Here is a 72,089-nt window from a genome sequence, read left to right as displayed (position 1 = left end):
AATTAAAAAAAAAATAGAAAAAAAACGGAAAAAGAAGAAAAAGTTTGTGTTGCATTCAAATCAAAAATGTAACTTGATGTCAAGTTTTGGACATGTTTGATCATGACTCAGTTGCCACACTTGGGATTGCCGTTGCTCACTGTTGTTTCAAGCGTTGCTCACCGACTTTGTGTGAACGCTCAGACCCGTAAGGAAAATTTAGAGGGAACATTGGTCGGAACCGAGATGTATTACTTCCTCGTTTAATCATTTGACTCGTACGGATTTTGGTAAATGCTGTGAAGAGATGTTGCTGTAAGGTCCTTTAAGCTTCAGTTCTCCATATATGATGTTTTACTCCAGGGAATACTTATTCTGTTCCACACACTTCATCGACATTAGTCCGACAAGTGCTTTTGCAAAAAAAAAAAATATAAAAATGTGTCATTTTTTTGTTTTTAACATTTCAAAATATTGGGTCAGAGAACCCTGGTCTTCAAGAGCCAAAGTCCTGCTCATTTTCCATGTTTCCCTACTTTAATATGACTGCAGCTCATCAATAAACTCTGGAGTTCTTTTTTTCTAAGTCAACATTTCCGTTCTCCCTTTTGCGCGAGTCAACGGGCGAAATCCATTGCGCGGGACCTGCACAAAGAAAAATAAACTAAGAACAATGACGGCTGGATAATTAAGAAAAAAAAAGGCCTTGAGAGAGTAGCCCGACCCGAACCTGAACTAATGAGTGACAATTTATGCCGAACTAGAATTGGAATTGGGCTCAAAATTTTATTCTGTTTCCAATCCGGCCTGCATGTAAACGTACCCACAGAAAACAGGCCAGGGTTCAAAACACTAATTTTGTTTCATTTTCTCCATGTTTTTTTTTTTTTTTTTCAAAACCAACATTTCATTTTCTTTCTGGGTTAAAAATACAAGTTTGTCGCCGAATGCTACCAAACACATCAGTTCAAACTCAACATTTTGCTGAAAAGTTTTGTCTGTTAGGCTTTAGGTCACAGGACAGGAAAAAGGAGTAAGAACCCAATCGCGTAACGTTACGTTAAGGTGGATGGGGAGCTTGAACCAGGTTGCTCTGATGAAACCACCTTATGATGGCCAGGGTTGGGTAGGGTTACTTTAACTGGATTACTTTCAATTACTTTTGGATGACTCCAATACCAAATATGCTAAAAAACAGGAATGAGAACCCAATCGCGTAACGTTACTCACAATTTATTGGGAAGAGGACGAATGCGCGTGCACTCGTTCCGGGGATCGATGGTCGCGGAAGTAGATTGAAATCAAACAGATCGTGCCAAAAACAAAACACAGGCAAATTCACAGGACTTGGCAGATCACACAGAGTCTAGCAGGAGTTCTGCAGACGCTCCGACACCAGGCAACTCGAAAGACCGCGTTCAAGTAGTGGGCGGGGCCAATTGGGCGCCTTGGCAACCGTGACAGAACCTGGCGCCACACGGCGGGGACCCATTGGGCGCCATGGCAACCGTGACACTTTAACATAGTCATTCGAATCAAGATGGCCAACTGGGAGACATGATTGTTTGTGCCAGATATAACTTTTGAAAACGCTGTCACCTCAACTTCGAGCAATACTAACAAGATTTCAGTCCGTAAGGACAATATAGTCCTGTTTTTTCAGTGTCCTCAGTTTATTCCACTATTTGTACTATTTAGAACAATTGGCTCCCTTCAAAATTTACTCTGATTTCAAATCCTGGTCATTATAAATCAATTTATTCGGTCCACACAGGGAATTTTCTTCTCACTGACTGTACAATCAGTGCTGTTGCAGCAGAGCGTGCACCAAATGACTTGTTAACAGGACCTGGTATTCCCAGGCGGTCTCCTATTCCAGTATCAACTATATATTTATAGCGCTTTTCAAGTCAATGACTTCCCAAAGCCTTGCGATTGGCTGGCAACCAGTTCAGGGTGTCCCCTGCCCACTGCCCGGAGATGGCTGGGATGGGCTCCAGCCCCCCCGCGACCCTAATGAGGATAAGCGGTACGGCTAATGAGAGATGAGAGACTTCCCAAAGCGCTTTACAATGTGCTCCACATTTCCCAATAGCGGCCTTGCAGCCATGTAAGGCTCTAACCTGCTTATTGGGGGTATTAGGGGTTCAGCGTCTTACCCAAGGACACTTTGACATGTAACACGGACGAGCCGGGATTGGAACTGGGATCCCTTGACCCCAAGACGTTTATATATATTTATTATTCACAAAGTTTTCAGATCATCAAGTTTTAATATCAGACAAATTCAAAGAAATACAAAAAACAAAAACCTACCTGGCCCTATGTGAAAAAGTAATTTTCCCCTGAACCTAATAGTGAGTTGGTCCACCTATTGGCAGTTATAACAGAAATCCAACGTGTAAAATAGTGGCTGCGGAGGAATTTTGGCCCATTCTTCTTTGCACAACTGTTTCAAATCGACCATAGGGTTAGGGTTTTCTAGCGTGAACTGTCTGTTTAAAGTCGCACCACAGCAAATCTGGATCTTGACTTCCTTTTGGGGTTTTTTTCAGAGGTGGATTGCTGGTGTGTTTCAGATCATTGTCTTGCTGCAGGACCCAAGCGCGCTTAAGTTTGAGGGCACAAACTGAAAGCCAGAGGTTCTCCATCAGGATCTTCTGGTAAACACCTGTGTCTGAAATAATGTCTGCCCGGACGGCCGGGGCGTGCATCTTTTACGTCGGGCGTACAACAAAACGATTCCGCCTGGGTCGCCGACAACTTTAAAAAAATAAAAATTAAAAATAAACGAAATATTTTTTTCAAATAATCGTTTGTATTATTCCGATTCAAAAATCTTCGTTCGGTTTGAAAATTTCGGAATTTCGGTTCGTTTAACAATTTGCATACCCGGCAGCCAATCGGAAGCCTGCATCGAATAACTTCGTGCTTCCGGACTTTCCCCAGCGTTATAAGGTCGTGAATTTGCATATCATTTTCCAAAGTAGACGCACAGAGAACACAAGAAAAATAGATAAGGGGTTAGGAATCAAGCCAAAACCTCAGCCCTAGAAGAAAAATTCAAAAGAAGCTAACAAAATGCATGACGCTCCAAAACGTAAACGTACATTAAAAGCATCGCGGAAAGAGGAGTTCTCGTGGCTTGTAGCAGTCGACGCAAACATTGCATGAATGAAGAGGAGTAAATACGGGTACCGTATTTTCCGCACTATAAGGCGCACCGGATTATAGGGCGCACCCCGAAAAAATAGTTTTTGGTCCTATATTTGACATACATAAGACGCACCAGATTATAAGGCGCTACAATGGGAACGCCTTCAAAACAGTCAGATAGTTGAGTCCAACTTATTACCCCCTTGACATTCCCAAAGCTTGCAAAGACGCAAATACGTGTCAAGAACACGTGCGGATGCGGTGTCCGTACGATGTCACTCAAATGCATCGTTCCATCATTCGGAAGGTTAAAGTCTTGGGATTCAAGAAATGCCAACCATTCCTTAGTTTCTATTTTCTTTTTCGCTCGCAATTTTACTGTGCATATGACAATAAACACTTGGAATTGAGTTGAATTTAAAAATAGACACTCCATTCCATCCATTATCTGCACCGCTTATCACAGAAACATCAAGTTCAGTCTGAAACAAGATACAGGGATAATATATAGCCGGAGTAGCTCACCAAAGTCGTTGTGTTCATAATAATGTGCAGCCAATGTCCTCTTATATCCGTGAGTGTAGTAAATCCAGGAGAATAAAATATTTACAAATACAGAATAGAAAAAAATGCTTTCTGTATGCCGTCAACCACGTGCTATACGCATTCATCTTTTTCGGCCAATTACAGGCTTTGTTTTGCCGCTTCAGCCTATGCTAGCCTGTAAATGATAAAAAGGATCCGCCCCTTGACCTCCGAATAACTTTAGCCAATAGTGAACGATTCAAATGATGATTGACACATTGGTTAGCCAATGAAACGCCGGTAAATAAATCCCAGCATACACCGCGGACTACTTGGCGTTCGGGGGAAAATCTAGTCGGCGGCTGCAAGTCAGTTGGAAGACTTTGCGACTTAATATTGATCCATATATAAGGCGCACTGGATTATAAGGCGCATGGTCAGCTTTTGAAAAAAATAAAGGCTTTTAGGTGCGCCTTATAGTGCGGAAAATACGGTACATACTCATGGCAGATGGAAAACAGGGATGTCATATACATGCAATGAATGTTATATTTAGATTTATAATTAACTTAATTTAAAGGTGTTGTCCCGTTATATATTCTGATTATCAATCCTTAATACTTTGCAACAATGTTTTGTTTTTTTTGTGATTAATCGTCTTATTTTTTTTCACGCTGGTGTCCGTTAACTTGGAGATGGAGACCAGAAATCAGAGACGGAAACCTTTGTGAGTGATACATACGCAAAAACACAAAAATCAGAAGTGGGCCAATTCTTTTTCATGCTACTGTAAAATCCATTTGAATACATGCAAGGATTCAAGCCACCGGGAAGAAAAATAGCCACAAAAACAAGAATATCAACAGTTAAACTGCCCCTTTACAACACGTACTTAGTGTTTTCGGCAGGGTTGGGTAGGGTTACTCTAACTGGATTACTTTCAATTACTTTTGGATGACTCCAATACCAAATATGCTAATAAAAGACAAAAGAAACTGAATAGGAATAAAATGATGACTCACAACACGTGGTAAGCTTTCTCTCCTGGCTTTGATCTCCGGCAAAACTAACATCAAATGCGACCAGGGTTGGGTAGGGTTACTTTAACTGGATTACTTTCAATTACTTTTGGATGACTCCAATACCAAATATGCTAATAAAATACAAAAGAAACTTGCCGGAGATCAAAGCCGGGAGAGAAAGCTTACCACGTGTTGTGAGTCATCATTTGATTCATATTTAGTTTCTTTTGTCTTTTATTAGCATATTTGCTACTGGAGTCATCCAAAAGTAATTGAAAGTAATCCAGTTAAAGTAACCCTACCCAACCCTGCTCGCATTTTATGTTCGTTTTGCCGGAGATCAAAGAGATCAAAGACAGGAGAGAAAGCTTACCACGTGTTGTGAGTCATCGTTTTATTCCTATTTAGGTTATTTTGTCTTTTACTAGCATATTTGGTATTGGAGTCATTCAAAAGTCATTGAAAGTAATCCAGTTAAAGTAACCCTACCCAACCCTGCTTGCATTTTGTGTTAGTTTTGCCGGAGATCAAAGCCGGGAGAGAAAGCTTACCACGTGTTGTGAGTCATCATTTTATTCCTATTTAGTTTCTTTTGTCTTTTATTAGCATATTTGGTATTGGAGTCATCCAAAAGTCATTGAAAGTAATCCAGTTAAAGTAACCCTACTCAACCCTGGTCGCATTTTATGTTAGTTTTGCCTGAGATCAAAGAGATCAAAGCCAGGAGAGACAGCTTACCACGTGTTGTGAGTCATCATTTTATTCATATTTAGTTTCTTTTGTTTTTTACTAGCATATTTGGTATTGGAGTAATCCAAAAGTAATTGAAAGTAATCCAGTTAAAGTAACCCTACCCAACCCTGGTCGCATTTTATGTTAGTTTTGCCGGGGATCAAAGAGATCAAAGCCAGGAGAGAAAGCTTACCACGTGTTGTGAGTCATCATTTTATTCATATTTAGTTTCTTTTGTTTTTTACTAGCATATTTGGTATTGGAATAATCCAAAAGTAATTGAAAGTAATCCAGTTAAAGTAACCCTACCCAACCCTGGTCGCATTTTATGTTAGTTTTGCCGGAGATCAAAGAGATCAAAGCCAGGAGAAAAAGCTTACCACGTGTTGTGAGTCATCATTTTATTCATATTTAGTTTCTTTTGTTTTTTACTAGCATATTTGGTATTGGAGTAATCCAAAAGTAATTGAAAGTAATCCAGTTAAAGTAACCCTACCCAACCCTGGTCGCATTTTATGTTAGTTTTGCCTGAGATCAAAGAGATCAAAGCCAGGAGAGAAAGCTTACCACGTGTTGTGAGTCATCATTTGATTCATATTTAGTTTCTTTTGTCTTTTATTAGCATATTTGCTACTGGAGTCATCCAAAAGTAATTGAAAGTAATCCAGTTAAAGTAACCCTACCCAACCCTGATCATAGGGTATTAGACGGGAAAACGGGTCGTTAGCCGGGACGGGAGATCAGAACGTGGTCGGGGTCAAAAAACGGGTTGTAGCAGAAGACAAACGAGGAAAACAGGCCCGACGGGAGTCAGAGTCAAAAAATGCTTGCCTTGTGAAAACAGAGGTTCGCTGACGGACTGACAATAGACGAGTGAAAGGACGGACCTCAAGTAGGACAGGGAACCAATCAGGTAATGAGTCATCGTGAAAGTTTTATTATAAAGTCTTTTTCCATTTTTTTTATAATAATTTGAAATTATTTTTCCCTTATATTTGAGAAAAGACATTTACTTGCATGAAAATCCGTTGCGAGTCAGGATTTAGCTTACTGCGTGTTGTGAGTCATCATTTGATTCATATTTAGTTTCTTTTGTCTTTTCTTAGCATATTTGGTATTGGAGTAATCCAAAAGTAATTCAAAGTAATCAAGTTAAAGTAACCCTACCCAACCCTGGTCGCATTTTATGTTCGTTTTGCCGGAGATCAAAGAGATCAAAGCCAGGAGAGAAAGCTTACCACGTGTTGTGAGTCATCATTTTATTCATATTTAGTTTCTTTTGTTTTTTTACTAGCATATTTGGTATTGGAGTCATCCAAAAGTCATTGAAAGTAATCCAGTTAAAGTAACCCTACCCAACCCTGGTCGCATTTGATGTTAGTTTTGCCGGAGATCAAAGAGATCAATGCCAGGAGAGAAAGCTTACCACGTGTTGTGAGTCATCATTTTATTCATATTTAGTTTCTTTTGTTTTTTACTAGCATATTTGGTATTGGAGTCATCCAAAAGTCATTGAAAGTAATCACGTTAAAGTAACCCTACCCAACCCTGGTTTTCGGCTAGTAGGTCCATCTGCCTACTGAGATGGAAGTAGGTCCATCTGCCTCCTGAAGGTGGAGAAATCATCTACCCATCCATCCTTAGGTTGCTGTTAAAAACTGTCGTCTTTCCAGTGAAAAATCTCTTGTTCCAGTGTTATCATACTTTGCTATCCGTTCTGTCTCCAATCCTTTTCATGTTGAATTTGGATTCGCAAAGTTCTTCTGTCGTATATTTTTCTTTGTGTAAAATGAAAAAAAATGTTCAAAGTGCTTTCAGGGGCGCGTGGGGAGCAGTGTGTTGGGGTTTGTTGTTTCGTTTTTTTTAGATAAAAAAATCCCGAGCGTTTTTGGGCGATCGGTACAAAACTAGCTAACTGAACCTCGGCACAAAGCTTGCTGGAGATGTTCCATTTTACTTGACGGATGAAGAAAAGAAATATCATGTTTAGGTTCTTTTTTTTGCATACTTCTAATAAATGGCTTTTTTTTTTGCCATTGACTGAACTCTTTCTTTTAATAATGTTGGTCTTGGCATTTGTATTCAGATTCAGATATACAGTGGAACCTCGGTTCTCGACCATAATCCGTTCCAGAACCCTGTTCGAAAACCCATTTGTTCTATCACCGAAATCATTTTTCCCATTAAAAATCATGTAAATCGTTTTAATCCGTTCCGACACCCTGAATGTTTACCTTGAATGTTTAACGTAAAGCTAACCCAGGCTAATCGTATGTCCGCGTTATTGTAATCTTCTGTACGAAAGATGACGCTAACATGAACGTGTAAAAATAAAAAAATCGGGTCGTTTACAAGTCATTTAGCACCCGGGTCTCCACAACAAGTGGTTCATTGGAAAGGGGGCTCCGTTCCAACACCCTGAAAGTTGGGCTCCGTTCCAACACCCCGAATGTTTACCTTGAATGTTTAACGTAAACATAAAGCTAACCCAGGCTAATCGTACATCCGCGTTATCGTAATCTTCCGTACGAGAGATTACGCTAACATGAACGTGTAAAAATAAAAAGAAGGATAAAGAAAAGAATTATGAATAGGATTTCTTACCTTTGTGGTGGTCAGCAGAAGGCGCAGGTGGACGGTGGTGCTATTATTTCTTTCTCAAATGCAATAGTTGTACGCACTACTTTTCTTTTTTCACCTTTAGCAACTTTGCTGCTTGCACTGACTTTCTTCGGAGGCATAATAAGGGGCTAAAACACCCGTACGCCGCTCAGCATCGCACCCTAGCGTACGCACTCACGCATTACCGGCGTTCGAACTCCGATTTTTGACCGAACAGCAACCCTATTCTACTTATTTGCAATACAGGCTTGAATTATTAAAAAAACAGTTAGCATAGCACAAAATAATAAAATCCTTCACTATTCACGGTAGGGCAGCACGGCGGCGCAGTGGTTAGCGCTTGTGCGGCACAGTTCTGAGGTCGTGGGAACCTCCTGCGTGGGTTCAAATCCAGCTGTGCGGAGTTTGTATGTTCTCCCCGTGCTTGCGTGGGTTTCCTCCCACATTCCAAAGACACGCATTTCAGGCGAATTGGCCGGTCCAAATTGTCCCTAGGTGTGACTGAGCGAGTGAGTTGTCTGTCCCCGTGTGCCCTGCGATTGGCTGGCAACCAGTTCAGGGTGTCCCCTGCCCACTGCCCGGAGATGGCTGGGATGGGCTCCGTCCCCTTTTTTCAGTCCGTCTGCGAACCTCAGTTAACACTAGGCAAGCCTTATTTCAACCCTGACTCCCACCTGTTTTTTGCTCCTGTCTGTCCCTCGGCTTCAACCCGTTTTTTGATCCTGATCACGTCTACTCTCCCGTCCCGGCTTTCGACCTCTTTTGTCCTCGACCACGTCTACTCTCCTTTCCTGGCTTACGACTCGCTTACGACCCCGACCACGTTTTTGCTCTCCTGTCCTGGCTACTGACCCGTTTTTCCGTTCCCGACACCACCATTTCTCCCCACTTCTGCGTTCAGAGCGACCTGCTTCCTGTGTCCAGCGATCCTCAGATCGTGGGCGCAACCCTTTCCCTTTCTTCTAATAAAACTAGTGAGAAACGCAACGCAAGTGGTTTCTGTCTCCGTTCTGGTCCTGACACCATGTTTGTCTTTTTGCTTGCTCGCACTGGACAACAGTGCAGTCTAGTGGTCAAATATTACACACTGGGGCCTTAAATATCTCTATCTCGGTCCGTCCCACTTTAGGTTTCTGGTTTTCTCAATCTGTGTTTGTCGTTCTCTCTCCCTCTCTGTCCGTCTCTGTCTGTCTGTCTGTCTGTCTGTCTGTCTATCTGTCCGTTTCTGTCTGTCTATCTGTCCGTCTCTGTCTCTCTCACTCTCTCTCTGTATCCGTCTCTGTGTCTCCCTCTCTCTCTGTCCATCTCTCTCTCTCTCTCTCTCTTTCTCTCTCTCTCTCTCTCTCTGTCCATCTCCCTGTCACTCTCTATCCATCTCTCCCTCTCTCTATCTCTCTCTGACCGCCTCTCCTCTCTCTGTCTGTCTGTGTCCGTCTCTCGCTCTCTCTGTCTTTCTGTCTCTCTGTGTCTCTGTCTGTCTGTCTGTCTGTCTGTCTGTCTGTCTGTCTGTCTGTCTGTCTGTCTCTCTCTCTCTCTCTCTCTCTCTCTCTCTCTCTCTCTCTCTCTCTCTCTCTCTCTCTCTCTCTCTCTCTCTCTCTCTCTCTGCTTGCTCGCACTGGACAACAGTGCCATATTTATCTTTCTCCCTGCCCCTCTCTCTCTCTATCTTGGTCTGTCCCAATTTAGGTTTCTGGTTTTCTCGATCTGTGTTTGTCATTCTCTCTCTCTCTCTGTCTCTCTCTCTGTCCATCTCTGTCTCTCTCTCTGTATCCGTCTCTGTCTCTCCTTCTCTCTCTGTCTCTCTCTCTCTCTGTCCATCTCTCTCTCTCTCTCTCTGTCCATCCCTCCCTTTCTCTCTGTCCATCTCTCCCTCTCTCTATCCATCCCTCCCTCTCTCTCGGTCCATCTCTCCCTCTCTCTATCCATCCCTCCCTCTCTCTGTCTCTCTCTGGCCGTCTCTCCTATTTCTGTGTCTTTGTGTCCGTCTCTCTCTCTCTCTCGCTCTCTCTCGCTCTCTCTCTCTTTCTCTCTCTGCTTGCTTGCACTGGACAACAATGCCATCTAGTGGTCAAATATTACACACTGACACACTGGGGGCCTTAAATATCTTAATTTCTTGATGCCGCCCTCCCCCTTCTGCTTTTGTAGGCAATGCCCGACTCAGGGTGAAAGGAAAACTCTTATAATCAATAAATCATTACAAAATAAATCTTCTTAGACGAACAACGTTAAAATATACTGCCAACGTGTCTATCTGGATGAGTTTTATTTGAACATTTCAAAATGCTCGATGGAGGAAAAAATGCTTCCGAAGCCATGTGACTCAATAGCGTTCTCTAGTGGTCAACCTTGGAAGGTATAGCTCATGCCCTACATTATTTAGTCAATCAGTGTGTCTTTGCAAATTTAGCAAATAAAAAAAAAAAAATCCAAAAACGTTAAATTCACATTGTCCATTAAATATAAAATCAATTGAACGCTTATTTAACTGGAATCAAAGTAAATTATGCTCTTGTAAGTGGAGATTGGTTAAATAAAATTCTGCGCATCGACAAGAACACAAAAGAAAGAAAAATAAAATACCGCAATATTTTCCGCACTATAAGGCGCACCTAAAAGCCTTTATTTTTTTCAAAAGCTGACCATGTGCCTTATAATACAGTGCGCCTCATATATGGATCAATATTAAGTCGCAAAGTCTTGCAACTAAAGCAAGCAGCCGCCGACTAGGAAGTCGTCCGCAATGTATGCTGGGATTTATATACCGGCGTTTCATTGGCTAACCAATGTGTCAATCATCATTTGAATCAGTCACTATTGGCTAAAGTTATTCGGAGTTAAAGGGGGGGGATCCTTTTTATCATTTACAGGCTCGCGTAGGCTAGAGGGCCGAAACAAAGCCTGCAATTGGCCGAAAAAGATGTGTCAATCATCAGTTGAATCGATCACTATTGGATAAAGTTATTCGGCGGTAAAGGGGGCGGATCGTTTTTATCATTTACAGGCTCGCATAGGCTAAAGGGGCGAAACAAAGCCTGCAATTGGCCGAAAAGATGAATGTGAATCACACGTTGGGTTGCACAACTAGAGAAAACATTTTTGACTCTCCTGGATTTACTACACTCACGGTTGTAAGAAGACCATGGTTACGTCTCATTATTGAATGTGATGGCTGCAAGAGAACTTAGGTGAGCTATTTTTAAACTAAATTCAATTCAAAGTTTTTATTGTCATATGCACGGTAAGGAACCCCGTTTCCCTGCACAATAAAATTCTTACTTTGCTGTCCACACAGTTGCCAGCAAAAAATCAAATGGAAACTAAGGAATGGTTGGCATTTCTTGAATCCCAAGACTTTAACCTTCCAAATGATGGAACGATGCATTTGAGTGACATCGTACAGACACTGTTTCCGTACATGTCTGAGACACGTATTTGCTTCTTTGCAAGCTTGTAAAGGGGGTAATAAGTTTGACTGAACTATCTGACTGTTTTGTCCACGTTCCCATTGTAGCGCCTTATAATCCGGTGCGCCTTGTAGTGCTGAAAATACGGTAATTAAAAAAAATAAGACAATAAGCCTTAAGTCCTTCATTTTAAAAATGATTCCAAATATGTTTAGCATTAAAATTGTATGTTGACACTTCAAGGCTACCATAAAGAAAATATGGACATGATGACAGAAGTCCTGGATTATTATTATTGAACAATGGTTGAAATAATTCCTGAGCACAATACCGAAATAAAATGTATGAAAATATACAATATTCAACAACGTGATGCCGTGAGTAAAAATAGTGTGATGATAAGGTCACATGTAATGCCTTTTCCTATGTCATCTACATCCCGGGCGGTGTAGTTGTAACACAGCAGAATTTAGCCTCACTATTATTATTTTTATCATTCTTATTCCATAGATCCATCCATCCATCCATTATCTGCACGGCTTATCCTCAGTAGGGTCACGGGGGTGCTGGAGCCCATCCCAGCTATCCCAACCCCTGGTATAAACTGCATAACATACTCTTGCTGTAATTAACTGTAGACTCCAGTTTTTGCCGTTATGCCGCGAGCGACACTAGCTGCTAGGTTCTAATGGACTGAACCACTTCAAGGCAGTGAAGTAGTTCCAAGCTACGTCATTCATATTTTTGTTTCGCTTCTCTTGTTATTTTCTTATCTGACCTTTTCTTCATATTTAGTCAGGACTGGAAGGGAGACAGGACCCACTTGCGTTGCTTTTCTCACAAGTTTTATCGGAAGAATGAGAAAGGGATCCGGTGATTGCTGGACACGGGAAGCAGGTCGCTCTGAACGCGGAAGTGACTCTTCCGTGGCGAGCGATGGCGGTGTCGGGAACGGAAATTGGGTCAGTAGCTGGGACAGGAGAGCAAATACGTGGTCGGGGTCAGAGGCCAAGAAAGGAGAGTAGATGTGGTCGGGGACAAAAAGAGGTCGAAAGCAGGGACGGGAAAGGAGACGTGGTCAGGATCAAAAACGGGTTGAAGGCAGGGAACAGACAGGAGCAAAAAATAGGTGGGAGACAGGGTCGATAAAGGCTTGCCTAGTGTTAACTGAGGTTCGCAGACGGACTGACAAAAGGGGACAGAAAGGAGTGGGTATCAATAGGGTCAGGGAGCCAATCAGTTGGCGCCAAAGGAGCAGGCACAGCTGATGACTAAATTATGTGCAGGCTTGGGGAGTAACGGAATACACGGAACAGCAAAAGTGATGTTTGGATTTATTTTCATTTTGTTTCTGTCGCATTTTATGTTCGTTTTGCCGGAGATCAAAGAGATCAAAGCCAGGAGAGAAAGCTTACCACGTGTTGTGAGTCATCATTTTATTCATATTTAGTTTCTTTTGTCTTTTATTAGCATATTTGGTATTGGAGTCATCCAAAAGTAATTGAAAGTAATCCAGTTAAAGTAACCCTACCCAACCCTGGTCGCATTTGATGTTCGTTTTGCCGGAGATCAAAGAGATCAAAGCCAGGAGAGAAAGCTTACCACGTGTTGTGAGTCATCATTTTATTCATATTTAGTTTCTTTTGTCTTTTATTAGCATATTTGGTATTGGAGTAGTCTAAAAGTAATTGAAAGTAATCCAGTTAAAGTAACCCTACCCAACCCTGGTCGCATTTGATGTTCGTTTTGCCGGAGATCAAAGAGATCAAAGCCAGGAGAGAAAGCTTACCACGTGTTGTGAGTCATCATTTTATTCATATTTAGTTTCTTTTGTCTTTTATTAGCATATTTGGTATTGGAGTCATCCAAAAGTAATTGAAAGTAATCCAGTTAAAGTAACCCTACCCAACCCTGGTCGCATTTGATGTTCGTTTTGCCGGAGATCAAAGCCAGGAGAGAAAGCTTACCACGTGTTGTGAGTCATCATTTGATTCATATTTAGTTTCTTTTGTCTTTTATTAGCATATTTGGTATTGGAGTCATCCAAAAGTCATTGAAAGTAATCCAGTTAAAGTAACCCTACCCAACCCTGATGATGGCGCTGTTCCACTCTCGTACTGTACCGAGATGAAAACTCTGCCAAGTCACCTTGTAAACACAAAATTTCAGGCCCGCCTGCGTGACGCATGCTGACACACGCATCAGCATTCCTGCGCGGACACGCCTATCCGAAGCCCTTGTGCACCTTTGTTGCAGTGAGCTTCGCACAAAACATTACATGAGAAGCAACTTCCTGGATTTTGAGACTATCCACTTCATAAGTGGCCCCGTGACCCCTCCAGTCGAGGTTCCTGAGAGATCTGGATGCAGAAGATGGCAGGTAAAGAGGGTGGCTCGGCATCCCACCGAGTGTTCTTCAGCACCGGGGTCATGGAAAGAGGTTTGTCGGAGGAAGCGGTGGCAAACGCCTGCAAGGATGGAGATCCTGCCACCAAGGTCAGCTTGCTCGCCCTAACATCTCTTTAAATGTACCGTATTTTCCGCACTATAAGGCGCACCGGGTTATAGGGCGCACCCCCAAAAGATAGTTTTTGGTCCTCTATTTTCCATACATAAGGCGCACCGGATTATAAGGCGCTACAATGGGAACGTGGAGAAAACAGTCAAATAGTTCAGTCCAACTTCTTACCCCCTTAACATTCCCAAAGCTTGCAAAGAAGCAAAAATAAATGTCTTGGGATTCAAGAAATGCCAAACATTTCTTAGTTTCCATTTGATTTTTTTGCTGGCAACTGTGTGGACAGCAAAGTAAGAATTTTATTGTGAAGGGAAACGGGGTTCTTTACTGTGCATATGACGATAAACCCTTTGAATTGAATTGAGTTTCAAAATAGACTCATCACAGAAACATCAAGATGGTTCTAAAACAAGATACCGGGAAAATATAAAGCCGCATAGCTCACCGAAGTTCTCTTGCAGCCATCACGTTCAATAATGATACGCAACCATGGTCTTCTTACAACCGTGAGTGTAGTAAATCCAGGAGAGTCAAATATTTACAAATACAGAATAGTCAAAAATGTTTTCTCTATGCCGTAGTGCAACCCAACGTGTGATTCACATTCATCTTTTTCGGCCAATTGCAGGGTTTGTTTTGCCCCTTTAGCCTATGTGAGCCTGTAAGTGATAAAAAGGATCCGCCCCCTTTTAGCCAATAGTGACTGATTCAAATGATGATTGACACATTGGTTACGAAATGAAACGCCGGTATCCCAGCATACACCACGGACTACTTGGCGTTCTGGGGAAAATCTAGTCGGCGGCTGCTTGCTTTAGTTGCAAGACTTTGCGACTTAATATTGATCCATATATAAGGCGCACTGTATTATAAGGCGCATGGTGTACTCAGTGTGTAGGTTTACATGCAGGGATTGAATTCTGTTTTTGGACCTATTCGTCCAATCCATCCATCCATTATCTGCGCCGCTTATCCACAGTAGGGTCGCGGGGCTGCCGGAGCCCATCTCAACTATCCTCGGGCAGTAGGCTGTCATGTCCTGCACGGTTGTCATGGTGGCCAGCTGGCCCCGCCCCTTGACACCGGCTGACCTGCATTTTCCTGATTACTCCTATGGGTACTTAAACGCGGCGTTTGGAACTGCCCTTTGCCAGATCATTGTTTACCCTTGTTGAAAATTTGTTGGTACCTGTTTATTCTTGTTTGACTTGTTGGACTTTGTTGCACTCCGGTGTAACATTCTAGGAGATTCCTGCAAGTTCTGTTTAATCCCGTTAAATGCCTAGTCTGTAGTAAATCGCTTGGACGTTCACTGTAGAAGGAAAAAATACATGCAAATAGAATTAAGTAGAAGAATACATTTTCTTATTCAAATTATGAATTCATTTTCTGCATTAAATCATTGTCGGTAATATACTGATTAAAGGGATAACCACAAACCTGTCTTTTTTCATTTTCTCCTTTTATACTTCCTTTCTTTCTTAACATCTTTATACAACATCATGATTCGTAATATAATGCATCAAAGCAAGTGAGCCGTTTGAGAGCCGGCTCTCTTTAATGAGTTGAGCCGAAAAAGCCAGTTCTCTAAAAAGAGACGGACTTCCTTTCACTACACAAATCGAACTCGTTTGACTTGATTGATTTGCCGTTTGCTGATAGTCAGTGTATACCGGATGGAACCCATAATTGACAAATTTACGTTTTTCCGTACAGGTTGACAGGTATGCGTTCACTCAAATGTCCGATAACCACAAACCTGTCTTTTTTCATTTTCTCCCTTTATTCTTCCCTTTTTTCGGAACTTCTTTATACAACAATAATGATTCGTAATATAATGCATCAAAGCAAGTGAGCCGTTTGAGAGCCGGCTCTCTTTAATGAGTTGAGCCGAAAAAGCCGGTTCTCTAAAACGAGACGGACTTCCTTTCACTACACAACTACCACGGAATGATGCATGATGGGAAATCCCCAGGCGGCAGACGCATGCGCACAGTAGCATCAAACCGCTCGCTTCGTTTGCAACGAAAAAAAGCGATACCGAGATAGAGGCTACCGCGGCGAACTCGTTCGACTTGATTGATTTTCCGTTTTATGATAGTCGGTGTATACCGGATGGTACCCATCATTGACAAATTTGCGTTTTTCCGTGCAGATTTTCTTGTACGTACAGGTTGACAGTGTGTAGTTCACTCAAATGTCGGATGTTGTGTTGTGGACTTTAGGACTACATGATGCAGCAAACCATGCTGAGGGTCAAAGATCCGGCGCGATCTCTCAATTTCTACACCCGCATCTTAGGAATGACGTAAGTGAGCATGCCAAAATACTAAATACATTGTCGCTTTCATGTAAAGAAAATAAATTTGGGGAAATTCATAGTTTTCCTCCTAAAAAAACGAGTTTTCGAGGTTGAGAGCAGGGGTCTCAAACTCAATTTATAACCAGGGTTGGGTAGGGTTACTTTAATTGGATTACTTTCAATGACTTTTGGATTATTTTGTTTCTGTTGCATTTTATGTTCGTTTTGCCGGAGATCAAAGAGATCAAAGCCAGGAGAGAAAGCTTACCACGTGTTGTGAGTCATCATTGTATTCATATTTAGTTTCTTTTGTCTTTTGTTAGCATATTTGGTATAGGAGTCATCCAAAAGTCATTGAAAGTAATCAAGTTAGAGTAACCCTACCCTGGTCGCATTTTATGTTCGTTTTGCCGGAGATCAAAGAGATCAAAGCCAGGAGAGAAAGCTTACCACGTGTTCTGAGTTATCATTTTATTCATATTTAGTTTCTTTTGTCTTTTATTAGCATATTTGGTATTGGAGTCATCCAAAAGTCATTGAAAGTAATCCAGTTAAAGTAACCCTACCCAACCCTGGTCGCATTTTGTCTTAGTTTTGCCAGAGATCAAAGAGATCAAAGCCAGGAGAGAAAGCTTACCACGTGTTGTGAGTCATCATTTTATTCATATTTAGTTTCTTTTGTATTTTATTAGCATATTTGGTATTGGAGTAATCCAAAAGTCATTGAAAGTCATCCAGTTAAAGTAACCCTACCCAACCCTGATCGTAGGGTATTAGGCGGGAAAACGGGTTGTTAGCCGGGACTGGAGATTAAAACGTGGTCGGGGTCAAAAAGCGGGTTGTTAGCCGGGACGGGAGATCAGAACGTGGTCGGGGTCAAAAAACGGGTTGTAGCAGAAGACAAACGAGAAATCAGGAACGGCGGGTGAAAAACAGGACCGACGGGAGTCAGAGTCAAAAAATGCTTGCCTTGTGAAAACAGAGGTTCGCTGACGGACTGACAATAGACGAGTGAAAGGACGGACCTCAAGTAGGACAGGGACCCAATCAGATAATGAGTCATTGTAAAAGTTTTATTATAAAGTCTTTTTCCATTTTTTTTTTTATAATTTGAATTAATTTTTCCCTTATATTTGAGAAAAGACATTTACTTGCATGAAAATCCATTGCGAGTCAGGATTTAGCTTACCACGTGTTGTGAGTCATCATTTGATTCATATTTAGTTTCTTTTGGCTTTTAATAGCATATTTGGTATTGGAGTCATCCAAAAGTCATTGAAAGTAATCCAGTTAAAGTAACCCTACCCAACCCTGTTTATAACTCAATATATTTTTCTTCTGCAAAAAATCAAATACCAAAGAGAAAAACTAACTATTAAAGAGACAGTGTGTGATACTTAGTGCCTCCTAGTGGTACAAAAACGTTCATACAGTTGAATAAAAAAACATTGATTTGAGTAGAAGCCAAAAATACATGAACTACCATGCCATGCCAATGAAATTATATATATTTTTTTAAAATCTAAAGGGAAGAATTTGACTTTTACTCTATGGAATTTCCCACTTAAGTCGCCGCCATGTTTGTTCGTCATCCTGCTGCCACGGTATGCCGTGCATCAAAAGACAGACAACACAGTGCCATCTTGTGGAGATTGAACAATTAATAACAAAATAAATGAACATGTAATTAGTAAATAATAATGATGATTGAATTAGTCAATGTCTCTCTCTCCATGTGTGGGTCTGTCTGTCTCTCTCTCCCCCCCCTCTCTATCTCTGTCTGTTTTACTTTCTGTCTCTGGTTTTCTCGATCTGTGACTGTCGTTTTCTCTCTCTCTGTCTCTCTGTCTATCTTATTTTTTTCACTCTCTGTGGTTGTCTTTTCTCTCTCTGTCTGTCTGTTTTGTCACTCTCTCTGTCCGTCTGGCTGGTTGTCTCTCTCTCTCTCTCTCTCTCTCTCTTTCTCTCTCTCTTTTTCCCTGCCCCTCTCTCTCTTTATCTCTGTATGTCCTGTTTTCTGTCTCTGGTTTTCTCAATCTGTATTTGTTGTTCTCTCTCTCTCTCTCTCTCTCTCTCTCTCTCTCTCTCTCTCTCTCTCTCTCTCTCTCTCTCTCTCTCTCTCTCTCTCTTTGTGTTCGTCTCTGTCTTTCTCTCTCAGTGTCTGACTGTCTTTTCTCTTTCTATCTGTCTCTCTCTCTTGTCACTCTTTTTCTGTTTGTTGCTGTCTCTCTCTGTGTCTATCTTGGTGTTTCTCTCTCTCGCTCTCTTTCTCTTTCACTCCTTCTCTCTCTCTCTCTCTCTCTCTCTCTCTCTGTCTATGTTATTTTTTCTCTCTGGCTTTTCTCTCTATCTGTCTGTCTGTTTTGTCCCTCTCTGTCTGTCTGACTGGCTTACTCTCTCTCTCTCTCTCTCTCCCTCTCTCTCTTTTTCTCTCTCTCTCACTCTTTCTCCCTGCCCCCCTCTCTCTCTCTATCTCTGTCCGTCCCACATTCTGTCTCTGGTTTTCTCGATCTGTGTTTGTCGTTCTCTCTCTCTCTTTCTCTCTCTCTCTCTCTCTCTCTCTCTCTCTATTTGTGTCCATCTCTGTCTTTTCTCTCTCTGTGTCTGTCTGACTTTTCTCTCTCTCTCTGTCTCTCTCTCTCTGTCTCTCTGTTTTTCTGTCTACTTCGCTCCGTCTCATGCCTTTTTTTTTTTGTTGTTGCCAATTTCGAACTCTGCCAAACTAATTAGCACAGAGCTAGCATCCATATCAAACTCGCGTGGGCCGAACTGACATTAAGCTTTCATATTAAGGCGGAGGCCCTAAACTATATTCGCGGAATGGCCCCTGGGCCACGGGTTTGAGACCCCTGATTTAGAGTATTTATCACGAAACAACAAAAGTATTGTATGTATTAAAACACTTTTGCTTTTGTTTACCCGTGTGTCAGGCTGTTGCAAAAAATCGACTTCCCGTCAGTGCGCTTCACCCTTTACTTCCTGGGCTTCGAGAACAAGGCGGACATTCCGTCCGACATCCGGGAGAGGACAGCGTGGACTTTTTCACGCCGAGCCACCTTGGAGCTCACCCAGTAAGTAAACCGTCCGTTTAGAGCAGGGGTGGGCCAACTACGGGCCGCAGGCCACATGCAGCTTTTTAATTAGGTGTTCTGCCGAAATGTCCTACCCATTGAGGCGTCCTACCGTTGGCTGACCAAGGCGGCAGCAGTTCTGGTTTCTTTATAATCAAGTCAAACCGGCAACACTCAAACTCGTCTTTGCTGACCCACCACGCTCCAATCACCCGCTCCGGCTACTTGTCCCATTTTTGCCCACCGACTATGCTCCGATCTCCCGCTCCGGCTACTTGACCCGTTTTTGCTCACCGACCACGCTTCGATCTCCTGCTCCGGCTACTTGACCTGTTTTTGCCCACCGACCATGCTCCGATCTCTTGCTCCGGCTACTTGACCTATTTTTGCCCACCGACCATGCTCCGATCTCCTGCTCCGGCTACTTGACCCGTTTTTGCTCACCGACCATGCTTCGATCTCCTGCTCCAGCTACTTGACGTGTTTTTGCCCACCGACCATGCTCCGATCTCCTGCTCCGGCTACTTGACCCGTTTTTGCCCACTGACCACGCTCCGATCAGCCGCTCCGGCTACTTGACCCGTTTTTGCCCACGACCACGCTTCGATCACCAGCTCCGGCGACTTGACCCATTTTTGCCCACCGACTATGATCTGATTTCCCGCTCCGGCTACTTGTCCCATTTTTGCCCACCGACTATGCTCCGATCTCCCGCTCCGGCTACTTGACCCGTTTTTGCTCACCGACCACGCTTCGATCTCCTGCTCCGGCTACTTGACCTGTTTTTGCCCACCGACCAAGCTCCGATCTCCTGCTCCGGCTACTTGACCTATTTTTGCCCACCGACCATGCTCCGATCTCCTGCTCCGGCTACTTGACCCGTTTTTGCTCACCGACCATGCTTCGATCTCCTGCTCCAGCTACTTGACGTGTTTTTGCCCACCGACCATGCTCCGATCTCCTGCTCCGGCTACTTGACCCGTTTTTGCCCACCGACCACGCTCCGATCAGCCGCTCCGGCTACTTGACCCGTTTTTGCCCACGACCACGCTTCGATCACCAGCTCCGGCGACTTGACCCATTTTTGCCCACCGACTATGCTCTGATCTCCCGCTCCGGCTACTAGTCCCATTTTTGCCCACCGACTATGCTCCGATCTCCCGCTCCGGCTACTTGACCCGTTTTTGCTCACCGACCACGCTTCGATCTCCTGCTCCGGCTACTTAACCTGTTTTTGCCCACCGACCAAGCTCCGATCTCCTGCTCCGGCTACTTGACCTATTTTTGCCCACCGACCATGCTCCGATCTCCTGCTCCGGCTACTTGACCCGTTTTTGCTCACCGACCATGCTTCGATCTCCTGCTCCAGCTACTTGACGTGTTTTTGCCCACCGACCATGCTCCGATCTCCTGCTCCGGCTACTTGACCCGTTTTTGCCCACCGACCACGCTCCGATCAGCCGCTCCGGCTACTTGACCCGTTTTTGCCCACGACCACGCTTCGATCACCAGCTCCGGCTACTTGACCCGTTTTTGCCCACTGACCACGCTTCGATCACCCGCTCCGGCTACTTGACCCGTTTTTGCATATCGACCACGCTTCGATCCACTCGTTTTTGCATTCCGACCACGCTCCTCCTGCCCAGCGAGCAACGGATCAGTGTTGTTTGTTTCCCCGCACCTGACTTCCTCGATTCTCTAAAAAACCTTTGTGTGTCATGTTACACGTTTGGGTCTACCTTCTGGTTCTGACACCTAGTCTTATTGCATTTTGGGTGTTTTGAAAAGGGACATAATTTATGACCTTGCTTTGAATTTGTGTGTTTCAAAACCAGATTGATTAAATAGTTGATTTATAGACAAAAAGAAATATAACATGTTCTTATTGGTCGCTGCTATTCTAAAAACACTCATCTCCATTTTATTGTTATTTTATTTTATTGCCTGAATGGAATGTGCAAAAATGTTTTTTAAAAACGCCCAAAAATAGATTTAACCGCGGTGTACCCGTCCCACCAAAGATCCACATTCACGCTGGACCGGCTGATGAGGTTTTTATTATCTGCAAATGAATGAGTCAAACACGTGATTAGCTTCTCTGCTGGCTTTGATCTCTTTGATCTTGTTCATATCAAAGAGCTTTCTTTTCAGTTTACATAAAATACATTTTAGAATATCAACCATCACAATATATGTTTACATCCATTTTAACAAGATACTTTTAACAAGAGATCGTATAGTGTTTTTTTAACGTTTACAATGAATTCAACATATTTTCTTTAGTCTGAATTTCATCATCCTTTTTATATACATGAGAAAATGGAAAAAAATAACAATAATGAGTATAAAAACGGGTACAATTTACCTGCAAATGAATGAGTCACAACACTTGGTAAGCTTCTCTGCTGGCTTTGATCTCTATAAGGGGAATTAGCATTTTAGCACAACATGCAACGTCCAGCAAAACTGGCATAAAAGGCGACAGAAATAAAACTAAAATAAATCTTAACAACCTCAATCACATTCCTGTGCATGTTGAGAGATTTGTCAGCTGTGGTTTTAATGTTTAAAATTCACTTTTTGCGGAGCACCAAAAGATCGTTATCACGGTAACAAACAGTATATATATATATACCGTAAATTCCGGAATATAGAGCGCACCTGATTATAAGCCGCACCCAACACATTTTAAGAGGAAAACCGATTTTGTACATACACAAGCCGCACCTGTATATAAGCCGCATGCGCCCACATTAAAAAATGTAACACAAACACAAAATTAACCCAAACCCGACTTTAAGTCCCACGATTGAAACTAAATGTCCTTCTTTTTTTTTGGTTTGAACAATTTTATTGACACTTTCAACAGCTATTAAACACATTCACAATATCATTATATCATATTCTAACAATATGAATTTTGTTTTGAACAATTTTATTGACACTATGTCCTTCATTAAAGTACAAAGTCCAAAAATCACAGCCGGCAAAATGAACAGAAAATGATACCGGTACTTAAGGTTTGATGCAGACCTGCAGAGTCCGGGTCTCTTTGTAGACTGCCAAAAACCCTCCCCTTCCTGTCGCAAAGTCTAAAGCCAAACCAAACCTTACCACATACCAGCAGGTGGCACTGTTGGACTCATCATTGCAGGACACTTATACAGAAACTATACAACATATTTCAGCAGGAATTTCAATAAAACAAAAGTTATTATTACACCCGTTACATAGAGATAAGTGTTTTTTAAAATAACAGTATTGAAGAGAAAAATCGGAAAAGCCTACATTAGTTTGTTCCTCACGTGTTGCCTAGGTAGCCAATTCGAGACTATCAGCAGATGCAAACAATAAAATCAATATTTTTTCCTCCTGGCCCTTTTACAAATTTTAATAACCCATTACGGCCCGTATCTAAATTAAGATTGATGAATTTTGACTCTACAGCAGAAGCAAATGGAACACGCGTGTCAATAAGTAACACGCTTAGAACCGAAAATGCCTCACGTATGAAAAAAAAAATGGACTTTTAAAAACTAACTTGAAATATGTGCGTGTATCCTTAATTGCCTGTTCCAGTAACTGGGGCTCGGAGTCAAACGAAAGCTTGTCATATCACAATGGAAACAGCGAACCTACTGGCTTTGGTGAGTACTACAACTGCCCTTTCAATTACCGTCAATTCCGGACTATACTGTAGAGTGCACCTGATTATAAGCCGCACCCACCACATTTTAAGAGGAAAACCGATTTTGTACATACACAAGCCGCACCTGTATATAGGCCGCATGCGCCCACATTTAAACACAAACAAAAAGTCCCGCGATTGAAACTAAATGTCCTTCATTAAGGTCCACAGTCCAAAAATCACAGCCGGCAAAATGAACGGAAAATGATACCGGTACTTAAGGTTTGATGCAGACCTGCAGAGTCCGGGTCCCGTTGAAAGTAATCCAAGGAAAAAAGTGTATATTTCCAAGGGTAAGGGTAGGAAAAATATATCAGATGAAGACATTTACTCACGCAACTCCTTTTTCTTTAACCAACTTTTTACCCCCTCTTCTTTCCTTGTCTGTCCCTCACCTTTAGCGGTCCCTACTTAAACTCGGCACCCCGCGTTTGTTCCGCCCCTCATTTTTCGTTCACCCGTGCAAAACATATCAGGATAAGTGTCTAAAATAAATACAAATACTGTAAATACATTACAAAACTATACAGTTGCAAATACATATTATACATGGGTTACACATATTTACAAAGAAAGACGGTACACCGAGAGAGTTTTCAAAGCTTTAATAATAATAATATAGCTTTAACGGTAGCAACACTCGAGCGCCGTTAGCGGCCGTTAGAAAAATTACATAAATTGGCCGCATCACTGAATAAGCCGCAGGATTGAAAGTTAGGGAAAAAAGTAGCGGCTTATAGTCCGGAATTTACGCTATGATTTATTGTAACAAAAATGTAACATTGTTTTTTTCTTAAAGGTCACATCGGTATCGCCGTACCTGATGTTGGCATCGCCTGTCACTTGTTTCAATCTCTGGGTGTCACATTCATCAAGAAGCCGCATTCTGGTAATTATCCTAAATAATTTCGTTGTTTTGAGAGAGAGAACTTAGCTAGTTCCTTAAACTTACCACTGGTTATATCTATTCACTGTTATTTTTCATTAAACTTCACAATTGTTTGATTTTCCTTTTTTAAAGTTGCAGAATTTTCACATTATATCATGAAAATTATTAAGACAGATAGTGCTGAGTGTCTGCAGGAGCAGAGTGAAGAACGCAATAATTTTGCCTCATGGCAGAGGGCGGTAGTGAGACCAAGGATTTTGATTTGTGTGGGGTCTAAGTAGTGTGTGAAAGCTATAAAAATTGGCCAACGGTGGAAGAAAATTCAGGCAAAGACTTGTTTAGTTTTTAAAACAACTGCAGCTGGAGGGGACTGGGGGAAGAGCAGACATTTACACACTCTCGGCTCTCCAGTCACACTCACTCTGACTCTCCCCCCGTCTGCCTCTGTGTTTTATTGAAATCACGAGACATGGAAAAGTACTGGCACGTTGAGACAAAAGACAAAAGACCACCCAACTGGAAAAGTACCAACACCTTTAAACACAACCAAAAGACGGCCAAAAGGAACGTCAAACTGATTAGAAATACACACCTTGAGCAAATACGTTTAAGCCTACTTTACAATTTGGCACACCCCTCTGCCCCAAACAATATAATTAGTGATAGTATTAGCAAGTCAAGCCATCCAGTAATTTTTTTTCTAGCTGCAATTGCTTTTTTTTCCACCGTTTTTTCGTGCCGGAATTATTGCCGTTGTTATCACTCTCTGCATTATGTTTCGACTGACACTGAAGAAATGACCAATTTTGTGTTGATTTTCACCTTAACTCGACGACAAGCTCCACAACAATGACGTAATCTCGAAGCAACGGGATCTCGTTTGCCGAGATCGGCGTGCAGACGAAAACTCGAACCGCGAGACCAAAACAACAATGGCTGATCTGCCTGACGAAAAGTTTGGAGTGCGGTAAATCTTGGTTAAAAAAAATAATCGGGTAATAAGGACAATTTTGTGTCAAAAAAGTTGCATCCCGGGGCCGCACATTGATTTGAGACTATGCGTCCCCAGCAAAAATGATGCTTCTAGGACGCAGGGACGCAGGCAAACCAGAACACTGTATATATAGTGTTTGTTACCGTGATAACGATGTTGTGGTGTCGGCAGGCAAAAAGAAAGGCTTGGCCTTCATCCAGGATCCCGACGGCTACTGGATCGAGATCTTCACTCCCAATAAGATGGCGGCCTTGATGACGCCTTGATGTTGGACCAGATGAAAAAACACTTGTTATCACAAAAACAAGCATCACGATATTAACGTAAAGTCATATCAATAGTATAGGGCAGACCTGATCAAAACCGGATAGCATCAGGAACAAAAAGCGGTTCAGTAAGTGTCCATAAAGGAGTAGGAAACGTTCTGAAACATTTTTAACGATGGTCTTTCTAAGAATGATTTTTGTCCCAGTATTTTTGGAACATCTTTTCTCTTTTTATTTTTATTTTTGGGGTTTTATTTCGCCTTTATTATTTTAAAATAAAAAAACCTTTTTGGATATTTTTAGGATCATTTATTCCCAAATTCAACTCATTGGCATTATTATGAAACACTGGCGTCTACTGGCCCTGATCCATTTCTTTGCAGATTTGGTAGTTGACAGGCATTGTGGGAAATGTAGTTTTTGGTTTCATCTGTTTATTTATAGACGCTCACACATTTTAATATGTTGCAAGTCACCTGGTATACTTACATATACATATGTTTTTTTTTAAATGTTATTAAGTTTTATTTACAAAAAAGGCACACATGTGCTATTACCCCTGTCATTTTGTTTTTCAATGTTATTATTTGTATTTTATTTTATTTTTTTAACACGAAAAAATACACACATTTACTGGGAATCGTTGATATTTTTAGATCACAATTATTTTTCAATGTTTGTAGATATGCTTCACTCTTAATGTTGTATTTTTTCTTTACATGTGGTTTTATTTACCATTATAAATGTATATTTCTTTAGTGTAAGCTACTTTTGTTTCTCTTCTTTGTCTCTGGATGACTTTAACAATGAATTTGTCAGTGGTGGGCCATAGGGGTCTGCAAGGCCTTCTCTGCTGGCCTGAAAGATATCTAAATCATGTGATGTTAATTATATTTTATCCATGAATGCTTAGTAAGCATGGGAGCGCCGCAGGGACCGTGCTCTCTCTCCGGTTCTATTCACCCTGTATACGTCGGACTTTCAGTACAACTCTGAGTCCTCTCACGTACAGAGGTTTGCTAATGGTACTGCTATCGTGGGATGTTTCAGAAGGGAGCAGGAGGAGGAGTACAGGAAATTGATCCAGGACTTTGTCCAATGGAGCGACGCTAACCACCTACACTTGAACACCACCAAGACCAGGGAGAGGGTGGTGGACTTCAGGAGGACTAGACCTCACCCAGAACCTGTAACTATCAAAGGAGAATGTGTAGAGTTTGTCCAGACCTACAAATACCTGGGTGTGCAGCTGGACAATAAACTGGACTGGCAACACAGAAGCTCTGTGCAGGAAAGGACAAAGCCGACTGTACTTCCTCAGAAGGCTGGCGTCCTTCAACATCTGCAAAAAGCTCCTGGAAATGTTCTATGAGATTGTTGTGGCAAGCTCCCTCTTCCATGCGGCAGTGTGTTGGGGAGGCAGCACTAAAAAGAAGGATGCTTCTCGTTTTAATAAACTGGTGAGGAAGGCGGGCTCTGTTGTGGGCACAGAGCTGGACAGCCTGACAACAGTAGCTGAGAGACGGGCACTGAAAAAGCTGCGGTCAATCATGGACAATTCATCATATCCACTACACAGCATCCTCTCCAAACAGAAGAGCAGCTTCAGCGACAGACTGCTGTCACAGTCTATCTATCTATCTAAATAATTCCAAATTGTCAGGTTACTTTCATTGCTTTTCCCCTGGTTACGCTGCTTCTAGATGTACGCTTTTATATCCAAGCAGTTATGCAATCGCATTTCAACCATTGCTTATTGCCAGGGTCAGAAATATACCTGTAGGCAATGTTTCCTCTAATTTTCCTTACAGGTCTGAGCGTTCAGACAAAGTCGGTGAGCAGCGCTTGAAACAACAGTGAGCAACAGCAATCCCAAGTGTGGCAACTAAGTCATTATCAAACATGCCCAAAACTTGACATCACGTTACATTTTCCGGAGTTTCTGGCAATGCAAAAAAAAAAATCACTTTTGAATGAATTGACTAATATATCATTGCAAAGGTTTTACAGCCTACAAACGTCATTTGTTTTTACAACAAAGATATCCATTTCTTTTTATTTCCCGATATATTTTGTCGCATAATATTAACATTTTTGGGGGCTTATTTAGTCGGTTGTAAGATACAGAACTGTACTTAATCACATTTTTGAGTGGACGTACAATGTTGGCAACAAGATTCACTTGAATGCAACACAAACTTTTTCTTCTTTTTTCTGTGTTTTTTTCTACTTTTTTTTTAAACTCCTTTAAAAAAATCTCATTGTGTTTATTTTTTCCGAGCTGTTACATTTTTCTTTTTGTCCTCTATTTACTTTTGTCCTACGTTTCTTTCTTTTCTTTTTTCTGGCTTTTTTCTGACTTTTTCCTTCTTTTTTCTCTTCCTTTTGTTTCTTTTTTTTCTCAACTTTTCACTACTTTTTCCTTTTGGCATTTTTTTCTTTTTTGTTCTATTCCCCCCTTCCTTTAAGTCATTTTGTGCATAATTTTACATTATATTTGGTCATGTTGGGATGAAAGAAGCACAAAAAAAATGAAAGGAAGAAAGAGAGAAAAGGGAGAAAAGACAGAGAGAAAGGCAGAAAAGAGAGAAAGAGAACGAGAGAGAGAGAACGAGCGAGTGAGTTGTCTGTCCCCGTGTGCCCTGCGATTGGCTGGCAACCAGTTCAGGGTGTCCCCTGCCCACTGCCCGGAGATGGCTGGGATGGGCTCCAGCCCCCCTGCGACCCTAATGAGGATAAGCGGTACGGCTGATGAGAGAGACTATAAAAGATTTTATATGACTGACTCATAATGCAATGAAGATTTTCACTGAGTAGGCTTTAGTTCAATGACAGGTCAGGCTGTTCCAAATGCAGAATAATTTGTCTAGTTCTGTTGATAACGGGACTCTGACGGAGGACGGCAAGCGTTGTTTTGAGAACAAGGCTCTGTGTTGTTTTTAGTACCCCAGACATGGGGACACTCGTCGACGAGATGGTGAAGCCCACGGGGCTTCTTTGGCACGCCCATGGAAGGAGCCGGCACACCATTATGCAGGGAGAAGATGGCCAAGAAGAAAAAGCTAAAGGACTTCAGAAGAAGGCTCCCCACAGACTCAAACGGCGCCAATTCGGCCGTTTTCGATGGAGTAAACTTAGTTAAATGAAATGATCTGCATTTATATAACGCTTTTTCAAGTCAAGACTTCCCAAAGCGCTTTACAGTGTGCTTCACATTTCCCAATAGCAGCCGTGCAGCCATGTAAGGCACTAACCTGCTTATTGGGGGCATTAGGGGTTCAGTGTCTTACCCAAGGACACTTCGACATGTAACAAGGAGGAGCCGGGAATCGATCCCAAGACGGGCTCTCTACCTCCTGAGCCACTGCCGCCCTGCCCCGTGCGAAAATGTCGGCTCCCTGTTCATCTTTTCCCTCAAGAAACGAGTGCGCATAAATTGTTGGAATGCAGGTTGTGTTTGGTTAATGGAGTCAGATAACTAATTCGAACAATTCAGTAAACGGTAGAAATAAAAACAATAATGAGTATAAAAACGGGTACAATTTACCTGCAAATGGATGAGTCACAACATTAGCTTTCTGCTGGCTTTGATCTCTTTGATCTCTACAAGGGGAATTCATATTTTAGTAAAACAGAAACAAAACGAAAATAAACCTAATATTGTCTAATTGAAGACTTATATTTTGGTCTCCAGAATATTCTACCAGTAAAAACGTCTCGAGAAGCAGTTCATCTCCAGCCTCTTAATTTACCAACACTCTCCTCACCTGAAATTTAGCAAACTAGCGAAGGACAAGATCAAAATCCACGATACTTCTTCAAAACTCAAAATTGTTCATGAACCAATTGACACTACAGGTGTAACCGCGGTGTACCTGTCCCATCAAAGATCCACATTCACGCTGGACTGAGGTTTTTATTACAGTTTCTGCAAATGAAATGAGTCACAACACGTGCTTAGCTTCTCTGCTGGCTTGGATCTCTTTGATCTCGTTGGCAGCTCTCTCTGTAGACTGCTCAAAGCATCTCAAAGAGCTTTCTTTTCAATTGGCATGAAATACATTTTAGAATATCACAATACATTTTTACATCCATTTTAACAAGATACTTTTAACAAGAGATCGTGTATTGTGTTTTTTTTAACGTTTACAATGAAAGCAACATATTTTTTTTCTTTAGTCTGAATTTTAACCAACATCATCCTTCTTTAAATATATGAGAAAATAGAAATAAGAACAATAATGAGTATAAAAACGGGTGCAATTTACCTGTAAATGAAATGAGTCACAACACGTGATTAGCTTCTCTGCTGGTTTTGATCTCTTTGAGCTCTACAAGGGGAATTAACATCTTAGCACAACAGAAACAAAACGAAAATGATTCCTAACAGCTTAACAATATCAATCGCATTGCTGTGCATGTTGAGAGATTTGTCAGCTGTGGTTATAATGTTTAAAATTAACTTAATAACCAAAAGATGTGTCTTACCGTTGGCAGCTCACTCTGTAGACTGCCAACAAACCCTGCTTTCCGGTCACATGTCAAAAGCCAAAACAAACCCTACCCCATACCAGCAGGTGGCACTGTTGGACTCACCATTGCAGGACACTTACACAAAAACTATACAACATAATTCAACAGGAATTTCAATAAAACAAAAGTTATTATTACACCCGTTACACACGCACCATATTGTAAACCACGGTGGCAACGTAAAATGGCGGCTCTCTGATTTCAATGAAGCTAGGTCTCCATTTTGGTAGTCACGTGACCGGATGTGACACCCCTTGGACACCGTGTATTGTATATACTGATCCTCACTATTGATTTAAGTTGATTGTAAGTATTACTTTTTGGTTGTAGTAGTTTTTCTAAATAATGTATGACAGCAATACGTTGTGATGCACACAGAATATGTATATGTAATACGATCTCGTTTACATTTACCTGCAGGGAATTTGTCACTCATTAGCTTACATTGACATCTGCTACCAGTGACCGAGACGATCTGAACTCGAGCCAACATGGGCTGGACGAAAAGTCTATTAATTTGTACTAAACTTTTGTTTTCGGATGACTACAGATCACCAAAAGGCAGGCTGGCAACATTAGACCACTGTAGTACTAATAGCAAGCTAGTTGCTAACGCTGTTGTGGTATTCGTCATAGTTTGGCTGTGAGTAAACAAGTGTAGCGTTGTGTTCATATTTCGTAAGGTTTATTATTTCTTAATAAAGGGAATTGCAATCACTAATAAGGGTAGCTACACGTGCCACACTAATAACTCACTTTTTGGACAAATTGAGATTTTCCCCTAAATCAGCTTCCCATAGAAAGCTGCACAAGTGCCTATGTCAGTCATGCAATACTGCAAAAGCAACAGCTTATATATATATTTTTTGAACAAATTTATTGACACTAATAACAGAAAACAAACAGTGCGAGGTTTGAACAACCCCTCTTGACAATCTCAACAGCAATCAAGCACATTCACAATATTATATTTCAATATGACGTTTAACAGCAAACACAATGTGAGGTTTGAACAACCATCTTAACAGCCAAGCATATGCGTTTTAACATTTTTCCAGACATTTTCAACATCAATTAAACAATTTCAGAGTTATTATCTTTTAACAGTAGTTAACCAACGTGTAAAGGGCAATAGATAGATAGATACTTTATTCATCCCCGAAGGGAAATTCACATTTCCAGCAGCATCCCTGAGCTGAGAACAATACAATAATAAAGCAAAAAGAATACAATACACAAATACCCAGTGTGACGTGCAAATGCCCACTGTAGCGTGTTACATAGAATAACTAAATAGTGCTACACAGAATACATATTGCAATAAGATTCGGTAATATGCAATGTAGGTGGTGTGGTTTACTGTGGGCTTTTACTCTGCCGGGTAGAGTTAAAGAGCCTCATGGCATGAGGAAGAAAAGATCTCTTCTGTCTGTCCGTAGTACAAGACAGTGACAGCAGTCTGTATTGTGCAAGGGCATAGCTCTGCCATCCCACCCTCCCAAGCAGCATCCTCCAGTCCTCTGTGTGGGTCCTCTCCCTTCTTACTTCTACTTTCCACAACCAGGCCGTTGCTGCCGGGACCCCCACAGTGTAGCTCCGTTTCCCCCCTCATGCCTAACTTGATCTAGATTTTCTTTAGAATCTCTTTTTACTAAAAAGACTCCAGGCAATTGTGTTATTAGTGTGATGACATACTGTGGTTGAAATCATCCTCTTATTCATTAACAAGCTTGAGTCAAGTCATGTTTATTTGCATAGCCCTTGATCACAAAGAGTCTCAAAGGGCTGCACAGATCAATGACATAGCTGTCATGCACTTTCTGGACAAATTTCAACATATTACCTATGTTTTCTAACTATGTTTTGTGTATTGTTACCCAAATCTAAATCGATTTCACCATGGTCATCCTTGTAGAGGGATTGCCACTTTTGAGGCCCCTTTCAAGGTTTCCCTTCCGTCATGCTGAGGTTTTGAGTTTTTCCTTGCCCGCTTGTTGGTTTAAGATCAGGCGATGGTGTCATTTTAATCCTGTGCAGTCCTTTGAGACTGTATGTATGTAACATCCTACATGCCCACATTTCTTGTGTGAATATTGTGTAAATTATAACCTTTATCTTCTTTGTTCCTTTATATTCTTTATTTTCTTTTATCCTCACTGCTAAATGTGAACCGGGAGTGCCACGTCCAATTTCGTTGTTACAATACGTTCAACCCATTTTGTAACAATGACAATAACGGTATATTCTATTCTATTCTATCTTGTGCTTAAGACTGTCACAAATAAACTTGACTTGACTCGCTATCCACTACAATGCGTATATTTGCAGTTTGAATTTGGTGATTAAAGCCAGTGATTGTTTTAATTTCCATTTATTTGCGTTTGGAGTTTCACATTACTTGGGATTCTTGAGCTACTGAGTTCTCATATCATGTATTTTTTTCCTGGGCAGAAATGAATTTGTGTCTGCAAGGGGAGGAGGACTTCTATCAGTGCTGTCAGGTTTTTCTGAAACTGTCCAATCGATTAAGAGATGGCTGGAGTTGGGAGTCTGTACAGGTGAGGGCATTTTGACATATTAAACAAACTATAACAAAGATATTTGAAAGTTTTACTGAATAGCATCTCTGTTATTAGGGCTCGAAGGAGGGCTACCTGAGAAAAACAGCTCTGAGGTCAGTTTTCGTCAATTCCAGGACTTCTTGGAGCTCCTCTTGTGACTTGAAGTCTCAGATTTGTTGCCACACCACATGTGATCAACAAGAACAGGTAAAAAGATAGACTGAAACTTTTAACGGAATTACTCTAATTTCAAAACTAGAAAATGCACCTGTTTAAAAGGTTAAGTCAAGTCATGTTTATTTGTGACGCCCTTAATCACAAAGAGTCTCAAAGGGCTGCACAGATCAAAGACTATTGCAAACTACAGACCATTATGACACCATCCCCTCATCTAAAACCTAAATGAGGGCTAATAATACACATATTATCAACATAAAATATAGGTTATTCATATGCTATAGAGGAGAAGTGTTATTTTAGATTAGATTTAAACATTTCCACTGAGGTCGCAGATCGAATCTCAGGGGGAAGAGCATTCCACAGCACCAAGGCACCCAATGGAAAACACTGTCGGATTTCTTCATGGCTCTTGGGATCACTAGTAGACCAGCGTTTTCAGAGCTAAGGCTCCGGACCGGAACATACGGGGAAATTACATCTGAAAGATATGAGGGAGCGAGTCCATGCGTGATTTTGTATACTACCAACAGAACCTTCAAATCACATCTTAAGCTAACAGGGAGCCAATGCAGGTTAGCTAAAATCGGGGGAATGTGATCAAACTTTCTTGTCTTAGTTAAAAGCCTAGCTGCCGCATTTTGTACCAGCTGAAGGCTCTTGATTTTGGACTTTGGGAAACCGGAGAGTAGTGCATTACAGTCATTGAGACGGGAAGTAACAAACACGTGAATTATAATCTCCGCATCAGACAGCATAGGGCGAATTTCAGCAATGTTGCGAAGATGAAAAAAAGCTGTTCTAGTAATATTCTTCACGTGTGTTTGAAAGGCCGGATCGGGGTCAAATATGACACCTACATTTTTAACTGGGTCACTCTGGGTGATCTTACATTTGTCAATGTTCAAAGTAGTTTTTGAGAACAAGTCACGGCATTTAGATGGACCAAACACTAACATTTTGGTCTTTTCAGAGTTATGGCGCAAGAAGTTGAGTGACATCCATTCTTTTATCTCAGTGAGGCAGGCCTCCAAATTTCCACAGTTTAGTGTGGCAGATTCCTCCATCAGAAGATTTAGTTGAGTGTCATCTGCGTAGCAATGGAAACTGATACTATACTTGCGAATGATATCACCTCACGGAAGCATGTAAATGCTGAAAAGAAGGGGGCCAAGTACTGAACCCTGTGGAACACCACAGGTAACACTAAATGTCATTTCACCTCAGGTCATAAGACACTAAAACAAACATTTGCCATGTGGTTGGGGTTAGGATACCTAAACTCACGCCTCATTTTCCTGCCCCTTATTTCTAACACTGAATTACGATTGTGGATAACAGACAAATAACCAGCTACACAGACTATTCTTTTCTTGCAGGGCATTGCAGCTGATGAATTGGATGTATATGTTCAAGATAATAATTTAAAGCATGAATATGAAGATGCAGAGTCCAGAGGCAACAGCCTTGTGCTTCAATATGAATATCACATCCTGTACTCCTGCAGCTACAATACTCCTGTCCTCTACTTCAGAGCCTCCACTTTAGGTGAGTTTTGTTTTTCTCTTTTTTTTTCACTAACTGGGTGCGCTGTTAGATTTCTATGCTCACATCCTGACAATTAACCAACAGAGCGAGGAGAATAAACCAAGTTGGAGGACATTGCGGGTTGTAAATGCTCATTTCAAGTTTGGTTTTAGTTCTTGAGAGTGACCTCATGCTGGTCCTTGCAGGCTTTTTCCGATTTTTTTTTTTTTAGTGTAGCATGAAAATGGTGGAATTAAGAAGTAGCTTACTTGAGGTACAGTCCAAATGCCAACCCAAACCCCAAGAAGTTTGAAAAAAGAGGTAATCTAGGAAATGCACATACTTGCACGCGCATCATGAATGAGCTGACTGAGGCTGCAATAATGACACAAGCCAGGAGATGGCGGCTGCAGGTAAAAGAGTTCCAAATTCTGTCAAGGCATATTTTTAATAGCCCTTAATCGCAAGAGGTCTCAAAGGGCTGTACAGACTATTATTATGCCATCCCCTGATCTAAAACCTACATGAAGGCAAGGAAAACCTCAAAATCCTCAGCATGAGGAGAAAAAAGACACCTTCAGAAGGGACCACACGTGAGGTAGTCCTCCTTCCAGGATGACCAAGCTGCAATAGATCTTTTAAGGGCGTTAACAAACAATACACATCATCGATCTGAAATATAGGTCATTCATAAGCTATATAATAGAAGTGTGTTCAAGCCTAGATTCAAACTATTCCACTGAGGTTGCAGATCAAATCTTAGAGCATTCCACAGCACAGAGGACCAAATGAAGAACAAACCTGTGGATTTCTTCTAGGCTCTTGGGATCACGAGTAGACCCACATTTTCTCCGAGCAGTAAGATTAAATCTGAATTATATGAGGGGGCTAGTCCTTGCACAATTCTGTATCATACCAACAGAACCTTAAAATTACAGCTTAAACTGACAGGGAGCCAAGGTAATGTGATCAAACTGTCTCTTCTTAATTAAGCATTTTGTAAATGAAATGAATAAAATGATCGGCATTTATATAGCGCTTTTCAAGTCAAGACTTCCCAAAGCGCTTTACAGTGTGCTTCACATTTCCCAATAGCAGCCGTGCAGCCATGTAAGGCGCTAACCTGCTAATTGGGGGTATTAAGGGTTCAGTGTCTTGCCCAAGGACACTTCGACATGTAACACGGAGGAGCCGGGATTCGAACTGCGATCTCTTGATCCCAAGACAAGCGCTCTACCTCCTGAGCCACTGTCGCCCCACCAGCTTCAAGCTTTTAATCCTAGACTTCGGGAGACCAGAGAGTAGTACATTACAATAGAGACTAGGGGTACTCCTTTAGATAAATCCATAAAATGGATTGGTCCACTTATCTCGATCCGGGTTTGTTTTTATTTTGGACCCAACCATTTTTACTGTCTAAAATTTTCAAAGAGCTTATTTGTTTTCTTGAATATTTGTGTTCATAGATGGGAGAAGTCTTTTTATGGACGAAGTGTGGAGTTGTGTTCATCCAAACTTCAAATTACGACTGCAACACAGTCCGTTGACAACCATAACACAACAGGTAGTGCAAAGACCCAGCGCTACTTCGCATTTCAGTTCTTGCTGGTTCACTCCTTCACGGATTTTTCATTGAATTGAATTGTATTTATTGTCATTGATATCAACGGATTGTGCATTGTGTTCCTGATAGACAGCAGGGACGGATTAGGACACTCGGTGTTGGGTGGGTGTGACTGTCTCTTGTGTGCGACTGTGATAGGCTGACAGTCAAATAGCCGGTTTGGGCATGCGTAGTCAACGTCTCCGAATCGAAACAAACTGGGAAGGACAGCGTTAACTTTTAGCGGCTCGATACATTGTAAAAAAATTCATCAATTGAATCAGACTCCAGGGGGTGCTCCGTGGATTGTTAATGCGTCTGAGAATTTACTGAGGCGGCATCAGTAGGGAAAGCAATAACCTGGCTGCAGGTCTGGCCTACCGCTTAGTCAAGTCAAGTCATGTTTATTTCTATAGCCACAAAGAGTCTCAAAGGGCTGCACAGATCAAAGACTATTGCAAAATTCAGACTATTATGACACCATCCCCTTTTATTGTCAACATACAATATAGGTTATTTATATGCTATAGAATAGAAGTTTGTTTTAAGCTTAGATTTAAACATTTCCACTGAGGTTGCAGATCGAATCTCAGGGGGAAGAGCATTCCACAGCACCGGGGCCCGGATGGAGAACGCTCTCGAACCTGCGGATTTCTTCTTGGCTCTTGGGATCACTAGTACACTAGCATTTTCAAAGTGAAGGCTCCGGACCTGAACATAGGGGGAAATTAAATCTGAAAGATATGAGGGAGCAAGTCCATGCATGATTTTGTATACTACCAACAGAAGCTTAAAATCACATCTTAAGCTAACAGGGAGCCAATGCAGGTTAGCTAAAATCGGGGTCATGTGATCAAACTTTCTTGTCTTGGTTTAAAACCTCGCTGCAGCATTTTATACCAGCTGAAGGCTCTTGATTTTGGACTTCGGGAGACCGGAGAGTAGTGCATTACAGTCATCGAGACGGGAGGTAACAAACGCGTGAATTATAATCCCCGCATCCGACTGAGACAGCATAGGGCGAATTTTAGCAATATTGCGAAGATGGATGAAAGCTCATCTCATCTCATCAGCTGTACCGCTTATCCTCATTAGGGTCGCGGGGGGGCTGGAGCCCATCTCAGCCATCCCCGGGCAGTGGGCAGGGGACACCCTGAACTGGTTGCCAGCCAATCGCTGGGCACACGGGGACAGACAACTCACTCGCTCATTCACACCTAGGGACAATTTGGACCGGCCAATTCACCTGAAATGCGTGGGAGGAAACCGGAGTGCCCGGAGGAAGCCCACGAAAGCACGGGGAGAACATACAAACTCCGCACAGGAAGTCTGGAGCTGGATTTGAACCCACGCAGGAGGTTCCCATGACATGAACTGTGCCGCACATGCGCTAACCACTGCGCCGCCGTGCTGCCCTGGATGAAAGCTATTCTAGTAATATTCTTCACGTGTGTTTGAAGGGAGCTAACAACATTTCAAACCATTCAACTGCAATTTTCTGTTGTGTGTTTTTATTTGTTGATCTATAGTTGTTATTTTGTAAGAGTCGTATACTCTCAGTCGGTAATCACGCATCTCCAGGTAAGTTTGCCCTTGGGGGCTTTTAGAGAGGTGCGCCACTATTTTCAGATTTTCACTTTTGGTGGGTGGTTCTGCTCCCCCAATAACTGGATCTATATCAATTGGGTGCTTTGCTTGTGTGTCTCAGGAGCATCCACTGCTGGGACAGCCTTTCTTCATGCTTCATCCATGTAAAACAGAAGATTTTATGAAACCGGTGCTGCAGTTACAGATGGAGCAACACAGGTAAAATGAACTTGTTTATAAATTGATGAGTTCAGGTCAAAATATTACGTGTACTATAATATGTAACACCAGAGTGTTCAAATTCCAGTGATTCCATACAACACTACCGTAAATTCCGTACTATAGAGCGCACCTGATTATAAGCCGCACCCACCACATTTTAAGAGGAAAACCGATTTTGTACTTACACAAGCCGCACCTGTATATAAGCCGCATGCGCCCACATTAAAAAATGTAACACAAACATAAACCAAACCCGACTTTAAATCCCGCGATTGAAACTGAATGTCCTCATCACTTGAATAGCCACATCACTGAATTAGCCGCAGGGTTGAAAGTTTGGGAAAAAAGTTGCGCCTTATAGTCCGGAATTTACGGTAGATACATTCCATTTTTATGTTTAAATACACTGCAATTCGTGGTCACATATTTTCAGTTTCAACACATTTGTGTGTGTTTAATGCACATGTAGGAAGGCGAACTACATTTTGACATGGCTCAGCGTGGTCGGACCCCTGGTAGGCTTGGATGTTTCTCTGAATTACTCCACCCTCCAGCCTCATCCTGCTGAGAAGAGGAATTCCATTGACTCTTGTTCACATTCTTGAGAGTAGAGATCCATTAAGAAGTGACCGCACAATGTTTGTGTACCCCGTTTTATTATGTGGGTTGTTGGTTTGACAAATGACTTGTTGTATTTCAAACGTGTCAATTCTGGAGTTTGAAGGAAACCGAAGGAAACCTTTAGTCAGCCAGTATAAACCATAAACATGATATATACAAGAAATTATTTGACACGCGAACCCTAAATAATGATAAATAGATGTAAAAAGAATAAAGTAATGAAGATATTGTAGTGCATAATACAAGGTATTTATATCGAATAGTTTGAAAAAAAAAAAGGATATGTAAATAGCAAGACTAGAGTAGAATAGGTTGGAAGAACATCGTTCGCATAATAATGCTATACATAATCTAACCTACCGTAAATTCCTGATTATAAGCCGCACCCACCACATTTTAAGAGGATAACCGCTTTTGTACTTACACAAGCCGCACCTATATATAAGCCACTTGTGCCCACATTAAAACATGTAACACAATCACAAAATTAACCCAAACCCTACTTTGAGTCCCGCAATTTTAACTGAAAATAAAGTTACAGTTCTAAAACCACAGCCGGCAAAATCAACGGAAGATGATACCAGTAGTTAAGATTTGATGCAGACCTGCAGAGTCCAAGTGCCCGTTGAAACTAATCCAAGGAAAAAAAAAGTCTATATTTCCAAAGGTAAGGGTGGGAAAAATATATATCTACTATTGTCTGCCGTGTCCACAAACACTCACCTTTACTGGTCCCCACTTCCCGTCATCCCCCGCGTCTGTTACGCCCCTTCTTTTTAATTGGTCAGCGTAAGACTTATCAGAATAAGTGTCCAAAATAAATGCATGACAAAAATATACAGTTGCAAATACATACTATACATGGGTTACACATATTTACAAAGAAAGACGGTACACCGAGAGAGTTTTCAAAGCTTTAATAATAATATTATAGCTTTCATTCCAAACCGTGCCTGTGAAGGGTAGCAAAACGCTACTAACAACACGCTCGCAATACAGTTAACGGGTCTGTTAAAAACAACATACCGTAAATGTCGAAATCAAGGTAAACCGTTCTCATCTTCCTCCCTATAACTGACGTCATCAAAGTTGTCTACCTTTAGTATGGGAAAGAGGCTTAGTCATATAGACGTCGTCCCACGCTCCCTTATTCAAAAACACGCTAGCAACACGCTCGCAAACTTGCGTGCAGTAGCTCTGTTTCCTTCTTTATCGGACTGCTCGATTGCGTTTAGCTTGTAAGCTGCGTCATGTGCCTTGAACTCGCTGACGGCTGTTGGAAAAATGACATAAATTGGCCGCATCACTGAATAAGCCGCAGGGTTGAACGTTTTGGTAAAAAGTAGCTGCTTATAGTCCGGAATTTACGGTAATCATTTCTCGTTGAACATGCGAATAGCGGAAGGGTAAAAACTCTCTTTAAGACGTGTCGTCTTTCTCCTAATGGAGCGAAGACGGCGACCTGACGGCGGGTAATCAAAGTACCTGTGAGCACGGTGATTGGGATTGTCCATCATTTTTAGTGTCCGTTTTGTAGTTCGTTCGATGTAGATATTTTGCAGGGACGGGAGGCCAGTACCTATTATTTCCTCTGCCGTCCTCACTACTGATTCCATCTTTGACAATTCTTTCTGATTGACGCGACCAAACCAAACTGTGATTGACCTAGTTAAAACGGATTCAATGATAGCATGATAAAAATCAACTAGAATGAATTGACGGACTCCGAATGAGTTGAGTTGACGAAGGAAGTAGAGCCTTTGTCTGGCTGACTTTAGAATATCAATAGCATGACAGTCCATGTGAGGTCAGCTGACAAGTAAGTACCTAGAAACTTGAATGGAGCCCCCCCCATAGTACCAAGTAAAAAATGACAGATGTATCTCTGAGTTAATAACTTTATGCTAACTCATAATGCTAACAACTCAACGCTACCGGTTTTCTATACCAGCTCAGTAGCCTAGATGGTAAGGCGCCCGCTTTGAGACTGGGAGGTCGGTGGTTCGCGCCCCGGCCGAGTCATTCCTAAGACTTAAAAAGTGGTCGGCGGCGCCCTCTGTTGGCTGCGGCTGCATCGGCTCGCTACAACGGGTCAGGTGCAATCGACATTTCGTTCTGTGTACATTGTTACACAGAATGACAATACATGGAAATTATTATTATATTATTATTTCTACCAACATGTGCCAGATCCATCACAACTCTTATAGTTGCCGCGGGAATTGTCTAGTATTATTACTATTGTTGTTATGATCATTTGTGTATTTAATAGGGAAGATGAAGGGGTAGGGAAAATAAGCATCTGCTTCTTACTACCCCTTCTCCAACATGTTATGTAACATTATTTGGTTGTTGAGATAGTTTTTGTTCTGTTTTTATTTTAATGTTCGAAATAAAGTTTTCATTCATTTATTCATTCACATCAACAAATTCATTTTGGCTGCACATCGCTAAAGAAATCGCTTAAATGGAATCTTATTAAACAATGTATGTCAACTGTTGAGACACTGTATGATGAAAACCCACACAACAAACTGTAAACTCCCCAAAACCCCAGTCAAGCACATCAACACTAACTGTAGGTGAGAGAAAGAAATTTAAGTTGTATTTTAATTTCAATATGGAAGAAAATACAGGGAATAAACATGCCAGAACGTCACACAGTGAAATAAAAAGTGCGGGTTTTCGTGTTTGTGAAAATTTGTCTTAAAATATATAATATGGCTTTCTCCCCCCAAAAAATCTAAATATTTTGCTTTCCTGGCTCTTTGAGTCAAACGTGTTCCTGCGGTTAGCGCTTGTGCGGCACAGTTCATGTCATGGGAATCTGTCGTGGGTTCAAATCCAGCTCCAGACTTCCTGTGCGGAGTTTGTATGTTCTCCCCGTGCTTGCGTGGGTTTCCTCCAGCCACTCTGGTTTCCTCCCACCTTCCAAAAACATGCGTTTCAGGTGAATTGGCCGGTCCAAATTGTCCCTAGGTGTGAATGAGCGAATGAGTTGTCTGTCCCCGTGTGCCCTGCGATTGGCTGGCAACCAGTTCAGGGTGTCCCCTGCCCACTGCCTGGAGATGGCTGGGATGGGCTCCAGCCCCCCTGCGACCCTAATGAGGATAAGCGGTACGGCTAATGAGATGAGACGTATTGAAAAGAAATTGCTTTCCCTATTTGCTTTAACTTAAGAATTGAAAACTCCACTTGTCGTGGACGGTAGAGGGCACTCGCGTACCAGTTAGCTCAATTTGAGTGAATTACTAATTATATTTGTAGTGCTCGGTTGTGACCGTTAGATGGTGCTGGTTATCTCTTTAATCATACAAAAACATCAACCCATCAAGTCAAGCGGGAAAATATTTTGACACGCTTCATTAGAACAACAATATGTTCAGGCCGAATCAATTTTGAGGGGAAAATGTACACTAATTCACTAAGGTTTTCAAGAAAAGAGGGTAGAGTAATATATAATAATTGTTTATGATTTAGCCATTTGAGACTTCTTGTAATTTAAGGGTTATACAAATAGAATATAGGATAGAATATACCTTTATTGTCATTGATAAAGGAACAGAGAAGATAAGGTTATAAAACAAGGAGGATAAGGTTATAGTTATAATTTACACCATATTTACACAATAAATGTCGGCATGTAGGATGTTACATACAGTTTGGTATTGTAAGGGTTTGTGCAATATGTATTTGTTACAAAAATAGTTATCATAATGCAAAAAATAGTCAACATATGCATTTAGTGCAAAAAAAATAGTCAACATTGTGCAAGGTGAGCAGTAAACATAGTGCAGTCAACATTGTGCAAGAAACACAGACATGAGTACCATTTTACGTTCGTATAAGGTAGTGTGTTTGCAAGAGTTTTTCAGTTTTTTGTGCGGTGTGTGTTTAGGGTGTTAATGGCTCTGGGGAAGAAACTGTCTCTGAGTCTGTTTTTGTTTTGTGTGACCTGTAGCGCTTGCCGGAAGGCAGCAGGTCGAAGAGATGGTGCCCTGGGTGAGAAAAGTCCTTGATGATGTTTTCTGTTCTACTGAGGTAGCAAGAGCAGGCAATGTCCTCCAGACTGGGCAGAGAGCAACCAACGATTTTCTGGGCTGTTTTGATGACCCTCTGGAGCGTTTTCCTGTCTGCTGCTGTTGTTGTTGTTGTTGAGTCACTCAAGGCGCCTAAGGATAATCCTTAGTAGCGCTAGACTCTCTTGTGTGAGGCTCAGTAATTCTCCGAAGGAGAATCCCAGCTGGCGGTGGTATCGGGCAGACTGGAGTGCAGGGCACCGTAGCCAGAGATGCTCGGCCGATTCTTCGTCCTCACCGCAGAGACGGCACAGATCGTCTTCGCATTTCCCCGTCAAATGCTGCCATCTTCGGAGGGAAGGGTGATGACCGGACCGGAATCGTATAAGATCGACAAGGTCTTTCTTTGAGAGCTGGGATTCTTTCTCCGGGTTGTGGTGGGCACCCAGCATTTGACACCGTAAAGGCAGTACGTTAGAATGCTCTCCACTGTGGCTTTGTAAAAGGACACCTGCAGCTGCTGTTTTAGATGATTTTTCCTGAGCACTCTCAGGAAATGCAGTCGCTGTTGGGCCTTCCCTACCACCGCTCTGGTGTTTGCAGACCAGGAGAGGTCGTCGGAGATGTGCACATCCAGAAATTTGAAGGAGTGGACTCTCTCTACACAGTGTCCTTTTATGATGAGTGGTGCTGGATTCCTGCCATTCCTTAAACATAACTATTATAAAACGACACCTTAAATGTGTCAGATCTGTCCTATAATTTTGATGCTGAGTGCAACCTCATCACATAACCCCAAATACCTGAAGAACATGTACCAACAGGTCCAAACAATTGCTAAATGAACTATTGTTTGAGGGAGTCAAGTTCGTGTAGAATAAAGTGTGATATTTCTATGAGAAAAAATGAATAAGAAATAGAAAATAAACCAGGAACCAGGGATTTTGATGCAACCTCGAAGGTTTCCCTATTTGATTGAAACCATGACGAAGAACCACATCTTTTAGTGAGCACCTTCTTTAGTCATCAATAAAGCTGGCTAAAAATATTTCCCTAATGATGAAATTATGCCAAAGAAAGACAAACTCCATCTAAATTGGAGCTATTTGATTTTTAAAAACAGAAATATTTCTAGGAATTACTCTATATGACATCGCTGTTTTCCATCTACCATCAGATTTACTCATCTTCCTTCATGCAAAATCTGCTACAAGCCACGTGAACTCCTCTTTCCACGATGCTTTTAATGTACGTTTACCTTTTGTAGCGTCATGAATTTCGTTAGCTTCTTTTGAATCTTTCTTCTGTAGCTGAGGTTTTGGCTTGATTCCTAACCACTTATCCATTTCTCTTGTGTTTTCTGATAATGAGTTTTGGTGTTTACAGTGTCTGAAACTCATGACAAAAAGTTACCGGACACCAGGGCAGCCAAATCTGAAAAGTTGCCTGCCCCATTTTTCCCAACGTGAAACACAATAAGACGACTAGTTACAAAAAAAAAAAAAACATTGTCGCAAAGTATGAAGGACCGATGATCAGAATGTATAACAGAACAACACTTTAAAATTAAGTTTATTGTAAATCTACTTGTAACATTTATTGCATGTATATGACATCACTGTTTTCCATCTGCCATTAATATGTACCTGTATTTACTAATTTTCATTTATGCAATGTTTGCGTTGCGTTGTCTGCTACAAGCCACGCAAACTCCTCTTTCCACGATGCTTTTAATGTACGTTTACGTTTTGGAGCGTCATGAATTTCGTTAGCTTCTTTTGAATCTTTCTTCTGGGGATGAGGTTTTGTCTTGATTCCTGGTAAGGATATGTCAGAGCAGGGGTAGAGAACCTATGGCTCGGGAGCCATATATGGCTCTTTTCATGAGTACATGTGGCTCCAAGATAAAATGTAACAATTGCACATCTCTCTTTGGCGTTCTAAAGTCAAGTGATTTCATCCCGATTTTGGTCCATATAAAGCCGAAGCAACTTAATGCACAAGTTCGATAAGAAACCATTTCAACTGATAAATAAAAACGTTAGCAAACGACTTTGATTGGGTGAGCAGTACAGGTGGGCGGATCCCTGCACACAGCGCAAGGCACTTCTATCTCTCTCTCTCGCTCAGTGCAGTCTACACCCAAAGTGAATATGACGATATGCTTATCCTTTGCAGTCATTTGTGACATTTTTACAAAAGAACTTTGCATGCGCATTGTTTTGAAACTGTTATTAAGGACACATTTAATGGAAAAAAATTCTTCTTAACTGAAGATGGAAAACAAATTGTAAATGGCATATTGACATTGATTTGGGACACAGGATTTGGCATGATTATCATTTCATACATTTGATTAAATCATCAAATGACACACAGTCAAATAAAATGTGCTGAAGAATTAGCTTTTGTCTAGAGAGCGTGTTTGGCAGTTTTTTTCAATTTTGTCTGAAAATATATGATGTGGCTCTCTCAATTTCTTTTAAAACATTTTTTGCTTTTATGGCTCTTTGGGTCAAAAAGGTTCCTGACCCCTGTGTCAGAGTGTGCAGTTTCCTTATGTGTGAGAAGATAAGCAGGACATTGTGGTTCAGCCTTTAAGCATATTTATTCCTCAACAGCAAGCAAACAACAACAGGGCGATCAACAATTACTGGGAGGTCGGTGGTTCGCGCCCCGGCCGAGTCATTCCTAAGACTTAAAAAGTGGTCGGCGGCGCCCTCTGTTGGCTGCGGCTGCATCGGCTCGCTACAACGGGTCAGGTGCAATCGACATTTCGTTCTGTGTACATTGTTACACAGAATGACAATACAAGGAAATTATTATTATTATTATTATTATAATTAGCAAAACGAAAAATGGCGCGTGCGTAATGACATCACACAATGGAAAACGTCTTATTGCAATACCACGAGTAAGAGCGCCATTAAATTGACAAATCCTAACAATTCCTAACCACTTCTTCATTTTTCCTGTGTTCTCTGTGCGTCTACTTTGAAAAATGATATGCAAATGCACGACCTTATAACGCTCAGGAAAATCCGAAAGCAGAAAGTTATTCGACGCAGGCTTCTGATTGGCTGCCGAGTTTGCATATTGGCAATAGAACCAAATTTCCAAACCAAATGAAGATTTCAAAATCGGAATAAAGCGAACGTTTGATTTGAAAAAAAATCTTTCCTTTTTTTTTTTTCTTCCTTTCTTGAAAAAGTTGTCGGCCACCCGAGGGAAGACGTTTTGTAAGTTGTACGCCCGACATAAAAGATGCACGCCCCGGGCGTCCGGGCAGACATTGTTTCAGACACAGGTTATCAATAAAGCTGGCTAAAAAATCTTCCTTAATTATGAAACAGTGCCAAAGAAAGACAAACTTCGTCTAAATTGGAGCTATTTGATTTTTAACTATTTCTAGTAATTCCTCTTGTGCAATGATTGATATGAATTTCCTTGAAAGCTTAGTTGGGAGGACAGTAATGACCTCCAAAACAGCGTTCATTTGAGCTGTGAAAAGTGATGGGTCCCGGGGACTCGCATGCTCGAAAATCTATGGGTCCCAACAGAGAGCTATGGGTCCCCAAAATTTAGTGTTATGGAGGGTGACATTGTAAATCGGCGACAAATATATCATATAAATCTATATATTCATGCAGTTTTAATCATCACAGTTAATTGGTAATACACAGCAGTTATCACATCAAATGTTTCAGTTCATATATTCTTCGTGGTTTGCTGTCCCGCCATAGTTGTAATGCCTTCTCAAGGTCCAATCCATTATCATCTTCCTCATGGCGTAACCAGGAATATAATTGAGACCATTTTGGCAGAAAAGTCCTTTTCTTGCTCGGAGTATTCTTTTGTTTATTTTCTTTCGTCGAATCGTTCGCTTCAAAACGCGTGTTTTCCTTGCCTTCGCGGTCTTCTAAAGAATTTCTCCGCCGTTTTTTCATGCCGGAATTATTGCCGTTGTTACCACTTTCTGTGTTGTTTCGACTTATTACTAACACTGAAGAAATTACCAATTTTTTGTTGATTTGCCCTTAACACCAACTTTTTTCGGAGGTATACTTCTCTTTCACTCGACGACCACCAAAACAAAGACGTCATCTCGAAACAACGAGATCTCATTTGCCGAGATCGGCGCGAGACCAAAACAACAATGGCGGATCTGCCTGACGAAAAGTTTGGAGTGCGGTAAATCTTTTTTTTTTAAAAATGTAATCGGGTAATAATGACAATTTGGTGTCAAAAACGTTGCATCCCAGGGACGCACGTTGATTTGAGACTATGCGTCCCCAGCAAAAATGATGCGTCTAGGACGCAGGGACGCGGGCAAACCAGAACACTGCCAAAATCATATAAACTCAATACAATGTGTGAGACAGCAGCTTTACTGCATTGACAGTGTTATTCTCATGAGTGGTGCGCTTAGCTTTCAATCACTATCTAATGACCCGTTTATACACCGGGTAACTTTCAGATTTTATCTGCTCTTCATTTTGTAACAAACTGACAGTCCTCGGGAAACCCATCGAGACATCTTTGAGCCAACTGAAAGGATCTTGCTGTAGTCAGCAGCTTTCTCTCTACAGGATGCTTGCAGATGATAGAAAAAGCCCTTCAACTGACATGGCAGCAGGCCCCACCAGCCTCCAACCCCTCCTTTCGCTTCTTCCCTAGCTCACCGTGGCTGACTTTCACCAGAAATGTCGTTCTTATCGCTCTCGCCGTCTTCCTTGGAGTTGTTCCTTCCCTGCATGTTGGTTTAAGATCAGGTAAATGTGTCATTGTAATCCTGTGCAGTCCTTTGAGACATTTTTGTGATTAAGGGCTCATCTCTCATCTCATCTCATTAGCTGCACCGCTTATCCTCAGTAGGGTCGCGGGGGTGCTGGAGCCCATCCCAGCCATCATCGGGCAGTGGGCAGGGGACACCCTGAACCGGTTGCCAACCAATCGCAGGGTACACAGGAACAGACAACTCGCTCGCTTATTCACACCTAGGGACAATTTGGACCGGCCAAAAAACCTGAAATGCATGTTTTTTGGAATGTGGGAGGAAACCGGAGTGCCCGGAGGAAACCCACTTAAGCACGGGGAGAACATACAAACTCCGCACAGTAAGTCTGGTAGCTGGATTTGAACCCACACAGGAGGTTCCCAAGACCTTAGAACTGTGCCGCACAGGCGCTAACCACTGCGCCACCGTGCTGTGATTAATATAAATGAATTTGACTTGACTTCATAATCACGCGAAAGATCTTCTCGTTTTGAAGCTGGGAGCTACTTTTGTGTGACTGATTAGAAATGAGAGCGATCAGTTTGATATGCAAGGCTCAAGTCAAGTCATTTTTATTTCTATAGCCCTTGATCTCAAAGAGTCTCAAAGGGCTGCACAGACCACAGATTATTGCAAACCACAGACTATTGTGACACCATCCGCTGATCTAAAACCCACATGAGGGCAAATAATACATATCTTGTCAACATAAAATATAGGTTATTCATATGCTATCGAGTAGAAGTGTGTTTTATGCTTGGATTTAACATTTCCACTGAGGTTGCAGATCGTATCTCAGGGGGAAGAACATTCCACAGCACCGGGGCCCGAATGGAGAACGCTCTCGAACCTGCGGATTTCTTCTTGACTCTTGGGATCACTAGTAGACCAGTATTTTTAGAGCCAAGGCTCCGGACTGGAACATAGGGGGAAATTCAATATGAAAGATATGAGGGAGCAAGTCCACGCATCATTCTGTATACTACCAACAGAACCTTAAAATCACATCTTAAGCTAATATAGATCCAATGCAGGTTAGCTAAAATCAGGGTCATGTGATCAAACTTTCTTGTCTTAGTTAAAAGCCTTGCTGCAGCATTTTGCACCAGCTGAAGGCTCTTGATTTTGGACTTCGGGAGACCGGAGAGTAGTGCATTACAGTCATCGAGACGGGAGGTAACAAACGCGTGAATTACAATCTCCGCATCCGAGTGAGACAGCATAGGGCGAACAAACCACAGCCGCACTTGCCAGAGTTAAACCCATCTGGAGGGACAAGAACATAGCAGTGTAACCAAAGATCAGACTCATGCAAGCGCTGGTTACTTACATTTTCCTCTACGCTTGCGAGACATGGACTCTCACAGCAAAACTGGAAAAGAAAATCCAGGTGATGCAATGATACAGGAAACTTCTAGGAATCAGCTACTTAGCCCATGAATCAAACGAAATGGTGCGTAGCACCAACAGAGGGAACATTAGACCCTACGAAAAACTGTTGTCAACTGTGCGCGGACGGAAACTTCAGTGGTATGGTCACATCACAAGATCATCAAGACTGGCCAATATCATTCTCCAGGGCACAATCCAAGGGGTCTGGAGGACAGGAAGACCCAAAAAGAACTAGGCTGACAACATCAAAGAAAGGACTGGTGCCAACTTTGCCACGACCCAAGAACAGGCTAGGGACTGTCAACAGTGGAGAAGGCTGTCCAGAGTTGCATCCTCATTGGTGTGCTGACGACCTATGCGGTTAAGGGATCCACGAACCGAAGTTCACTAGACTAGACTATTTGTGTTTTTCAACATTCAATCAGTCCAACCCTCGGCTTGTAGCTTAAATTTCTATCTAACCCTTACACAATAAAATAACAAACTTAGAGATGAATTAAATGCTTAAGTAACTGTGACCACAGACCCCTATTCAGCAGGGTTCCACAGCCTGCCTGACATGCAATCAAGCAAAGAGTCTGATGGTCAAAATTGATTCCGGGTCCACCAGTGAAAGGCTCCCTCCCAGGTGTATTGATCCGCAGGAACCTTTGTCTGAGCTCATCATTCAGTCTAACGATAGGCTATCGCTAATACTAGCTGACCTTGAGATCAGCAAATGGCAGCGGCCAACATTTAAACCAATAGTTTTGTAAGTGAGAGCCTCGTGGGTATTTAAGGTCTTTAAGCGTATACCTTACCACAGTAAATCATATTTTTCCTTAAGCAAATTTCAAAAGCACCATAAATTCCGGACTATAGAGCGCACCTGATTATAAGCCGCACCCACCACATTTTAAGAGGAAAACCGATTTTGTACTTACACAAGCCGCACCTGTATACAAGCCGCATGCGCCCACATCTGTGTGGTTTAATGTGGGCCCGGCGGAGTAAAGGCCCACATTAAACCACACCCCCTACATTGCATATTACCGTACTTTTATTGCAATGTGTATTTTATCTATCTATCTATCTATCACATTAAAAAACTGTAACACAAATACAAAATTAACCCAAACCCAACTTTAAGTCCCGCGATTGTAAATAAATATCCTTCATTATAGTACACAGTCCAAAAATCACAGCCGGCAAAATGAACGGATAATGATATCGGTAATTAAGGTTTGATGCAGACCTGCAGAGTCCGGGTCCCGTTGAAATTAATCCAAGGAAAAAAAGTGTATATTTCCAAAGGTAAGGGTGGGAAATATATATATCCACTATTGTCCGCCATGTCCACAAACAGATCTTCACCGGTCCCCACTTCCCGTCAGCCCGCGTTTGTTACGCCTCTTCTTTTTAATTCGCCCGTCCAAAACATATCAGAATAAGTGTCCAAAATAAATACAAATAAATACATTACAAAAATATACAGTTGCAAATACATATTATACATGGTTACACATATTTACAAAGAAAGACGGTACACCGAGAGAGTTTTCAAAGCTGTACCTGTGAAGGGTAGCAAAACGCTACTAGAAACACGCTCGCAACACTGTTAAAAAAAACAATCCATTCTTGCAGAAACCACGGTAAACCGTCCTCATCTACCTCCTTATAATTGACGTCATCATAGTTCACTTCCCCAGTATGGGTAAGAGACTTTGTCATATAGACGACATTCCACGCTCACGTAATCAAGAACACGCTAGCAACACGCTCGCAAGGTATTTTACCTTGCGTGCAGTAGCTCTGTTTCCTTCTTTATCGGACTGCTCGATAACTTTCATCCCAAACGGTCCCTGTGACAGGTAGCAACACGCTAGCAACACGCTCGCAACACGGTAAACGGATCTGTTGAAAAAACATACCGTACTTGTAAAAATCACGGTAAACCGTCCTCATCTTCCTCCTTACAACTGAAGCCATCAAAGTCGTCTTCTCAGTGTCGGAAAGAAACAGTGTCGTATAGATGTCGTCCCATGCTCTCGCAACCTCACTCGCGCTGTCACTGTCGCTGGTGTGCCCTCCTCTCCGTCACGGCTTTTCGGAACCTGTTGGTGATTGTGGATTTTTTTATGCTGCCCCACGCTGTCAGGATCCACTGGCAGACTTGCGAAAAAGTTGTCTTTCGGATGCGGCCAGTTTCAGTGAAAGATTTCTCACCGCTAGTCAAGCCAAGAAGTTGCAGTCTTCCTCGGCGCATATATTCCACCGGTCTAAATCTTACCTTTTGTACTCGAGCGCCGCTGGCGGCCGTTAGAAAAACTACATAAATTGGCCGCATCACTGAATAAGCCGCAGGGTTGAAAGTTTGGGGAAAAAGTAGCGGCTTATAGTCCGGAATATACGGTAAGTAAAAGTAACTGTACTTCATTTTTACAGCCCTTTACAACAATCTTGTGTGTACCAAAGTGCTTAACAGTAGAAAAGAGAAGCAATAAGTGAAAACCAAACAGAATATACAAACAATGAAATACCATAAAAACAATAAATGACAACAGGATAGAATAAGATCAAACAGAAGTGTCATCATACATATTTATCTACCCTGGTCATATCCCTCAAGAAGGGTGACCGACAGCATGACAAACAAAAAAAGTAGCAGAAAACACACACAAATGTATTTGGACCATGGCCAACCCAAATGCCCAAACACCCAAACCAGTTAGGCAACTCGGCACCTAAGTCGGTCATGCTTTCGTCCCTCCAGATGAAATAGGACACTAGAAAGCGGCCATGTCACTCGGGTCAGGGTGACACATCACACTCTTCTGTTCAACAGCAGGGCCCGACAGCTTTCACTGGTTTACCCCTGCCGTAGCATACAAGTGCCCTGCCCATTCTTCAGAACACGTATATACATCCCACTATCCTTTTACAACACCTCTCCACTCATTCCTAATCACCAACAAGAGCTCAAGCTTCCACTAGTTTTAGACCTCTTTCCTGCAGTGCACTCATAACACCATTCATCCACGTCAATCGCGGCCTTCCTCTTGGTTTCCTTCCATTTATTTCTGCTCTGTAGATCCTCTTCAACATTCGCTCCTCATCCATCCTCTCCGTGTGTCCAAACCAACCGAGTACTCTCTTATCCATACGCTTGTGCAGTTCCACTACTACTTCAGTTCTGACTCTCACAATTTCATTTCTCAATCAATCCAATCTTGTCACTCCTAACATACTCCTCAAACACATTGAATTTCCTTCTCAAATCTGCTTTCAGGCTCCAAGAATAATAATTTTTGGTGCCAACTTTGTCCCCTACAAGTGAAATACCACTCCAGAAATACTACAGTACAGTGGAACCTCGGTTCTGGACCATAATCCGTTCCAGAACCCTGTTCGAGAACCGATTTGTTCAATCACCGAAATCGATTTTCCCATTAAAAATAATGTAAATCGTTTTAATCCGTTCCAACACCCTGAATGTTTACCTTGAATGTTTAACTAAACATGAAGCTAACCCAGGCTAATCGTACGTTCGCGCTAACATGAACGTCTAAAAATAAAAAAATCAGGTCGTTTACAAGTCATTTAGCACCACAAGTGGCTAGCGCTTCATTGGAAAGGGGGCTCCGTTCCAACACCCTGAATTTTGGGCTCAGTTCCAACACCCTGAATGTTTACTTAGAATCATAAAGCTAACCTAGGCTAATCGTACGTTCGCGTTATCGTAATCTTCCGTACGAAAGATGACTGACGCTAACATGAACGTGTAAAAAAAAAAAAAAGATAAGGAAAATAATTATGAATAGGATTTCTTACCTTTGTGGTGGTCAGCAGAAGGCGCATGCTGTATTCCCTTAGCAAGATCGGGAACTCGCACACCTCTTTCATATTTAGCTATTATTTCTTTCTTAAAGGCAATAGTTGGACGAACAACTTTTCTTTTTTCACCTGTCCTGCTTGCACCGACCTTCAGAGGCATAGTTAGGGGCTAAAACACTCCGTTCACCGATATTAAAAGCGAAAGCAAAAAGAGGCAAGTGTGCACGTGATAACAGTTGGTCACGAGGGGTCGGGGCCATCTACACGATTTACACCCGTACGCCGCTCAGCATCGCACTCTAGCGTACGCACTCACACCGATTTGTTCGAACTGAGAGGCGTTTGAAAACCAAGGTTCCACTGTAATACCATTTTTGTTTGGTGGGCCGGGTGACAAACCCTCGGGGGGCTGCAAGTGGCCCCCGGGCCGTGGTTTGCCCACCTCTAAAATTTAGAGGATGCATTTTTTTAAACCGTCTCATTGAAGTGCCCTTCGTACGCCTCCCCGAGCAAACAGACACGCTCGTGCAAGTGCAGCAGCACAACAGATAGTCGGAGGCCCGCTAAGTCCTGAGAGACACCTAGCGCGTAGCAGCTGCTGTCTACACAAACGCACACACATCTCTGACACGCTTGTTTGCCATTTGTAAGGCTCGGTAAACATCGATTCGCTTCCCTTCACACAACTGCTATCCGGTGATATGAGCCTGGAGGATTTCATTATTCCATATTTACCCATTCTGTGTATTAATGAGGGCGACGCCGTGGTTATTTAAAAAACAATGACGTTCAAGGATGCATGTGGAGCATACCTGTCAAGGTCCATGGCTCCATGCCCTTACAAACTGTCGTATTTTCCCTTACAAAATACAAAAAAAATGTTTATTTATTTACTGTATTTTCCGCACTATAAGGCGCACCTAAAAGCCTTTATTTTTTTCAAAAGCTGACCATGCGCCTTATAATACAGTGCGCCTTATATAGGGATCAATATTAAGTCGCAAAGTCTTGCAACTAAAGCAAGCAGCCGCCGACTAGATTTTCCCCCGAACGCGAAGTAGTCCGCAGTGTATGATGGGATTTATATACCGGCGTTTCATTGGCTAACCAATATGTCAATCATCATTGGAATCGATCACTATTGGCTAAAGTTTTTCGTAGGTAAAGGGGGCGGATCCTTTTTATCATTTACAGGCTCGGATTGGCTAAAGGGGCAAAACAAACCCTGCAATTTGCCGAAAAAGATGTGTCAATCATCAGTTGAATCGATCACTATTGGCTAAAGTTATTCGGAGGTAAAGGGGGCGGATCCTTTTTATCATTTACAGGCTCGGATTGGCTAAAGGGGCAAAACAAACCCTGCAATTGGCCAAAAAAGATGTGTCAATCATCAGTTGAATCGATCACTATTGGCTAAAGTTATTCGGAGGTAAAGGGGGCGGATCCTTTTTATCATTTACAGGCTGGCATTGGCTGAAGCGGCAAAACAAAGCCTGCAATTGGCCGAAAAAGATGAATGTGTATAGCACGTGGTTGACGGCATAAAGAAAGCATTTTTTACTACTCTGTATTTGTAAATATTTTATTCTCCTGGATTTACTACACTCACGGATATAAGAGGACCATGGTTGCACATTATTATTGAATGCAACGACTTCGGTGAGCTACTCCAGCTATATATTTTCCCAGTATCATGTTTCAGAGTGATTTTGATGTTTCTGTGATGGGTCTTTTTTATATTAATCTCAATTCCAAGTGTTAATTGTCATATGCACAGTAAAGTTGCGGGCGAAAAAGAAAATAGAAACTAAGGAATAGTTGGCATTTCTTGAATCCCAAGACTTTTACCTTCCGAATGATATTTGGAACGATGCATTTGAGTGACATCGTACGGACACCGCATCCGCACGTGTCTACGACACGCATTTGCTTCTTTGCAAGCTTTGGGAATGTTAAGGGGGTAACCAGTTGGACTGAATCATCTGACTGTTTTTTCCATGTTCCCATTGTGGCGCCTTATAATCTGGTGCGTCTTATATATGTCAAAAATAGGACCAAAAACTATTTTTTCGGGGTGCGCCCTATAACCTGGTGCGCCCTATAGTGCGGAAAATACGGTAGTTTAACATGTTATAATGTACATGTGTTTCCTTATATCATATATATTGTTGATTAACATTTTGTTGTGAGATACTGAGTTGCTCGACATGAATGAGGTTTATTATCAAAAAAGTAAAAAAAAATAGTCAACATTGTGCAAAGTGAGCATAGGCATGAATACAATTTTACATCTGTATGAGGTAGTGTGTTTGCAAGAGTTTCAGTTTTTGGTGCGGTGTGTGTTAAGGGTGGTAATGGCTCTGGTGAAGAGACTGTTTCTGAGTCTGTTTTTGTTCTGTGTGACCTGTAGCATCTGCCAAAAGTCAGCAGGGGTGAGAAAAGTCCTTGATGATGTTTTCTGCTCTGCTGAAGTAGCGAGAGCATGCAATGCTCCAGACTGGGTAGAGAGCAACCAACGATTCTCTGGGCTGTGTTGATGACCCTCTGAAGCGTTTAAGATCTTTTATTGTTTAATATCTCACGCATCCATTCAATATGGTTGGTGTAAAGTGTGAAGGTGAGCCGTGAGTTTCGCGGACGGACCGACAACAGGAGAGTGAAAGGACTGGGTTTAAATAGCGGGGAAGCCAATCTGTCAACGGGCCGCAGTTGGCGCCACACGGGCGGGGCCGATTGGGCGCCACGGCAACCGTGACAGGAATAGTCTTTCGTCTTTATTATGTAGATAGGTAGGTTGGTAGGTAGATAATCTGGTAGGTAATAAATTAGGTAGTGGGTAGGTCTATTTTTGTCCTGTTTAATTTCGATATCCTGTTTCAATATCAATGCTGCCCGTCCGGTATCAACCCCATCTGTCTGATATCTACTCGGGCAATTGGTATCGATCTTATCAGTCTCTGGCTTCCTATCATTTCACGCCAGACTGCTGCCTAACGTGCATGACTCCCCATTTCCCGTAAAACAAAAGGCTTGTTTGAGTGGGTCAGGGTAGAGAGAGAGAGAAAGAGAGAGAGAGAGAGTGAGAGAAACAAAAGAGATAAAAACTGAAGTCGCTAAAGAGGGGGAAAGAAAGGAGAGGAAAAAAGAAATCCAAAGAGAAATAGAAAGACAGAGGGAGAGAAAAGCGAAATGAAAGCGCGAAGGGTATGAAGAGAGAGAGAGAAAAGGATCAAAGGAAGTTGGAGCAAAAGAAGTTAAAAAGACACAGAGAGAAAGAGACAAAGAAGACAAAGGAAGAGAAAAAGAGAGACACAAAGAGACAGAGTGGGAGAAAGGGGGTGGAAAAGAGAGAGAGAGAGAGAGAGAGAGAGAGAGAGAGAGAGAGAGAGAGAAATGAATACAAGTACAGTATCTTTGTGAGAGGAACCTGGCAACATCAAGTTGACATATTTCGACCTGCAGCTTGTTTTTCTCTTGTGCTTCTCTGAGTGTTGTCTCGCGGGCCGGATTCAATCCCTTAAGCGGGCCTGATCTGGCCCGCGGGCCGCCTGTTTGACACCTGTGTCCTATACAAAACTGGAAGGAAAACAAACTGATAACCATGACCATCTCTCTCTCTTTCTCTCTCTCTCTCTCTCTCTCTCTCTCTCTCTCTCTCTCTACCCTCACAAGCATAATCCGAGTGAAATTTTCCAGTGCCAAAATGACGAGTGTGGCAGATTATTGCGACAGTGGCTGAATGAAGATGTTGGGCTCCTCAGCCATGGTACATTTTCCACTGCTGACAGCCGTACACACCAGACAAGAACATCCAGACCGGAATGCTCGGTCTTACTGTGCGTTACCTACCAATACATCGAATATACGGTGCAGAATCTGCAGAATGTTTGGTATGTTGGCTTTAAAACCGCCAAAGAATGAATCAGGAAACGATTGAGATTATCAGTGAACTGTTTCCTCCCCCGGAAAGCTGGAGAAGTTATTGTCTCCAGGTGGACAATATCTCCACTCGGGGACCCCTGTCAACTTCTTTGTTCTGGATCTCCGATCTTGAGTTTGAAGTCTTTATTATTCCAACGAGTCTTTTGTCGTTCAGTTCTTTTGCACACAAAGTGTGAAAATCCAGCCCGTCTTCCTCCATAGGACGGCGGCAGGCAGATGGACTGGAGGTTCTCTGCACCTGCCTCTCATCCCACACCTCACCCTCATGAAAGCACCCAGTATAACGACTGTGCTGACAGCAGAAGCTGTTAATAGGTTTGTTCAGTTTTTTTTAATAGATAGATAGAAAGATAGATACTTTATTCATCCCCGTAGGGAAATTCACACTTCCAGCAGTCTACCCCGTTGTTTATTAACAGATTAACATGATGCCCTAGGGGTGCTTGTAGCGGAGCGGATGACGTCACGCTAGTCCAAAAGTTCGACATCCCTGCGGCAGATGGAAATCTTTTCTTTGTGAAAATCCAGGGATACACCACCTCGTGTTAGCAAGTCCGCCTCATCTCCGATTCCCCCCGGCTTTCGTGTCTCTGTTTAGCGGCTCCGGGTGGCTACACGTTAGCGTCCAGAATGCTAAACGCGAGCCTCGCTTTCGTGTCTCTGTTTAGCGGCGTTGAAGCCGGATAGCTCCGGGTAGCTCCGGGTGGCTACACGTTAGCGTCCGGAATGCTAAACGTGAGCCACGTTTCCGCAAAACACAGCAACTGCGCTCCCTGTGCGCTTCGATGTTTTCCACCAGCACTCGATGATCTTATTTGGTCGTGAGTTTGCATTACCATGATTACGGATGGTACCGAAGACTTATAACGCCGCTAGCCGCTTAGCTAGCTCCGGCTCTTCTTCCACGATAGGCCCCTTCATCACGCCGGCACGAGAATTCTTCAGGGCAAGGAGTTGATTCCTTGATTAGACGCATTTTTGTGCGCTAAAACCCATGTCCATAGGATAGAAGTAATCCATAGTGTAGTTGTCAAAACGGGAAGAAAAAACACCGAAGATAGGAGCAGACAATAAAACAATAGGGCAGCTGCTGGAAAAGGCAGCCGCTCGTGGCAGATTCAACACCTGCAGTGTCATGATGAAACTGTAGAGTATACATAAAGTTAAACGGCATTCCAGAAGAAGCGAAAATACTTTGGGTCCGAGAAATGCGGGAGCTGGACAGATTTGCCTGAATTGATACAATGGCATCCTGGACTGACAATATGGACACCTTTACCACTTATACAGAAACTTTATTACAGATCACAATAATGATTGCCGATTCAGAGCACCTGTGACTGCTCAATTGGCGCCAACAGCCCTGAGAGCTGATTGGCTAATGGTGTCAGGAGGAGACCGGACCAGAACGGAGGCAGGAGCCAGGAAGGGAGAAAATTAATACTTTTAATTAGCAAAATAAAAGTCGTCCAACTCTCAGGGACAAACAAAACAAAAACAGGCTTACAAGCAAACAGGAACTAAGACCAGGGAATACTCACAAAACAGGTTTTAACTCAAAACGTGCAAACACAGGTTTCTTCCGACTCAAACAGAACAGGACAGAGCAAAACAGAACAGAAAATGTAGACAGAAAATGCAATGAACCAGCACCCGCAATACCCACAACCCACCCTTAAGTAGCACACAGGCAAATTAGCTGATTTACTACAGCCGGTGCCCAGGGGACGGGGCCAGCCGGTCGCCACGGCGACCATGCTGGACACGACAAACAGACTCTTTTTAAACCCCCGGCTTTCAAGAAATCCCTGTCAGATCGTCGTGCAAACCGTTGCTCCCAGCTCGGCAAGCTCCCTTCATTCAGACTCTGTTCCTGCCCTGTTTTTCTCTTCTTAATACCCGTTGCCAACCTGTTTCCGGACCTGACTCTGCCCCGTTCTGCCTTCCCGATATCCGACCTGTTTTACTGATGGATTTAAACTGTAAATAAGTTATTCTACAGTTGCATACTGTGTTCTATTCTTGCTTAGTGTGCCATCCTCGCCTAGTTCAATAGTAGTAATATTGTTGATACGATAACATGTTGTTGTAAGTTTAAACAGGTGTTGACACGATAAGATGTTGTTGTGAGAACAGATCTCAAACTGTTTTTTTGTCACTTCCCCTCCCTTTTAGCAGAAGAAACATGTAAATTAGGGCGTTCCTAATACAATAAAAAGGCATGGACGAAATAGACTTTTTCAGAGTGTCTAGTAGACTGTAACAGGCTGTCTATGGTCATTCTCCTTGCAAGTTAGTCATACTCACGTCTCTGTGTCTTCTTTGAGTGCAGGTTTTTATTACAAGTGTTGGGGTTAACCTAACATTTACCCCGCTACCTGCCTGACACCCGTTGCCGACCTTGTTTCCGAACTTGACACCGCCCTTGCTCTCCCGTCCCGGCTAACGACTTGTATTTCCTGCCAATCTTCGACCATCCTCGCTCGACACTTCCGCGTTTCCCGCAACCCGTGCCTGTCGATCTTCGGATCGTGGAAGCAAGCCCTTCTCTCCGTCTTATCAATAAAACTGAGGAAACGAACGCTACTGGGTCCTGTCTCCGTTCCTGGCGTGGTGACATGCAGAGGAGATTTTATAGGATGCCAGTTGGTTAGTTTGACTATTATTGGGCACTGCTGTTACTTGTTTTTACTATTACATTGTTGTTGCTATGGGCCAATCATGTTGCTGATCTTTGATTTCCACAGCCTTCAGTACGGATCTCCTTTTGTAACCTTGGTGTCTTATCTACTTATTTTGAGTGTCTCCTTTAGTTTAAAATTATCATTTGCTTTCCATTTATTTATGTTCCTGCCTGCACATGGTTACCGACTCCTTGATCCTCGTCCTACTCCGGCTTCGGACCTCCTGTTCCTTACCAGCTGTGAGTTTTTGTCAGAACCAGAACAGGAAGAGGACCCAGGTACGTAACGTTTTCACACAAGCTTTATTTGACGGGAATGGGGCAGTCATGCGCGTGAACACAAACGCCAGTGATTTGGCAATCGCTGGGTGGAAGAAGTAAGACAGAAGTCCGGCGTGGAAAAACAGGAGGCCAAAGGCCGATGAGATCGATACCAGATACACGAGCAGATACCGGACTGACGGGGTCGATACCGGATAGGACGGGACAGACAGGATTGATACCAGATACACGAGCAGATAATGGGCGGACGGGGTTGATCCCGGACAGGACAGGACAGACAGAATCAATACCCGATACACAAGCAGATAACGGACAGATGGGGTCGATACCGAACAGGACGGGACAGACAGGAGTGATACCAGATACACGAGCAGATAATGGGCAGACGGGGTTGATCCCGGACAGGACGGGACAGACAGAATCAATACCCGATACACAAGCAGATACCGGACAGATGGGGTCGATACTGAACAGGAAGGGACAGACAGGATTGATACTAGATACACGAGCAGATAACGGACAGACGGGGTCGATCCCGGACAGGACGGGACAGACAGGATCGATACCAGATACACGAGCAGATAATGGGCGGACAGGGTTGATCCCGGACAGGACGGGACAGACAGAATCGATACCCGATACACAAGCAGATACCGGACAGATGGGGTCGATACTGAACAGGAAGGGACAGACAGGATTGATACTAGATACACGAGCAGATAACGGACAGACGGGGTCGATCCCGGACAGGACGGGACAGACAGGATTGATACCAGATACACGAGCAGATAATAGGCGGACGGGGTTGATCCCGGACAGGACGGGACAGACAGAATCGATACCCGATACACAAGCAGATAACGGACAGATGGGGTCGATACCGAACAGGAAGGGACAGACAGGATTGATACTAGATACACGAGCAGATGACGGACAGACGGGGTCGATCCCGGACAGGACGGGACAGACAGGATTGATACCAGATACACGAGCAGATAATGGGCGGACGGGGTTGATCCCGGACAGGACGGGACAGACAGAATCGATACCCGATACACAAGCAGATACGGGACAGATGGGGTCGATACCGAACAGGACAGGACAGACAGAATCGATACCAGACACACAAGCAGATAACGTTCAGACGGGGTCGATCCCGGACAGGACGGGACAGCCATGATCGATACTAGATACACAAGCAGATACCGGACAGATGGGATCGATACCGGACAGACGGGGTCGATACCAGACAGGACGGGACAGACAGGATTGATACCCGATACTGGAGGCTGAAGTCAGATACCAGACAGGACGAGACAGACGGGATCGATACCGGACATGATTCACATGCAGGATATCGAACAGAGTCAAAACACACGTGTTGCGGGTGCAGAGGTTTGTTGACGGACTGACAAGGGGTGAGTGAGAGCACTGAGCTTAAATAGGAGGCAACAAGCCGCACCTGGCGCCAAACGGGTGGGGCCAAGTGAGGGCAATGGGCAACCATGACAGTTTTGTCCAGACTGTGTTTTTTTTTGCCATTATCGCATGTCCGGAGCGCCTTTTGTTATTTCCCTTTGCTCCCTAATAATTTGGTTACTCAGCTGAGTGTCTGCCTGAGTTTGCCTTTAGAAAACATACCACAAAGTGAATTAGATTTACATAACAGACAGAGAGGGTTGTCGGGAAAACCAGCAGATTACAATCTCAAGATTTAGGATTTGGATCTGCGGACTAAGAGTTTGTGCGAGGAAATTTGCAATCGGCAGAGGAATGTATAAAACACAGGTGTCAAACAGGCGGCCCGTGGGCCAGATCAGGCCCGCTAAGGGATTGAATCCGGCCCGCGAGACAACACTCAGAGAAGCGCAAGAGAAAAACAAGCTGCAGGTTGAAATATGTCAACTTGATGTTGCCAAAGCCAGGTGCCTCGAACAAAGACACTGTACTTGTATTTATTTCTCACTCTCTCACTCTCTCTCTCTCTCTCTCTTTATTTCTTTTCCACCCCTTTTCTCCCACTCTGTCTCTGTCCCTTTCACTCTCTGTCTCTCTTTTTCTCTTCCTTTGCTATTTTTCTCTTTCTCTCTCTGTGTCTTTTAACCTCTTTTGCTCCAACTTCCTTTTTTCCTTTTCTCTCTTTTCTCTTTCTCTCTTCATACCCTTTGTGCTCGCTTTTCTCTTTTCTCCCCTTCTGTCTTTCCATTTCTCTTTGGATTTCTTTCTTCCTCTCCCTTTCTTTTCCCCCTCTCTCACAACTTTTTCTCTTTTGTTTCTCACGCTCTCTGCCTCTCTCTCTTTTTCTTTCTTTGTCCCGTCCTCTTTCCTATTCGCTCCCTCTTTCTCTTATTTTTTTATCTCTCTTTTTCTTTCTTTACTAGTCCGGCCCCCGACAGAATGTTTGTTCTATCGTGTGGCCCCCGAGTTAAAATGAGTTTGACACCCCTGGTATAAAACATCAACACGGTTTTGTTTAGGCTATTTAATTCCGTAATCCTCTCTTTTAAATTCCTCTCGCGCTATCTCCGACGACTTAGAATGGATTTGAAAGTCAGTTTATAGGCTCTGACAAAAGATCCGGCGCATAATCTTATGTTTAATCCCACGGAGACAAAATGAGGATGTGATTAATTGTTTGGATTAAAGACAAACATCAGTAAGGACACACTTCAAACACTGAATGCATTATGATAGATAAACAAATATTCTACCTCCCACCATCTATTTTTTTTTTTACCGTTTTCCTTCTGCAGGCTCCCCCAGGTAACTGGAGCCCATCCAAGATCACGCTGGGCGAGAATGGATTAACCTTGACAGCTTTCCAGTCAAACACAAAAGAGGAGAAATACAATTAAATCCCTGGTTTAAGCGTGATCTTTGAATCAGAAATTGGATTACGATGGAAAACCTTTTTGTGGTTTCAAAAAAAACACAAAAAGCTCAATATAACTCATGATTTTGGGTGATCTTGTTACTGTTTATAGGATTCGAATAATAAGTTATTATCAAATGTGATGAGGTGAAGAGGCAGCTTTTATCAAAGTGTCACGGTTGCCATGGCGCCCAATTGGCCCCGCCCGTGTGGCGCCAGCTGCGGCTCGTTGACAGATTGGCTTCTCTTCTAATTATACTCAGTGCTTTCACTCTCCCTTTGTCAGTCCGTCAACGAACCTCTGCCCTCTGTTTCTGCCTCCCGTCTATTTTTGTCCTGTTTTTTGTTATCTCCAGTTTTCGTTCCCGTCTAGTTTGTCCTGTTTAATTTCGATATCCTGTTTTGATATCCATCCTGTCTGTCTCGTCCTGTCCGGTATCGACCCCAGCTGTCTGATATCTGGCATCTCGGGCAATTGGTATCGATCTCATCGGTCTCTGGCTTCCTGTCATTCCACGCCAGACTCCTGCCTAATGTGCATGACTCCCCATTTCCCGTAAAATAAAAGGCTTGTGTGAGAAACGTCACGCATTTGGGTCCTGATCCGGTTCCGGTTCATGACACAAAGAGCCACTGTGTAATATTTGACCACTAGATGTCACTGTATTGCGGTGTGCAACAAAAAACGAGTACTACATAGCACAAGGATAAATACAAATTACGAGACTCAAGGTGACCAAATCGCACAATTTTTTTTGCTTTTTTTTTTTGCCCAGGCTCTCAAAGGTTTTTGGCTTTTGGGGGTACCCTTAGTGGCAAGATGGCAGACAAGAATGTCATGTCAAGTCATGTTTTGTCATGATTACTGATTCGGGGCAACTGTGGCTGCCCCGTTGGCGCCAACAGCCACGAGACCTGATTGGCTGTTGGACTCCTTTTAAACTCCCGTCTTCCAAAAAAAACCCGTCAGACCGTCTGCGAACCTATGCTCTCAGCTAGGCAAGCATTTGTACTCTCCGACACGATCCTACCCTGTTTCTTGCCTGATACCTGTTGCCGACCTCTTTTCTGGACCTATTTCTGTTTTGCTCCTCCGTCCCGGCCATCAACCTGTTTCTGCCCTGTTTTCTGCCTGATACCTGTTGCCGACCTCTTTTCTGGACCTGTTTCTGTTTTGCTCCTCCACCCTGGCCATCGACCTGTTTTTCTCGCTGCCAACGACACATAAGTGCCACTTCCGCGTTCCTGCTATCTGCTACCCGTGGCCGACGATCATCGGATCGTGGATGCAAGCACTGTTCTCTTTTTTAATAAAAACTGAGTAAAACGAACGCTATTGGGTCCCGTCTCCGTTCCTGGTCTGTGAAGGATCACAAGGAGTCTCAAAGGACTGCGCAGACTTGCAAACCACAGACTATTACAGGGGTGTCAAAATCATTTTAACTCGGGGGCCACACGATAGAACGAACATTCTGTCGGGGGCCGGACTAGTAGATTAAAGAGAAAGAAAAAGATAGATAAAGAAATAAGAGAAAGAGGGAGGAAAAGGAGAGAGGGTGGGACAAAGAAAGAAAAAGAGAGAGAGGGAGAGAGCGTGAGAAACAAAAGATAAAAAATCATAAGAGAAGGGGAAAAGAAAAGGAGAGGAAAAAAGAAATCCAAAGAGAAATAGAAAGACAGAGGGAGAGAAAAGAGAGAAGAAAGCGCGAAGGGTAGGAAGAGAGAAAGAGAAAAGAGAGAAAAGGATAAAAGGAAGTTAGAGCAAAAGAAGTTAAAAAGACACAGAGAGAGAAAGGGACAAAGAGCAACAAAGGAGAAAAAGAGAAACACAGAGAGTGAAAGAGACAGAGAATGGGAGAAAAGGGGTGGAAAAGAGGGAGAGAGAGAGAGAGAGAGAAAGAGAGGGAGAGAGAGAAATAAATACAAGTACAATGTCTTTGTGGCACCTGTCTTTGGCAACATCAAGTTGACATATTTCAACCTGCAGCTTGTTTTTCTCTTGCACTTCTCTGAGTGTTGTCTCGCGGGCCGGATTCAATCCCTTAGTGGGCCTGATCTGGCCCGCGGGGCGCCTGTTTGACACCTGTGGACTATTATTACACCCTCCCCTGATCTAAAACCGACATGAGGGCAAGGAAAAACTCAAAACCTTAACATGAGGAAAATGAAGAAACCGCACATAAGGTAATCCGCCTTCCATGATGTCCAAGCTCCAACAGATGTTGCAATAACAAACAATACACAAATATTGTCAACACAAAATATTGGTCATTCATATCTTCTAGTGATTCCAAGAGCCAAGAAGAAATCTGCAGGTTCGAGAGCAGTGTTCCCTCTAAGCTGCGCACAAGAAAATTTAGCCAGCGCACAAAAATGAGGGCTCAAAATTAGTAATTAAGAAGCGACTTAAGTCAAAGTTACAGTGCATGAAGGTCAAAATACACGGGTTCCCCTGATGTTGTGTCCTAAATGCGGTATTTTGAAGTCGAGTCGAAGGAAAACGAAGTTGAGTAAAGTTAGTAGAGTTTGTCGGGAACCGGCTTCTTCGGCTCGGCTCACTAAAAGGAACCGGCTCTTTCGGGTCCTAAACGGCTCTTCGGGTTGTTTTTGCTTCTTTCATCCCAACATGACCAAATATTATGTAAAGTGATGCACAAAATGACTTAAAGGAAGGGGGGAATAGAACAAAAAAGAAAAAAATACCAAAATGAAAAAGTAGGGAAAAGCTGAGAAAAAAAGAAACAAAAGGAAGAGAAAAAAGAAGGAAATATTTAGAAAAAAAGCCAGAAAAAAAGAAAAGAAAGAAATGTAGGAAAAAAGTAAATAGAGAACAAAAAGAAAAAGGTAACAGCTCAGAAAAAATAAACACAATGAGATTTTTTTTAAAGGAGTTTAAAAAAAAGTAGAAAAAAAACACAGAAAAAAGAAGAAAAAGATTGTGTTGCCTTCCAACAATTTCCAATTATATCAAGTGAATCTTGTCGCCAACATTGTACCTCCACAAAAAAATGTGATTAAGTACAGTTCTGTATCTTGCAACCGACTAAATAATCCCCCCAAAATTTTAATATTATGCGACAAAATATATCAGGAAATAAAAAGAAATGGATATCTTTGGAAAGAATTGTAAGAACAAACGACGTTTGTAGGCCATCGTACATGAGTCAATTCATTCAAAAGAGAAAAATCATTTAGCATTGCCGGAAACTCTGCAAAATGTCAAATTTGGACATGTTTGATAATGACTTATCTTGCCACACTTGGGATTACGGTTGCTCACTGTTGTTTCAAGCGTTGCTCACCGACTTTGTGTCAACGCTCGGACCCGTAAGGAAAATGACAGGGAACATTGTTCAAAGGTGCTCTCCATTCGGGCCCCGGTAATGAGATTCAAACTGCGTGAAAGAATAAAACGTGCAAAAAACAGAAACGGGAAAAAAACTGGCGGTGGATAGGACCAGACAGCCAATCTTCCTAAACGCTTTGGATGCCAAATTACTGCCTTGCTACAGAACGTCAAGTTTAATACTCTCACACAGCGTAATGAAATGATTCCATATGACACCTCCAATCGGGGACTTTGGAGGTCTGCCCAACAGACGCGTTCGCTGTCACGCTGGCTTTAAAACAGCGAGGTGGATTCATCCAAGAGCAGGGTTGGGTAGGGTTACTTTAACTGGATTCCTTTTAATTACTTTTGGATTACTTACCAAATATGCTAATAAAAGACGAAAGAAACTCAATATGAATAAAATGATGACTCACAACACGTGGTAAGCTTTATCTCCTGGCTTTGATCTCCGGCAAAACTAACATCAAATGCGACCAGGGTTGGGTAGGGTTACTTTAACTTGATTCCTTTTAATACTTTTTGATTACTCCAATACCAAATATGCTAATAAAAGACAAAAGAAACTAAATATGGAATAAAATGATGACTCACAACACGTGGTAAGCTTTCTCTCGTGGCTTTGATATCCGGCAAAACAAACATAAAATGCAACCAGGATTGGGTAGGGTTACTTTAACTGGATTACTTTCAATTACTTTTGGATGACTCCAATACCAAATATGCTAATCAAAGACAAAAGAAACTAAATATGGAATAAAATGATGACTCACAACACGTGGTAAGCTTTCTCTCCTGGCTTTGATCTCTTTGATCTCCGGCAAAACTAACACAAAATGCGACCAGGGTTGGGTAGGGTTACTTTAACTGGATTACTTTCAATTACTTTTGGATTACTCCAATACTAAATATGCTAATAAAAGACAAAAGAAACTAAATATGAATACATTTATGACTCCCAACACGTGGTAAGCTTTCTCTCCTTGCTTTGATCTCTTTGATCTCCGGCAAAACTAACATAAAATGCGACCAGGGTTGGGGAGGGTTACTTTAACTGGATTACTATAAATGACTTTTTGATTACTCCAATACCAAATATGCTCATAAAAGACAAAAGAAACTAAATATGAATAAAAAGATGACTCACAACACGTGGTAAGCTTTCTCTCCTGGCTTTGATCTCTTTGATCTCCGGCAAAACTAACATAAAATGCGACCAGGGTTGGGGAGGGTTACTTTAACTGGATTACTATAAATGACTTTTTGATTACTCCAATACCAAATATGCTCACTCATAAAAGACAAAAGAAACTAAATATGAATAAAAAGATGACTCACAACACGTGGTAAGCTTTCTCTCCTGGCTTTGATCTCTTTGATCTCCGCCAAAACTAACATAAAATGCGACCAGGGTTGGGTAGGGTTACTTTAACTGGATTACTATAAATGACTTTTTGATTACTCCAATACCAAATATGCTCATAAAAGACAAAAGAAATTAATATGAATCAAATGATGACTCACAACACGTGGTAAGCTTTCTCTCCTGGCTTTGATCTCCGGCAAAATATACACAAAATGCGACAGAAACAAAATGAAAATAAATCCAAACAGCTTGCCGACATCATTTTTGCCGTTCCATGTATTCCGTTACCCCCCAAGCCTGCACAAAATTTAGTAGTTTATTTTGTCTTTTATGAGCATATTTGGTATTGGAGTAATCCAAAAGTAACTGAAAGTAATCCAGTTAAAGTAACCCTACCCAACCTTGTCCAAAAGACAATTATTCTATGATTCTTGAAAAATAATAAGGATTCAAGGATTCGATCCTATTGTTTTCAGTTGGAATTTTAATCACCAGCTGTTATTATTTTGGGGGTGGGGGTAAACAATCCACCATTTACCCCCTTGGTGCCTTCCATGCTTGACTGCTTTAGCGCCCCCTTTACCCCTTACCATCCCCCCCCAAAACATCCAAATATGTTCCCTCATCCTCCTCCTCCTATGCTACGCCCCACACTCCCATCAGCCCCTGCATGTCCTTTGTGTTCAATAGCATCTTAAAAAAAATGTCTGCTGCAACCCAACTGCTACGCCTGCTTCTCTCTTATTGGCTTAACGGTAGCGGTCGGTCATGGTAGTGGATGAGTAAACATGAGATTATCGGAGCTCAGGTAGGGATCGTGGTCAGGTGCAGGATTGGGTAGGGTTGCTTTCACTTGATTACCGTATTTTCCGCACTATAAGGCGCACCTAAAAGTCTTCATTTTTTTCAAAAGCTGACCATGCGCCTTATAATACAGTGCGCCTTATATATGGATCAATATTAAGTTTTCCAACTAACTTGCAGCCGCCGACTAGATTTTCCCCCGAACGCCAAGTAGTCCGCGGTGTATGCTGGGATTTATTTACCGGCGTTTCATTGGCTAACCAATGTGTCAATCATCATTTGAATCGATCACTATTGGCTGAAGTTATTCAGAGGTCAAGGGGGCGGATCATTTTTATCATTTACAGGCTGGCATTGGCTGAAGCGGCAAAACAAAGCCATCAATTGGCCGAAAAAGATGAATGTGTATAGCACGTGGTTGACGGCATACAGAAAGCATTTTTTTACCATTCTGTATTTGTAAATATTCTCCTGTATTTACTAAACTCACGGATATAAGAGGAGCATGGCTGCACATTATTATTGAACACAACGATTTCAGTGAGCGACTCCGGCTATATATTTTCCCTGTATCTTGTTTCAGACTGAACTCGATGTTTCTGTGATAAGCGGTGCAGATAATGGATGGAATGGAGTGTGTATTTTTAAATTAAACTCAATTCCAAGTGTTTATTGTCATATATACAGTAAAGTTGCGAGCGAAAAAGAAAATAGAAACTAAGGAATGGTTGGCATTACTTGAATCCCAAGACTTTAACCTTCCGAATGATGGAACGATGCATTTGAGTGACATCGTACGGACACCGCATCCGCACGTGTTCTCGACAAGTCTTTGCGTCTTTGCAAGCTTTGGGAATGTTAAGGGGGTAATAAGTTGGACTGAACCATCTGACTGTTTTGTCGACGTTCCCATTGTAGCGCCTTATAATCCGGTGCGTCTTATGTATGTCAAATATAGGACCAAAAACTATTTTTTCGGGGTGCGCCCTATAACCCGGTGCGCCCTATAGTGCGGAAAATACGGTACTTTCAATTACTTTTGGATGACTCCAATACCAAATATGAAAAATATAAGAATAAAATTATGACTGAGTGCTTGCCCTGTAGAAACAGAGGTTCGCTGACGGACTGACAACCGTTGAGTGAAAGGACTGAGCTTAAGAAGGACGGAGAATCAATCAAGAAGCCCGCAGGGGCTGGCGCCAAACGAGCGGGTTAATCAGTCATCACCTAAAACAGGGGTGTCAAACTCATTTTAACTCGAGGGCCACACTATCGAACAAACATTCGGTTGGGGGCCGGGCTAGTAGATTAAAAAGAAAAAGAGAGATAAAGAAATAAGAGAAAGAGAGAGGGAAAAGGAGAGAGGGTGGGACAAAGAAAAAAAAAGAGAGAGCGAGGGAGAGAGCGTGAGAAACAAAAGATAAAAAGTCGTGAGAGAGGGGGAAAAGAAAGGGAGAGGAAGAAAGAAATCCAAAGAGAAATAGAAAGACAGAAGGAGAGAAAATAGAAAAGAAAGCGCAAATTGTAGGAAGAGAGAAAGAGAAAAGAGAGAAAAGGAAAAAGGGAAGTTAGAGCAAAAGAAGTTAAAAGACACAGAGAGAGAAAGAGGCAAAGAGCAACAAAGGAGAAAAAGAGAGACACTGGGAGTGAAAGAGATGGAAACAGAGTGGGAGAAAGGGGGTGGAAAAGAAAGAGAGAGAGAGAGAAATAGATACAAGTACAGTGTCTCTGTTTGAGGCACCTGGCTTTGGCAACATCAAGTCGACATATTTCAACCTGCAGCTTGTCTTTCTCTTGCGCTTCTCAGAGTGTTGTCTCGCAGGCCGGATTCGATCCCTTAGCGGGCCTGATCTGGCCCGCGGGCCGCCTGTTTGACACCTGTGACCTAAAATATTGTTGTCTCTCTGTCAGAGATCGACATTATTAAGACTATTTGGTGGCTATATTTGCACAGATAAAATACATGTATATAGTTTCATTCTACATGACGATGGCAGAAAAGAACTTACGTCCGTCCTGGATGAAGTCCAAACAGAGAGAGGGAGTGGTTTATTTTGCGTCAGAGAAATCCGTACGCACAAGAACATGACTTCAAAATAAAAGACTACAAGATTTATAAACGTACAAGAGATGCAATTAGACTGATTATTGAAACGTTACTTCATGTGTGTGTGTGTATGAGAAACATTGTTTTTATATTTAGTAATATTAAAAACAAGCTAATTACCTTGAGACAGAAATTCAAGGGATTTACTTTGAAAACCTGACATTTTCTCATCGATCTGCAAGAATCACTTAAACAGAAATAAGAAGGAAATCAAAGAGCTTCCGATGGCATAGTTAACGCCGTCACGACAGACAGGCAGACGACGGTTCCCGATAAACAACAATGGAGCTGGCTCGACGAATTCCGCATACTGCTAGCTTGATCAATACTTTAGCGCCGATCTAAAAAGGAATGAACCCGGCACCGTTTGAAACAAAACCGACAAAAACAATTCTTGTCACCTTGACGTAGACGACGTCAATATGTCTTTCAGTCATGCAGAGTTTATCAGAGTTGGCCTTTAGTGAAAAGCTCTGCTGTCACTGATAGCTGATTTCCAAAGAACAGCAGTTTGTCAAGGTCGGTCAACTGACCGTCTACCAGGGTTGGGTAGGGTTACTTTAACTTGATTACTTTCAATTAGTTTTGGATGACTCCAATACCAAATATGCTAATTAAAGACAAAATAAAATTACCGTATTTTCCGCACTATAGGGCGCACCGGATAATAGGGCGGTAATCTGTGTTTACCTGTGGCCATCAGGGAGAGATACTGTTCCCGAAGAGCCCTGAAGAGTTTTCTATACAATATTCAAATCGAGACAGCAAAACACTACCTACTCCCATTTTATTAGTTACCGTATTTTCCACACTATAGGGCACACCGGGTTATAGGACGCACCCCCAAAGAATAGCTTTTGGTCCTATATCTTCCATATATAAGGCGCACCGGATTATAAGGCGCTACAATGGGAACGTCGACAAAACAGTCAGATGATTCAGTCCAACTGATTACCCCCTTAACATTCCCAAAGCTTGCAAAGAAGCAAATACGTGTCGTAGACACGTGCGGATGCGGTGTCCGTACGACGTCACTCAAATGCATCGTTCCAAATATCATTCGGAGGGTTAAAGTCTTGGGATTCAAGAAATGCCAACCATTCCTTAGTTTCTATTTTATTTTTCGCTCGCAACTTTACTGTGCATATGACAATAAAACAATTGGAATTGAGTTTAATAAAAAAAAAAAGACCCATCACAGAAACATCTAGATCACTCTGAAACAAGATACTGGGAAAATATATAGCCGGAGTAGCTCACCGAAGTCGTTGCGTTCAATAATAATGTGCAACCATGGTCCGCTTATATCCGTGAGTGTAGTAAATCCAGGAGAGTAAAATATTTACAAATACAGTACAGAATAGTAAAATACTGTTTATGCTATGCCGTAGTTCTACCCAACATGCTATTCACATTCATCTTTTTCGGCCAATTGCAGGCTTTGTTTTGTCCCTTTAGCCTATACGAGCCTGTAAATGATAAAAAGGATCCGCCCCCTTTACCTCCGAATAACTTTAGCCAATAGTGATTGATTCAAATGATGATTGACACATTGGTTAGCCAATGAAACACCGGTATATAAATCCCAGCATACACCGCGGACTACTTGGCGTTCGGGGGAAAATCTAGTCGGCGGCTGCTTGCCTTAGTTGCAAGACTTTGCCACTTAATATTGATGCATATATAAGGCGCACTGTATTATAAGGCGCATGGTCGGCTTTTGAAAAAAATTAAGACTTTTAGGTGCGCCTTATAATCGTGAAAATACGGCAAATATGAACAAAATGACTCAATTTTGTGCAGGCTTGGGGAGTAACGGAATACATGGAACGGCAAAAAGCTGTTTGGATTTATTTTCATTTTGTTTCTGTCGCATTTTATGTTCGTTTTGCCGTAGATCAAAGAGATCAAAGCCAGGAGAGAAAGCTTACCACGTGTTGTGAGTCATCATTGTATTCATATTTAGTTTATTTTGTCTTTTATTAGCATATTTGGTATTGGAGTCATCCAAAAGTCATTGAAAGTAATCCAGTTAAAGTAACCCTACCCAACCCTGCCGTCTACTGAAAAAAACACGACTAAAATGTTTAAAGCACTTCTTGCGCCTTAACTGTGAAAAAAACGAAATGTTATTGGTCCACGTAAATGTCATGACTTGTTCTAAAAAAACAGATCTGAACATTAACAAATGTAATATCACCCAGAGTGACTTAGTCGAAAATTTAGGTGTCATATTTGACCCCGATCTGTCCTTTCAAACACACGTGAAGAATATTACTAGAACAGCTTTTTTCCATCTTCGCAGCATTGCTAAAATTCGCCCTATGCTGTCTCAGTCGGATGAGGAGATTATAATTCACGCGTTTGTTACCTCCCGTCTTGATGACTGTAATGCCCTACTCTCCGGTCTCCCGAAGTTCAAAATCAAGAGCCTTCAGCTAGTACAAAATGCAGCAGCGAGGCTTTTAATTAAGACAAGAAAGTCTGACCACATGACCCCGATTTGAGCTAACCTGCATTGGCTCCCTGTTAGCTTAAGATGTGATTTGAAGGTTCTGTTGGGAGTATACAAAATCATGCATGGACTTGCTCCCTCATATCTTTCAGATTTAATTTCCTTCATGTTCAGGTCCGGAGTCTTCACTTTAAAAATGCTAGTCTACTAGTGATCCCAAGAG

General features: G+C 42.2%; 2 protein-coding genes and 1 long non-coding RNA gene across 3 annotated transcripts; all 3 read left to right on the top strand.

Moving 5' to 3' along the window:
* The first annotated feature begins 13,598 nt into the window (after nt 1–13,598).
* LOC148376732 (lactoylglutathione lyase-like) lies at nt 13,599–26,082 on the top strand. The gene is made up of 6 exons (XM_088350204.1): nt 13,599–13,939; nt 16,187–16,269; nt 19,194–19,334; nt 22,914–22,981; nt 23,822–23,911; nt 25,077–26,082. The coding sequence occupies exons 1-6, from the start codon at nt 13,808–13,810 to the stop codon at nt 25,169–25,171; spliced, it is 609 nt and encodes a 202-aa protein (XP_088206330.1). The 5' UTR covers nt 13,599–13,807; the 3' UTR covers nt 25,172–26,082.
* Nucleotides 26,083–32,157: 6,075 nt separating this feature from the next.
* Nucleotides 32,158–39,941, top strand: atg10 (ATG10 autophagy related 10 homolog (S. cerevisiae)). Its single transcript, XM_088350214.1, has 6 exons — nt 32,158–32,262; nt 32,341–32,472; nt 33,822–33,990; nt 35,436–35,533; nt 37,281–37,378; nt 37,851–39,941. Exons 1-6 carry the CDS (start codon nt 32,158–32,160, stop codon nt 37,984–37,986), a joined length of 738 nt encoding a protein of 245 aa, XP_088206340.1. The 3' UTR covers nt 37,987–39,941.
* Nucleotides 39,942–45,771: 5,830 nt separating this feature from the next.
* LOC148376730 (uncharacterized) lies at nt 45,772–48,229 on the top strand. The gene is made up of 3 exons (XR_015847152.1): nt 45,772–46,212; nt 46,611–46,793; nt 47,579–48,229. It is a non-coding gene; the product is annotated as an uncharacterized LOC148376730 (long non-coding RNA).
* Nucleotides 48,230–72,089: the final 23,860 nt, after the last annotated feature.

The sequence above is a fragment of the Urocampus carinirostris genome, chromosome 1 (genome assembly GCF_059441175.1).
Source record: "Urocampus carinirostris isolate Australia breed hairy pipefish chromosome 1, RoL_Ucar_1.0, whole genome shotgun sequence".
In the NCBI taxonomy this organism is placed as follows: domain Eukaryota; kingdom Metazoa; phylum Chordata; class Actinopteri; order Syngnathiformes; family Syngnathidae; genus Urocampus; species Urocampus carinirostris.
Note: the sequence above shows the minus strand (reverse complement) of the source record. Positions and strands in the feature narration are given on the sequence as shown.

Coding starts and splice junctions, on each gene's coding strand:
- LOC148376732 (XM_088350204.1), top strand. CDS start 13,808: ATGCAGAAGATGGCAGGTAAAGAGGGTGGCTCGGCATCCCACCGAGTG. Junction 13,940..16,186: donor ATGGAGATCCTGCCACCAAG/GTCAGCTTGCTC, acceptor TGTGGACTTTAG/GACTACATGATGCAGCAAAC. Junction 16,270..19,193: donor ACCCGCATCTTAGGAATGAC/GTAAGTGAGCAT, acceptor CCCGTGTGTCAG/GCTGTTGCAAAAAATCGACT.
- atg10 (XM_088350214.1), top strand. CDS start 32,158: ATGAATTTGTGTCTGCAAGGGGAGGAGGACTTCTATCAGTGCTGTCAG. Junction 32,263..32,340: donor GGAGTTGGGAGTCTGTACAG/GTGAGGGCATTT, acceptor CTCTGTTATTAG/GGCTCGAAGGAGGGCTACCT. Junction 32,473..33,821: donor CATGTGATCAACAAGAACAG/GTAAAAAGATAG, acceptor CTTTTCTTGCAG/GGCATTGCAGCTGATGAATT.